The sequence below is a fragment of the Hordeum vulgare genome, chromosome 3H (genome assembly GCF_904849725.1).
Source record: "Hordeum vulgare subsp. vulgare chromosome 3H, MorexV3_pseudomolecules_assembly, whole genome shotgun sequence".
Classification (NCBI taxonomy): Eukaryota; Viridiplantae; Streptophyta; class Magnoliopsida; order Poales; family Poaceae; genus Hordeum; species Hordeum vulgare.
In genome coordinates this window covers 372915385-372987028 of record NC_058520.1, presented here as the reverse complement: position 1 = coordinate 372987028, position 71644 = coordinate 372915385, and the positions used below count along the sequence as shown (strand labels likewise).

General features: G+C 49.3%; 2 protein-coding genes across 2 annotated transcripts; one reads left to right on the top strand and one right to left on the bottom strand.

Annotated features, from left to right (window-relative positions):
• The first annotated feature begins 41049 nt into the window (after positions 1-41049).
• LOC123443895 (ATP-dependent zinc metalloprotease FTSH 9, chloroplastic/mitochondrial) lies at positions 41050-47733 on the top strand. The gene is made up of 17 exons (XM_045120441.1): positions 41050-41693; positions 42394-42547; positions 43217-43306; positions 43440-43528; positions 43619-43742; positions 43932-44051; positions 44205-44255; positions 44519-44580; positions 44912-44969; positions 45200-45325; positions 45396-45476; positions 45629-45758; positions 46079-46227; positions 46369-46650; positions 46725-46814; positions 47007-47060; positions 47146-47733. Exons 1-17 carry the CDS (start codon positions 41200-41202, stop codon positions 47284-47286), a joined length of 2295 nt encoding a protein of 764 aa, XP_044976376.1. The 5' UTR covers positions 41050-41199; the 3' UTR covers positions 47287-47733.
• An 11272-nt stretch (positions 47734-59005) lies between these two features.
• Positions 59006-62201, bottom strand: LOC123443894 (phospholipase A1 PLIP1, chloroplastic-like). The gene is made up of 2 exons (XM_045120440.1): positions 61383-62201; positions 59006-60706 (listed from the first exon to the last, which is right to left on the bottom strand). The coding sequence occupies exons 1-2, from the start codon at positions 62013-62015 to the stop codon at positions 59315-59317; spliced, it is 2025 nt and encodes a 674-aa protein (XP_044976375.1). The 5' UTR covers positions 62016-62201; the 3' UTR covers positions 59006-59314.
• Positions 62202-71644: the final 9443 nt, after the last annotated feature.

Here is a 71644-nt window from a genome sequence, read left to right as displayed (position 1 = left end):
CGATAGAAATGATAAAACTAGCATGACAATGATAGTAATGGTATCTGGGGAAATGGTCATCTTTCCTGAGATCCCGCTTGGAAGAAGAATGACTCCGTGAAGCAGACGAACTGATGTAGTCGAACGGGTCCTCAGTTTCTGACACGCTTGCGGAACTCTATCGAGATGAAGCAAACCGGAAACAGGAATCAACACACAATATTCATCACACGATGCACAACACATATGATGCAGGAACAAATGAATATATGCAAGACATGGCATGGCAATTCAAAACAATCAAACACTACACATTAAGTGAAGTTCAATATGCAACGAGATGCATATTGGCGAAAATCCATATATGAATTATTTAGTTATATCCCGATTAGGTACACGGCAATATTAAATGTGGTTAAACATGGCAAGAGGTGAAGTGTAATTAATCTACCTATCTAGGCATTATAAATGAGGTCGGGAACGACATATAGCATCTCCGAGATGACCTCATGTGTTAATTTATAATTCTGTCCAGATCTGAATTAACATGTTTTAATGTTTGTTAAACAGAAAAAGAAATAAGTTCACGTGATTCTAAGCGTCGTTCCAATCAATTCACACATAGAGGACATCTCCAACGGAGCTATGGTTCAAAAGATACAAACACCGCAAGATATGATGGCGTGAATGCAATATGTGTGCAACGACAGTCACAAGCATTCCAAAATATACAAACAGCAAGGTAATACGAAACTACACGAGATTCTAAGCAAGTTTCATGTAGGACACGATCAAAACGGAGCGACGGTTCAACTAATACGAGCTAAACAAGAAATAGACATAATTTGCCAAAATCAGCCGCATAGCATTTTCTACACCCCAAGACAATAAGCTACATAAATCTAAAATTCTCAAACAAGGCATGAGGCGGTAGAGGTCAAGATGCACTACAACATACTACTAATAATATCTAGCATGGAAGCATGGATCACTAGGAAAAGAACTCACAAAATGGCATATCACACCCACTTTGAGACTTAGTGAAAATATCAGTGTATGACAGTGCAGTTTTCGATCTGAAGGCATATTGACAGCAGCAAAACTATATGCTATAGGGCTCCAAATGGCATGAAAATTGACAGCATACTATAGAATCTTAAGGGCTACAACTAACTCCATTGCACCAACCTCAAAAGAGATACAGATCACCAGATAAACACATGGCAAGACAGCAACAAAATATAACAGATTTCAGACTTAGAAATATTTCAGCATCTCCAAATCAGCACTATTTCCTAGCATGTTGACAACAAGCAAACAACACCTAAACATGGATTTCTATTGCAACCAAAATTACCAGGGGCTAGCATACATATCCAAGGGCATATCTCTAGTTGACAACTCATTCATATCATGCACGGATTAAATCCCACAAAATAAACAAAAGGGCAACATGGCAAAATATCACGCGCACTAACTTGCTCAAAAGCTAAAAACTAAATGCACAACTAAATTCTATGGATTTTTCTACCCCGAAAACAGGTATAATATGTGGGGTTGCAAAATAAAAATAGCGCCACACGTATATGCGGGAATATGTCCTAAACACGATATAACAAACTAGCGACAGAACCTACATGCAAAAATGCAAACAACTACTCTAAAATACATGGAAAAGGTCCCTAATAACATGAGCATTTCTTCTATGGGATTTGAGCAATCCGGACACACACAAAAATAAATACGGGATAAATCACTATTAGGACAACACGCAAATCTGGGCATACGGTGGTTCAAACCACTTCAAACAAGCATGAAAGTTGCAAAATATTATTCTACGCGAAAAACTAATCAAGTTACATATTTAAAATGTTTCGATCCGATACACGAAATAAAAGTTACGGACATTTTAATACCTAGCACTTTTCTGAAATATTAATTCATAGAAAATCCTAAATACTAAACGGGCCTGAACAACGGGTGCAGCATATCAAAAGACGACTAGGGCGTTAGATATGAGGCTTGGGGGCTCACCTTGGGCCTGGCCTGGTTCGGCAGGGGAGGCAGGCCGGCTGGCCTGGGGCGCCTGGGCCGATGCGGTGGAGTCCGAGCTGGGCCGGCTCCACGCTGGCAGGAAGCCCACGGGGCGAGCGCTGGAGCTGGGCCTGCGCGGTCAACGGGGGCTAGGGGGTCACCTCGTCTCCCTCCCATCGCCTGCTTGGAGCGAGGCCACAAGGCCATGGCGGCGGCGGTGCAGAGCCTGCGGCAGGGCGAGGCGGGTGGCAGGGAGGCGCCGGCGCTGGCAGAAACGGGCGAGACCGGCCGGATTCGCCTGGATCAAGGCCGGGGCGGCGATGGCACGATGAAGCAGGGCCGGCGGCGAGCTGCGGCAACCATGGTGGCATGGCTGCCTGCGCGGGGCTTCAACGCGGCGGGGCACAGGATCCGGCGGCGGGGAAGCTCCGGCGGGGCTGCTCGGGCGCGGAGCTACTGCACGGGTGCGGGAGGAGAGGCGCAGGGTTCCTCGGGGCCAGGGCAAGCAGGCGGCGGCGGTTGCCTGGCTGGCTCGGGCTCCGGATCGGCTCGGGCGGGCCAGATCCGGGCCTGAGAGGGCCTGGCGTCTGAGAGGAGGCTGGGTGGCGGCTAGGGTTAGAATGGCACGGGAACCGAGGTGGAAGAAGGCTTAGGGTCCAAATTAGGAAGGGGGGTGTTTAAAAAGGGACGGGGCTAGGTTTAGCAGTTTTTCGCCCCGGTTTAAACCGTACGATCGGAATCGAGTGGTCTCGCACGCGGGGACGGGCTAAGTGGCCGTGTAGAGTAGTCTAGCCAGAGATGAGAAGGAAAACGGCATGCGGCAACGTAATTTTCAAACCATCGAAAACCCGCCCGCCGATAAACCAAAGACGGTGCCGCTACGGTCGACCGTTCGGGTACGAGACGAATTCCGATTGTGACGAAAATTGGCAGGTGGCCTACCTACAACTAAATAAGACTGCACGCCAAGTTTCATCCCAATCAAAGAAAGTTTTATACACACTTTTAAATGCAAGGTCTTGATGATGCCGCGGGCGCGTGCGAGTGTGGTCGGGCTCAAGACAGTCTACAACGAACACGGAGAGAACCGGCAACTAATAACGGATGCAAGTTTTGAAAACTGGCGGGAACGGAGTGTCGGTGCAATGTTGATGATGTGAATGATGCGATGATGATGCGATAAGCAAATAAGCAACACGACGAAAACGAAATAAAGGGGGAATCTTCTAGAGCGTCGGTCTCGGGTTGTCACACCCCCTTAGACATTCAAGCGGCTCTACGTCGACAGGTCCCAGTATCGCACATTTCCCTGTCGCGAGGTGCGACTTGTCAAGGTGTGACATCCTCGACTTTTGCAACAGTAATTATTGTAATTAAGCTACAGAGATCAACCGCTAATGATGCCACGTCATCGAATTTCCATCTCAGACCCGCGTTGATTCGAGTTTGTCCGGATTCCAAATTTGAAAACAACAGTAAAGTACTTTATAAGTTCATAACAAATTTTAAAAGATTATGTTTATGAAAGAAAGAATTTAAAATTATGTATAATAAATTCTAAAAGAAAGTATAATAAAAGAAAGTATTTAAAAAGAAAAATCAAATAGTAAAATAAATAATGAAAGAAAGAAATAATAGAAAAGGGAAAAGGCAAAATAAAACAAAATGAAAAAAAAAGGAAAAGGCAACCCCCACCCCGTGGCCTGGCTAGGCCAAAAGGGCCAACCGGCCAGGCCCCCCCCGCGCCCCCTGCACCCAAACCCTAGAGCCCCCCTGGCTCGCTACTCCCTCCCCCACCGAGCGCCGCCACTCCCCATCTCAGCGCCTCCCACCCCCTCCCACCGACAACCCCACCCACCCACGCTCTCTCTCTCCCGTAACCCCCCCCCCCCCACGCCACGAGAGAACCTCTCTCTCCTGTGACTCGCCTCCCACCTCGGCTCCCCTCCCATCGCCCCCCTCCTCCACCTCGCCCCCCTCCCTGGCCGGCGCGCCTCCCCTCTCCCGGCCGGCGAGCCCCTGCTCCTCCAACCGCCGGCCACCACTCCTCCTCCTCCGGCGGCGGGTTCCCTCCCACGACCTCATCCTCCCGCGGCGAGCCCCCCCCCTCGGCCTCCACCCCGCCGGCCGAGGCCCCTGGTTCTCCCACCACGGCACCACCCCCCCCCCCCCTTGGAGACCAACCCCGGGAGCCCCGCCGGCCGAGCCCCTCCCCGTCGGCGGCTCCATCTCCGGGGGGCCCTCCTCACCGGGGCCCCTCTCGACGAACCTCCGGCCGGCTCCTCCTCGCCGACACGCCCGTCTTCACCGGAACCGCGTCACCGTCGTCACCTTCCCCTTCCCGCGAACTCCGGCTTCACCGGCCCCTCCCGTCAACGTCGGTGAGCCCCTCCTCGGGCTCCTCCCACCATGTCGTTCTCCTCGCCGCCCTGGTTCCGTTCCGGCAAACGGGACCCCGATCCGTCGACGGTAGACTCCGGTAGGAAGGATTGAAGTTTATGTTCTTCTAGGTTGAGTTGGAGCACACAGAGTTTTGTGTCTCTGTGTTAGCACAGAGGGAGATGAGAGTTTTGAGAGAAAATAAAAAAACAAATGATGTATTAGATGCGTATGTATGTATGTATGTATGAGATGTGATGTATGTATTTGCGTATATGGATATTTAGAGGAATACGGTATTTGCACGGTTAGGTATCTATAAATAAAAAGATGAGTAAATAGCCTTAGGTCACTTACCGGTGGGGCCAATGCACCCGCTGTCTATGACAGGGAGGCCCCACGCGATAGTTAATATAAAAAATAAAAATAATGTTTTTATTAAATAAATAAATAGATATATTAGTTAAATTAATTAATTAGAATAATTAGAGTATGACACTTGGGTCCCTCATTAAATTAATCTGATAAATCAATATTTAATCTTAAATCAAACTTGTGCCTATGACGTTCGGGACCCGCTGGTCAGTTGACCAGTCAAATGTTGATGTCAGCATGACATCGCGATGATGTCATAATAGGATTTTAGTAAATCATTTAAATCTGTTTTTTAATTCCTAAATAATTAATAAAACTTTGAAAATTAATATTAAATAATCTGTAAGTCACATCAAAATAATTTCAACATGAAAGTTGATCAGCAAAACGAGACGAACCCGGATACACGGCCCGTTCGTCGGTCACGTGTCCCTAGCATTGCAAACATGGAACTTTTCCTTCGTTTCCAGTATAACCGATAGTAGCCCGAGACCCAGAAAATATCGTCAGATATTCTTCCGACTCGTCTATGACGGATGTTGCTGCGTTAGCTCATGTCTAGCATGCATCTTTCCATGTCATGCTTTGTGTTGCATCGGTGCTATTATTTATTGTTTCTTCCCCCTCTTCTTACCGGTAGACCCCGAGACTAACGCTGCTGCCGGGTACATCTACGACCCTGTCGATCAGTCCTTTGCCGCAGAGCAGCAAGGCAAGCAAACTCCCCTTGATCATTCCTATATCGCCTATGTCTTTCTTCCTACTGCTTGCATTAGTATTTTGCTACTGTTGTAGTTAGCTCCTATATCTGATGCATAGCCTGTTTTTGATGAACTGCTACTTCCAGTCCTGTACCTTTAATATGCCTAGTATAGGTGGAGCAGTCATCCCCTGTGACCCCGTAGTTCAGTTGCCCCGCTTGTTTTCAAATCTCGATCTCTGATCGACGAGCCAGACCCGACACAGCACATTCACCCCCCTTCATTGTACGACGCTACATAGATACTATCGGGTACCGAGGGTGACACCTCGCTAAGTACTCCTGATGATATCTCTGTAGTATAGCTAGTCGGTCGTGGTTATCGAGGGTGATTCCTCTTTCACCATTCCCGATGACGCCCCTGTCGTGCAACCCCGCGAGTGTGGGACCCCCGAGGGTGATTCCTCTAAGCCCACCTTGACGGGTACATCGTTCGAAATCCAACGAGGGTGATACCTCGGATTCTCCCCCCGATGTTACAACCACACAGTTACTTGACCATGTTACTGGGATCATTGGTGATTAGTTGTAAGACGGGTGGATTCCCGTGAGACTGTGTTGCTGGCCTAATTAAAATGTTAATGGATTTGGGTATTTGATCTGGGTTGGTCGGAGACCTTTTCGCACTAACCGGCTATGCGGGAAGAATTATGGGTACTCGGCGTCGCGGTATGAGCCGAAGCTTTTCAGATGCCAGCAATGTAGCAGCGCGCACCTGAGTGGTCCCGAGATGCATCGCGCTTGTGATTAAGGGATGCTAGGACTGACGTCGGCCGCCCACGCCACGTGCAGGAGCGTGAAGGGGAACTGGGCCCACGAACCCTTTGTGCTTAGGATTTAGACCGGCGGGCTGGCCTCTCTGATTAGTCTTAGGTGGGGCTGCGACGTGTCGATATTCCGAGGCCGGGCAGGACCCAGAAAAGTATGTCCGGCCAGAGTGTTATCGAGCGTGACGGGACATGTGGTGCACCCCTGCAAGGATGAAAATTAACTATTCGGATAGCCGTGTCCACGGTTACAGGACGACTTGGAGTTGTGCCCCGATCTTTTACAACTGCAATTGTTACTTAACTGGATCATTAGTTTGCCTCGGGATTGCTTCCTCGCAGGGAGTCGAGAGAGGATCTTTAGGCGTGACCTCACTTTAATATTGCTGCAACAATATGACTATTAATGTTTTACCCCTGTTCTACTCTCGTCTATTGCTGCAAGACCCTGAAGATGCTAGTCTTCGATAGGACTAGGCCTTCTCTCTCTATTCTCGCATTGTTGCAGTCAGTCCACATACACACCCCCCTTCTTTGATACTGATGCATATTTAGAATAGTTCTGATGTAAGACTTGCGAGTACTTTGGATGAGTACTCACCGCTGCTTTTCTCCCCCCTTGTTCCCTTGATCCGTTTGCTGCGACCAGATGATGGAGCCCAGGAGATGGAGGTCCCCGCCGCCGACGACTGCTACCCCGACGGTGCCTTCTACTATGTGGAGACCGCTGATGATCAGGAGTAGTTAGGAGGTTCCCAGGCAGGAGGCCTCGCCTCGTTCGATCGTTGTATCTTTTGTGCTAGCCTTCTCTAAGGCACCCCATGTTTTATGTCTGTACTCAGATATTTGTTGCTTCCGCTGACTCGTGTGTTTTTGAGCTTTCGTATTCTAGCCCTCGAGGCCCCCGGCTTGTAATATGAAGCTGATGTTATTTTTATTTTGTGTCTAGAGTTGTGTTGTGATATCTCCCCGTGAGTCCTTGGGTTTGATCGTACGCATTTGCATGTATGATTAGCGTACGATTAAGCCGAGGGCGTCACAAGTTGGTATCAGAGCCAACTGCCTGTAGGTAGCCCCCTTTCCAACTCCTTGGCCGAAGTTGAGTCTAGTGTTTGAAAAACTTTACTAACACTGATGTTGTGGCTTACGGGCCCACATCTCAATTGGGTGGTATTAGTATCTTTTACTCCTTTCCTATACTCTGGGCTCTACTTTCTCTTCTCTTTCGGGTCAAAGATTTTACTAACTCTAACATTAGGTTCTCGAATCACATCGATCCGGAGCGCTGGACTATCTACTCTTTCTCCTGAATATGTATTACACACACTGTCATTGACATCCGTCAATCTTATTTTCAGATGCGTCCCGCAAGACAGCACGTGCGCCTGACACAGGCCACCGAGACGACTGGGTTTCCGGCCATTTTGGTCGATCTCCTGACCAGGCTGGGATATCGCTGGTACCCCGAGTACACTGTGTTCGAGGATTTTCGCGAGTACAACCAGTACCAGTACCAGGCTGAGGTTCGCATCTTCGACCAGAGGGGCGGCGAGACCCTCGAGCGCCACGTGTTCTGTGGTATTGGAGTGTCGGTCGAGATGGCCGTCCATGATGCGGCCTACATCGCCATCACCCGTCTCCGTGGAGCGTACCCTCACCTGGAGGAGAGCCCTTTCAGATACATCCCACGTGCTCCTGCTGGGGATGAGACTGGGTCTGATCTCACTGCCTACGCTTCTGACGTTCGGGAGCGCAGCGACCGTTCCTACGTCGTTGTCTGCGCCCCCTACGTGACGCGTCGCTACGACGCGCGGGTTCTGGTGCAGTACACTGAGGCAATGGATCGTGCTTTCCGAGCTCTGACTGTGGAGCTGTATGCTACGCGCGCTCGTCTTTACGACGCGTTGACAGAGCTGCAGCCATCACACTGTCCGAGGGTTCCACCTATGCGCATCCGCGAGCCGAGCAGGACAGAGCTACCATCAGCTCTCGAGTGGACTGATGTTGGGGGTAGAACCCCTGCACTTGGACCTCAGCTGCTCGACTGGATGCGGTACCCTCACCAGAGTCACAACGGGACATAGGGTCCTGTCCCTACCTTCTATCACCGCCAGCTACCAGGATTCGATCGTCCTCTCCGACGTTGATGTAGCCTTATCGCTACATCTCGTTGTGGTACTCTTCCACCACGTGCCTGCGTGCCGCCTAGTGAGTCCAGGGTATCGTCTAATGCGTCCGGGCTATCGCCAAATTTCGAATTTGTAATCGTTAGTCTGTAATCGAACTTATGTATGGGTCTGTATGTTGAACTCAACTACTATGGAGTATCTATCGCATTTCCCTTTCATAATGCTTAATTACTTCATGAATGCGTGCGATGCCTTTGCAATTACTTTAAGCTAAACTACCCCTGCTAAATATTTAACAGGATGGTTAGACCAGCTCGCCGCCCGCGTGCCCCTACCAACGATGCACCACCCCCGCCTCGTGAGTATATGGCGGAGATGATCCAACAGTTTGAGCTTAACCGCCAGTTTATGCAAGGGCTCATGGATCAGTTCCAAAGGCCGAACATGAACCAACCACAAGGCGTGACACTGCAAGACTTCTGCCGTCTCAACCCTGCGATCTACCGCAGCTCAACTCAGCCTCTAGATGCTGATGACTGGCTCCGTGACATTTCTTATGAGCTGGAGTCTGCCAATGTGCCCCTGGCGAGCTATGTCAACTTTGCCGCCTACTTTCTGAAGGGTCCCGCTGCTCAATGGTGGGACAGCCACAGGCGCTCTCAGCCCGATGGAACTATCATCACTTGGGCAGAGTTCAAGGCTGCTTTCCATGCTCGATACATTCCCCAGGGAATCATGGACCGGAAGAAGCGTGAGTTCCGCAACTTGGTCGAGGCAACAATACTGTGGAAGCTTATCAGCGGGAATTTCTGGAATTATCTCGCTATGCTGAAGAAGACATTGCGACTGATGCACGCAGGCAGGAGAAGTTCCGTGAAGGCCTCCACCCTGATATCAAGCTGACACTCCTCGTTCAGGACTATGCTGATTTCGCCACCCTCGTGAACAAGGCTATTCAGGTTGAGACTGGTCTGCAGGAATACAAAGATAGCAGCAAGCGCAACCGTGACATGGGCTCATCTTCGGGCTCATCTGCACAGAAGCGGAAGATCTGGATTCCCAACAACATGTACCATGCACCTGCTCCTACTCCGAGGCCGTCCTATGCTGCACCTCGCCTGCCTCCTCCACCACCTAGGCAGCCGAGGCTTCCAGCTCCACCACCTCGAGTTCCTCCTTCCCGTCCTGAGGACGGGCTGTGCTTCAAGTGTGGTCGTCCAGGTCACCGTGCTAGAGACTGCAGGCAGAATCCGAATCAGCTGGCACTTCCCACAACTGGCAGAGGCAACAACCAGAACCGCAACTTCAACACTAAGCCTGCTTATGTTCGTGGTCAGGCCAACAACATTGATATGAGTCAAGCTCAAGACCAGCCTGCTACCGTGATGGGTACACTTCTCGTTAACTCAGTACCTGCTTCTGTATTGTTTGATACAGGAGCATCGCATTCCTTTATGTCGGAAAATTTTGCATACATGCATGACATTAGGAGCGAAGAGATGAACATCCCGATAGTGGTAAACACCCCTGGGGGCGAATGCCGAACCTCTGTGGTTTGCCCCCATGTTCCAGTTGAAATTGAAGGATTAGAATTCCTTGCCAACCCCATCCTACTAAAGTCATCCAACATTGATCTCATATTGGGGATGGACTGGTTGAAAGCTCATACGGCATCGATCTTTGTGCCACCAAGACCGTCCACCTCCTACACCCTTCAGATGAAGTAATAAGCTACCATGCACATCTCGTTCGTAATGCTGAGGCACGACTGTATGCTTTGAATGCATTAAACGCGTCGCCTCTGGAAGGGATTGAAAACATACCAGTGGTCCGAGAATTTCAAGATGTCTTTCCAGAAGAACTTTCGGGGATTCCCCCTGCTCGAGCTGTCGAGTTTGTCATTGACTTGGTACCCGGTACCACTCCTATTGCCAAGCGTCCTTATAAAATGCCACCACATGAACTCCTTGAACTTAAGCAAGAAATTGACAACTCGCTCCGTCTGGGTTTCATCCGTCCGAGTTCCTCTGCTTGGGGAGCACCTTCTCTCTTTGTTAAGAAGAAGGATGGGACAAATCGATTGGTTCAAGACTATCGTCCTATCAACCAGGCCACTATTCAAAACAAATATCCTCTCCCTCGGATAAATGATTTGTATGATCAACTTGCTGGTTCCACTGTTTTCTCTAAGCTCGACTTGAGATTGTGATACCACCAGATCCGTGTTCGCAAGGAGGATATTCTAAAGACCGCCTTTGTTACTCGATATGGATCATACGAGTACACCGTCATGTCCTTCGGCTTAACCAATGCACCGGCAACCTTCTCTCGACTGATGAATTATATATTCATGGACTACCTCGACAAATTTGTCGTGGTATATCTGGATGATATTCTGGTGTTTTCGAAGAACAAAGAAGAGCATGCTGAACATCTTCGTCTTGTACTGGATAAGCTTCGGGAGCATAAACTCTATGCGAAGTATTCCAAATGTGAGTTCTGGCTAGACGAAGTGACTTACCTTAGTCATGTGATTTCCAAGGATGGTATTGCGGTCAACCCCGAACGAATTCAAGCTATTCTTGGCTGGACTCCCCCGAAGAATGTCAAGCAAGTCAGAAGTTTTCTCGGACTCGCCAGCTATTGCCGTCGATTCGTCGAGAACTTCTCCAAGATTGCGAAGCCCTTAACCAACCTGCTTCACAAAGGTGTTAAGTATGAATGGACTGATAAATGCCAGGAAAGTTTCCAGGCGCTCAAGGACAAACTGACGTCCGCTCCAGTACTTGCTCCTCCAGATATGAAAAGGGATTTCGTCATATACTGTGATGCTTCTCGTCAAGGAATAGGTTGTGTCCTAATGCAGGATCGCAAGGTGATCGCGTATGCTTCACGTCAACTGCGTGCTCATGAAGAGAACTACCCACTTCATGATCTCGAGCTTGCCGCAGTCATTCATGCATTGAAGGAATGGCGACAATACCTTGTCGGTAATCGCTGTGAAATCTACACCGACCATCAAAGTCTGAAGTACTTGTTCACTCAACCGGAGCTGAACCTGCATCAACAAAGATGGATGGAGCGTATAGCAGATTTTGACTGTAGTATATCATATACCCCTGGCAAGGCTAATGTAATGGTTGATGCCTTAAGTCGCAAGTCATACTGCAACCACCTCCAGGTTCATCAGGTTCACGATTGTCTGCAAGAGGAATTCCGTAAGCTGAACCTCCACATTGTTCCTCAGGGTTACCTTGTTCCCCCTCCTAAAGAGTTTCAAAAGATGAACCTTCGTGTTGTTAATCAGGGTTCCCTCAGTAACCTAGTGGTTGAACCAGATCTTGTGAGCTCCATAAAGAATATACAAGACTTTGACGATGATGTCGACAGGATTAAGAGCTATATTGCGAAGGATAAACCCTCCTTTTTCACTGTTGATGAAGGTGGCGCCTTGTATTTCAAGGGTCGCCTATTCGTCCCAAATAAGAAGGAAAATCTCAGGATGACTGGGAAGGTGATGGAAGAAGCTCATGACACACCACTGTCTATTCACCCGGGTAGTACCAAGATGTACCAAGACATCCGACAAAGATTCTGGTGGCCCAATATGAAACAAGACATTGCACGCTATGTGGCAGAATGTGATATATGCCGGCGTATCAAAGCAGAACACCAAAAGCCTGCTGGGACTCTGCAGCCTATCTCTATTCCTGAGTGGAAACGGGACCATGTTGAAATGGACTTCGTCACTAGTTTTCCCAGATCTCAGAAAGGTAATGATGCTATTCTAGTCGTCATTGATCGACTGTCCAAAGTTGCACATTTCCTGGCCGTCAAAGAAACGATTAATGCTAGTCAGCTGGCAGATCTTTATATGTCAAGAGTTGTTTCACTTCACGGTATTCCGTTGGTAATCAGTTCGGACCGTGGCAGCTTGTTCACTTCAAAATTCTGGGAAAGTTTTCAGAAGGCTATGGGGACTCATCTGTCCTTCAGCACTCCATTTCATCCTCAATCCCAGGGACAAGTTGAACGAGTCAACCAAATTCTCGAGGCATGCTTCGAGCTTGTGTCATTTCTTTCGGTAAGAAATGGGAGGAATCTCTCCCGTATGCCGAGTTCTCTTACAATAATAGCTATCAAGCTAGTCTGAAGATGGCCCCTTTCGAAGTATTTTATGGGCGAAGGTGTCGAACTCCTCTAAATTGGTCAGAAACTGGGAACGATCACTCTTCGGTCCGGATATTATTCAACATGCCGAAGATCAAGTCCGCATTATTCATGAGAATCTGAAGGCTGCTCAGTCTCGTCAGAAGAGTCAGTATGACCGTCATCATCAAGATATGGTCTATCAACCTGGCGAAAAGGCTTATCTTCGTGTCACACCAATGAGAGGTGCACACCGTTTCGGAATCAAGGGCAAGTTAGCTCCTCGTTATATTGGTCCTTTCACTGTTCTCGAAAGGCGTGGAAGAGTGGCTTATCAATTGGAACTGTTGGCGAACCTTTCTCACGTTCACGATGTCTTCCATGTTTCTCAGCTCCGTCGCTGCTTCAAGGACCCTATTCGAGCAGTGGATCACGATATGCTTGAACTACAACAAGACCTCTCTTATAAAGAGCATCCGGTCCGCATTCTCGACCAAGCTGAACGTAAGACTCGTCGCAAGGTCACCAAGTTCCTTAAGGTACAGAGGTCAAATCACTCTGAAGATGAAGCCACTTGGGAACGCGAGGATCATCTTCGTGATGAATACCCCGGGCTCTTTCCCTCTACCTCTTAATTCTCGGGACGAGAATTCTTGTTAGTAGGGGAGAATTGTGACATCCTCGACTTTTGCAACAGTAATTTTTGTAATTAAGCTACAGTGATCAACCGCTAATGATGCCACGTCATCGAATTTCCATCTCAGACCCGCGTTGATTCGAGTTTGTCTGGATTCCAAATTTGAAAACAAAAGTAAAGTACTTTATAAGTTCATAACAAATTTTAAAAGATTATGTTTATGAAAGAAAGAATTAAAATTATGTATAATAAATTGTAAAAGAAAGTATAATAAAAGAAAGTATTTAAAAAGAAAAATCAAATAGTAAAATAAATAATGAAAGAAAGAAATAATAGAAAAGGGAAAAGGCAAAATAAAACAAAACGAAACAAAAAAAAAGGAAAAGGCAACCCCCACCCCGTGGCCTCGCTGGGCCAAAAGGGCCAACTGGCCAGGCCCCCCCGCGCCCCCTGCACCCAAACCCTAGAGCCCCCTGGCTCGCTACTCCCTCCCCCACCGAGCGCCGCCACTCCCCATCTCAGCGCCTCCCACCCCCTCCCACCGACAACCCCACCCACCCACGCTCTCTATCTCCCGTAACCCCCCCCCCACACACGCCACGAGAGAACCTCTCTCTCCTGAGACTCGCCTCCCACCTCGGCTCCCCTCCCGTCGCCCCCCTCCTCCACCTCGCCCCCCTCCCTGGCCGGCGCGCCTCCCCTCTCCCGGCCGGCGAGCCCCTGCTCCTCCAACCGTCGGCCACCACTCCTCCTCCTCCGACGGCGGGTTCCCTCCCACGACCTCCTCCTCCCGCGGCGAGCCCCCCCCCTCGGCCTCCACCCCGCCGGCTGAGGCCCCTGGTTCTCCCACCACGGCACCACCCCCCTGGAGACCGACCCCGGCAGCCCCGCCGGCCGAGCCCCTCCCCGTCGGCGGCTCCATCTCCGGGGGGGCCTCCTCACCGGGGCCCCTCTCGGCGAACCTCCGGTCGGCTCCTCCTCGCCGGCACGCCCGTCTTCACCGGAACCGCGCCACCGTCGTCACCTTCCCCTTCCCGCGAACTCCGGCTTCACCGGCCCCTCCCGTCAACGTCGGTGAGCCCCTCCTCGGGCTCCTCCCACCATGTCGTTCTCCTCGCCGCCCCGGTTCCGTTCCGGCAAACGGGACCCCGATCCGTCGACGGTAGACTCCGGTAGGAAGGATTGAAGTTTATGTTCTTCTAGGTTGAGTTGGAGCGGAGAGAGTTCTGTGTCTCTCTGTTAGCAGAGAGGGAGATGAGAGTTTTGAGAGAAAATAAAAAAACAAATGATGTATTAGATGCGTATGTATGTATGTATGTATGAGATGTCATGTATGTATTTGCGTATATGGATATTTAGAGGAATACGGTATTTGCAGGGTTAGGTATCTATAAATAAAAAAGATGAGTAAATAGCCTTAGGTCACTTACCGGTGGGGCCAATGCACCCGCTGTCTATGACACGGAGGCCCCACGCGATAGTTAATATAAAAAATAAAAATAATGTTTTTATTAAATAAATAAATAGATATATTAGTTAAATTAATTAATTAGAATAATTAGAGTACGACACTTGGGTCCCTCATTAAATTAATCTGATAAATCAATATTTAATCTTAAATAAAACTTGTGCCTATGACGTTCGGGACCCGCTGGTCAGTTGACCAGTCAAATGTTGATGTCAGCATGACATCGCGATGATGTCATAATAGGATTTTAGTAAATCATTTAAATCTGTTTTTAATTCCTAAATAATTAATAAAACTTTGAAAATTAATATTAAATAATCCGTAAGTCAGATCAAAATAATTTCAACATGAAAGTTGATCAGCAAAACGAGACGAACCCGGATACACGGCCCGTTCGTCGGTCACGCGTCCCTAGCATAGCAAACATGGAACTTTTCCTTCGTTTCCAGTTAACCGATAGTAGCCCGAGACCCGGAAAATATCGTCAGATATTCGTCCGACCCGTCTATGACGGATGTTGCTGCGTTAGCTCATGTCTAGCTTGCATCTTTCCATGTCATGCTTTGTGTTGCATCGGTGCTATTATTTATTGTTTCTTCCCCCTCTTCTTACCGGTAGACCCCGAGACTGACGCTACTGCCGGGTACATCTACGACCCTGCCGATCAGTCCTTTGCCGCATAGCAGCAAGGCAAGCAAACTCCCCTTGATCATTCCTATATCGCCTATGTCTTTCTTCCTACTGCTTGCATTAGTCTTTTGCTACTGTTGTAGTTAGCTCCTATATATGATGCATAGCCTGTTTTTGATGAACTGCTACTTCCAGTCCTGTACCTTTAATATGCCTAGTATAGGTGGAGCAGTCATCCCCTCTGACCCCGTAGTTCAGTTGCCCCGCTTGTTTTCAAATCTCGATCTCTGATCGACGATCCAGACCCGACACAGCACATTCACCCCCCTTCGTTGTACGACGCTACATAGATACTATCGGGTACCGAGGGTGACACCTCGCTAAGTACTCCTGATGATATCTCTGTAGTATAGCTAGTCGGTCGTGGTTATCGAGGGTGATTCCTCTTTCACCATTCCCGATGACGCCCCTGTCGTGCAACCCCGCGAGTGTGGGACCCCCGAGGGTGATTCCTCTAAGCCCACCTTGACGGGTACATCGTTCGAAATCCAACGAGGGTGATACCTCGGATTCTCCCCCCGATGTTACAACCACACAGTTACTTGACCATGTTACTGGGATCATTGGTGATTAGTTGTAAGACGGGTGGATTCCAGTGAGACTGTGTTGCTGGCCTAATTAAAATGGTAATGGATTTGGGTATTTGATCTAGGTTGGTCGGAGACCTTTTCGCACTAACCGGCTACGCGGGAAGAATTATGGGTACTCGGCGTCGCGGTATCAGCCGAAGCTTTTCAGATGCCAGCAATGTAGCGGCGCGCGCCCGAGTGGTCCCGAGATGCATCGCGCTTGTGATTAAGGGATGCTAGGACTGACGTCGGCCGCCCACGCCACGTGCAGGAGCGTGAAGGGGAACTGGGCCCACGAACCCTTTGTGCTTAGGATTTAGACCGGCGGGCTGGCCTCTCTGATTAGTCTTAGGTGGGGCTGCGACGTGTCGATATTCCGAGGCCGGGCAGGACCCAGAAAAGTATGTCCGGCCAGAGTGTTATCGAGCGTGACGGGACATGTGGTGCACCCCTGCAGGGATGAAAATTAACTATTCGGATAGCCGTGTCCACGGTTACAGGATGACTTGGAGTTGTGCCCCGATCTTTTACAACTGCAATTGTTACTTAACTGGATCATTAGTTTGCCTCGGGATTGCTTCCTCGCAGGGAGTCGAGGGAGGATCTTTAGGCGTGACCTCACTTTAATATTGCTGCAACAATATGACTATTAATGTTTTACCCCTGTTCTACTCTCGTCTATTGCTGCAAGACCCTGAAGATGCTAGTCTTCGATAGGACTAGGCCTTCTCTCTCTATTCTCGCATTGCTGCAGTCAGTCCACATACACACCCCCCCTTCTTTGATACTGATGCATATTTAGAATAGTTCTGATGTAAGACTTGCGAGTACTTTGGATGAGTACTCACCGCTGCTTTGCTCCCCCCTTGTTCCCTTGATCCGTTTGCTATGACCAGATGATGGAGCCCAGGACATGGAGGTCCCCGCCGCCGACGACTGCTACCCCGACGGTGCCTTCTACTACGTGGAGGCCGCTGATGATCAGGAGTAGTTTGGAGGTTCCCAGGCAGGAGGCCTCGCCTCGTTCGATCGTTGTATCTTTTGTGCTAGCCTTCTCTAAGGCACCCCATGTTTTATGTCTGTACTCAGATATTTGTTGCTTCCGCTGACTCGTGTGTTTATCGAGCTTTCGTATTCTAGCCCTCGAGGCCCCTGGCTTGTAATATGAAGCTGATGTTATTTTTATTTTGTGTCTAGAGTTGTGTTGTGATATCTCCCCGTGAGTCCTTGGGTTTGATCGTACGCATTTGCGTGTATGATTAGCGTACGATTAAGCCGAGGGCGTCACACAAGGTCGCCCCTTGCGGAACAAGGCCCTGGCACCCGGGTACCAGGTGGCTTTGTGACCGGTAAGGTTCCCGAGGCGCGATGCTGAGGAGCCCCCTTAGATGTTCAAGAGGCCCTCGCGAGTTCCGTTTTTGGAGGTCCCTAATCTACATTCAGGAAGCTCTGCTTCGGTAGGTCCTAGTCCCGCACATTTCCTCGTCGTCGTGAGGCGCAACCCGTTACCAAGGTGGTTCCTCACGGGGACAGGCCCCGGCACCGGGGTGCCAGGTGGCTTTGTGACTGGTAAGGCTCCTGAGGCATTGTGCTGAGGAGACCCCTTAAGTCCTCAAACTATCCCAAGATAAACAGTTGTTGTGAGGAAAGACTAAACGTTGTTCCCTCTCCAGGACGATGCGCCGTGCCGCGAATAGACCTCTTGAGCGAGTGCTAATTGGTGTGAGTCTGTCGACTCGTCAGTGAGTACCACACGTGGATTCGGGCGCCAAGGCCTTGGCGAGGTGCCGGCACCGTGCCCCCAGCCCCTGCTCGCGGGGTACGAGCAGGTGAGGGTAGACGGATGCTCGACTCAGAGGAAAAGAGTGTGATGCGAAGAGTTGCAGGGAAAATAAGTTTTTGCAGAAAGCTTCATTTGGAAAGGGCCCGAGTTTTGATTTCATAAATACGAGTAAATACAAGCCAGAAAAAGCAAATGCAAGCCGCGTCCGGCACCTAATCTATTCTCCACCTCCATCGCCCCCGGCGCTGAGCATAGGGCTTCCACTAGGCGTGAGGTGTACCCCTTCCGCGTCCTCGGGGGCCCCTGGGCGCATACAGCCTCGGCTCGTTACTACGTGAGAGTGTCACGGTGGGGGTGTATCTGGGAGGTCACGAGGATGCTTTGGCCTCGCGAGTGTCCCTACCCCCGAGGCATTAGGCGCCTGATTCCGGGAGTCATTGGTGGACTGTGTTGATTTCCTTCGTCTTCCCCACTAGGCGTGGGATGGACCCCTTCCGCGTCCTCGGGGGGGCCTGGGCGTATACAGCCTCGGCTCATTACTATGTGAGAGTGTCACAGGATGAAGTAGGTTCCGGAAGAATTGAAGGACGATGTAGAGGCGACGCGGAGGCAATGCAGGGGCGGCGCAGAGTCATCATGGGTAGAACTTGCGGAGGTGCTGGATGTTCCAGGCGTTCTGGATGGGAACTCCATCTTGAGTCTCGAGACGCATAGAGCCAGGCCTGGAGACGTGGACGACCTTGAATGGGCCTTCCCACATGGGCGAAAGCTTATGCAAGCCTTCCCTAGATTAGACCCGCCTTAGGACGAGGTCGCCGACTTCGAGGGTCCTGGAGCAGATGTTGCGATAGTGGTGGCGCCTCAAGGCTTGCATGTACCTCGCGGCTCGGAGATAGGCCCGGCGGCGCACCTCCTCTTCAAGTACGAGGTCCGTCCCTGAAAGTGCGTTATATCGACTAGAGGGGGTGAATAGGAGATTTTTATAATTTCATCACTGAGGAAATTCCTCACTGATGACTAACTTACAGCGGAAACAGTAAAGGATCAGAAGTGCAAAGTTTCACAACAACAGTTTTTCAGTGTGAGGAATGTGAAAACAGATTGCACAGTGAGCAGGCACGTAGAAAACAGATGAGGATTAACTAGCGTGAAGAATTTGGGGTTGAGGAATTTCAGAGAAAGTCTTCAGCAAATTCTTCAAACAGTAACAGTGAAAGGCATCAACACAAAATCTGAGGAAAGTAAGGAGTTGAGGAATTAGAACCCGTTTCACAGCGAAGACAGTAGTTGATGACCCAGTTCCAACTGCTGTGATAGTTGTACATCTGGTTTGGAACGGCTTGGTATTGAAACCAAAGGACACACAGTCCCTACTGTGTTCTCCTTGGGCTAAGAACACACAGTCCTCGCCCAACACTCGTGGTAAGTCTTCAGGGTAGACTTCCAAACCCTCACAAACTTGGTCACCCAGCGATCCACAGTTGATTGCTGGAAAGCTCTAGACCATGATGCCTAACCGTCTGGAGGATGCTGTTGGGGAACGTCGCATGGGAAACAAAAAATTTCCTACGCGCACGAAGACCTATCATGGTGATGTCCATCTACGAGAGGGGATGAGTGATCTATGTACCCTTGTAGATCGTACAGCAGAAGCGTTAGTGAACGTGGTTGATGTAGTGGAACGTCCTCACGTCCCTCGATCCGCCCCGCGAACAATCCCGCGATCAGTCCCATGATCTAGTACCGAACGGACGGCACCTCCGCGTTCAGCACACGTACAGCTCGACGATGATCTCGGCCTTCTTGATCCAGCAAGAGAGACGGAGAGGTAGAAGAGTTCTCCGGCAGCGTGACGGCGCTCCGGAGGTTGGTGATGACCTTGTCTCAGCAGGGCTCCGCCCGAGCTCCGCAGAAACGCGATCTAGAGGAAAAACCGTGGAGGTATGTGGTCGGGCTGCCGTGGAAAAGTCGTCTCAAATCAGCCCTAAAACCTCCGTATATATAGGTGGGAGGGAGGGGAGGAGGCAGCCTCAAAACCTAAAGGTTTGGCCGAAATTGGAGGTGGAGGAGTCCTACTCCAATCCTACTTGGAGTAGGATTCCACCTTCCCACTTGGAAACTCTTTCCACCTTGTGTTTTTTCCTTCTCAAACCTTATGGGCCTTAGTGGGAACTTATTCCATCCCACTAGGGGCTGGTTTATCTCTTCCCATAGCCCATGAGACCCCTTGGGGCGTGACACCCCTCCCGATGGTCCCCGGCACCCCTCCCGGCACTCCCGGTACACTACCGATGAGCCCGAAACTTTTCCGGTAATGCACGAAAACCTTCCGGTAACCAAATGAGGTCATCCTATATATCAATCTTCGTTTCCGGACCATTCCGGAAACCCTCGTGACGTCCGTGATCTCATCCGGGACTCCTAACAACATTCGGTAACCAACCATATAACTCAAATACGCATAAAACAACGTCGAACCTTAAGTGTGCAGACCCTGCGGGTTTGAGAACTATGTAGACATGACCCGAGAGACTCCTCGGTCAATATCCAATAGCGGGACCTGGATGCCCATATTGGATCCTACATATTCTACGAAGATCTTATCGTTTGAACCTCAGTGCCAAGGATTCATATAATCCCGTATGTCATTCCCTTTGTCCTTCGGTATGTTACTTGCCCGAGATTTGATCGTTAGTATCCGCATACCTATTTCAATCTCGTTTACCGGCAAGTCTCTTTACTCGTTCCGTAATACAAGATCCCGCAACTTACATTAAGTTACATTGCTTGCAAGGCTTGTGTGTGATGTTGTATTACCGAGTGGGCCCCGAGATACCTCTCCGTCACACGGAGTGACAAATCCCTGTCTCGATCTATACTAACTCGACGAACACCTTCGGAGATACCTGTAGAGCATATTTATAGTCACCCAGTTACGTTGCGACGTTTGATACACACAAAGCATTCCTCCGGTGTCCGTGAGTTATATGATCTCATGGTCATAGGAACAAATACTTGACACGCAGAAAACAGTAGCAACAAAATGACACGATCAACATGCTACGTCTATTAGTTTGGGTCTAGTCCATCACATGATTCTCCTAATGATGTGATCCCGTTATCAAGTGACAACACTTGCCTATGGCCAGGAAACCTTGACCATCTTTGATCAACGAGCTAGTCAACTAGAGGCTTACTAGGGACAGTGTTTTGTCTATGTATCCACACAAGTATTGTGTTTCCAATCAATACAATTATAGCATGGATAATAAACGATTATCATGAACTAAGAAATATAATAATAACTAATTTATTATTGCCTCTAGGGCATATTTCCAACAGATGCACAGTCCTCAAAGGTAAAAGGTTTCAGTCCCACACAGGAACAACTTCTTCAGTGATGCTCAATCACTAGGTTCTAGGTTTGTGGTTTCGGTGTATAGGGTATTTCCTCACTAATGAATTACTCTCGAGGACTCTGAGGAATTGGATTGCTCTTATGACAAGTGTCAGTTCCTAACGGAGCAGCCAACCAGCTAATGGTTGTGGGGGCGGCTATTTATAGCCTGGGAGCATCCCGACATGATTTGACACTAATGCCCTTAAATAAAATGACTGTTGGTGTGGATAAGACCAATGATGTGGCGTGGCTATCGAAACGGTCGGAACCCTCAACTGTGAGAGTCCTCATGTCACTCGTATTCCTCACTTGAGGCTTTTGGTAGGATTGGGCTTGGGTTGAGCATCATGAGGAAATTCATTCCAAAGTGTAACTTCGACCCCCTTTAACAGTACGGTGTTCCTATTACTCAAGTGTGAAGAAAATAAAACAAAAAGAGTAAATCTTCATGCTTCAAAGTCTTCAAAATGATTTTCTTCACGACACACCGAATTCCTCAATTTCAATATCTTCATGAGGAATATCAATTTCATCGCAAATTCTTCGCGATTCAATTCTTCAGCTTCAGACCAATTTCTTCAACCGAAGATATACATTTTTAGGGGTCGATATTCATAAAATATCTCAAACTCCTCAGTGACTTATAGATCATGTGTACACTCATAAACACATTAGATACTTAACCTATAAGTCTTCAAACCACCAAAATCACTAAGGGGCACTAGATGCACTTACAATCTCCCCCTTTTTGGTGGTTGATGACAATTAGGTTAAGTCTTCAATAGGGATAAAAATATGAAGTGTAAATACTTATTTGATGAATTTGAAATCAAGATTCAGAGAGACTCCCCCTGAAGATGTGCATATCTTGAGGATTTTGCTTTCTACACCAAATGCACATTGATGATTTATATCATGGAGAGCTCCCCGTGAGTCTTGTAAATCATGCATACATGTAACATATAGTATGAAGAAAATGAAGATGCATGATGAAAAATGGTATCTGACGAATTCCAGCATGCGTGCATTAAAAATTTGAGGAATAAGCATGCGAAGAAAAACGTTCAAAAGCGTCAGAGTACCATCGGGCTTAAGTTACAACTCATTACATAAAAACTTCAGAAGAGCCAAGAGTTTGTAACTTAAATATAGTTCATAAGCCCCAAAATATCCCGCTTGAAGAATAAATCTCAAGTTTCTCCCCCTTTGTCATCAAGTGACAAAAGGGACAAACTGAGGACTAACGCCCGTGAAGACTTCACTTCTTGGCGGTTGATGAAGAGGCGTTATGCTTCTTGGGAGTAGTCTTCTTCCTTGGACCGGTGGCAGTATCGAGCTGTTCTTCATCAGATTCAGCAGTGCGGAATGAAGAAAAGGAACTGTCTTCAAGGTCTGGAACTGGAATGGGCCTGAACTTCTTCTTGGGAGGCCACAACCAGTCAAAGTCTCGCTCAAAGTCCATTTCTTCAAGTTCTGTCTGAGTCTTCAGATGAGCAAGTGTAGCCCAGGTGCAATCAAAAACCTCATGCAGATAGTGATGGTTAAGCTTCAAAGAGTTCTGTGTTTCAGTGAGGGTTTTCACAATGGCGCCAAACTGGCGTTTGACCCACTTGTGATTGCGATCCACCTTCTGGTGAAGACTGGGGAGAAGCTCTCTTGCATTCATCACGCGAGGAGCAACAGGGCTTGCTGGGTGAGTCTCAGTATCATCCCATGAAGAATAAGCTTCCGGCTCTCTGAACTGGCCATCAAGGGGCCTACGGCCTTCATCAATCACTGACTTGCCTTTTCCTCCAACTGGCTCGAAAGTCTTCTTGTTGACCTGGATAGGAGGCATATAACCAACATGGTTGTTGAAATCAGCGTGGAAGTTGATGCATGTCCTTGTCCTGATGAATCTCATGATCCATGGGGCATATATCTTGTGATCAAATGGACACATAGCATTGTCGGCCAAAGTCCTCAAGAAGAAATCATGTATGTTGATAGGAATACCATGGATGATGTTGAAGAGAATATTCTTCATGATGCCTACGACATCTTCTTCATCATCATGGCCTTTGATCAGCGCAAGCACACTGCAGAGGATTCTATAAACAGACCTTGGTGTATATTTGAGCTCGTGGACGAGGAAGGTTTTTCTCGGTGATTGCCCTTCAGCCAAAGGCTTCATGAGGACTTCCATCATCCCATTGGGCAGCTCACGGTCACCGTAAAGCTTCATAGCCTCCTCTGAGGGAATTGATACTGGCAGTTCACGGAGGAGCTCAGTAGCAGGAGCCTTGTAGTGAGTGTTTTGCGTCATCCGGTCAAACACCCAGGTGTTAATGTCTTCAGGATCGCCAGATATGTGAAGAGTGGCATAAAACTGAAGAATGAGCTCACTGTTCCAATCAAAGATGTCTGAGCACATTGGTAGCAGGCCAGCTTCATGAAGGACATTTAGGACTGGCGCTAGGCATGCTATTGCTTCAACTTCAACGTGAGGAATATGCCTGTGCTGGAATATCTTGTTTCTTCCACACAGCACAGAGGCATAGTAATTCAGCTGAGTCCTCGTCCAAAACTTCAAATGTCTCGTTTGAGGCTTATCATAGGGATTCTCTCCAATGAAGTACATGCGTTCTTCAAAGAAGTTTTCCTTTTGAAACTGCGGTCGCTTGGAGAATGACTGACGTTGCATGGGCTTAAGATTCTGTTGAGGAACTGGAGGGGAGACAACAATTGCAGTCTCTGGGTTTAGCACGACAAAAGCATTTTCTTGGTCTGGTGCATTTTCCTCAGCATTGCCCTCAGGGTGAGGAATTTCATCAGCTTGGGCTTTAGGCCGAGGAGCTTGCTCATGTTGTGCTTCATGTTGAGGAATGGGATCTGGCTGGGCATCAGGCTGAGGAATAGGTTCATTCTGAGCCTCAGTGTGAAGATCTTGCTCAGGTGGAGGAGTTGGGTCAGCCTGTTCCTCATCTTGAGGATTTTTCTCAGGACTATGAATTTCATCAGCTTGAGGAATTTCACTTTGCTCTTCCTCAGCTTGCTTGGTGACAGAGGCAGTTTCATCAGCTGGTGCAGCTGATCCTTGTGCAGTGTCTTCCTGAGGAATGGAGGGGTGAGGATTGTCGTCAATACGAATTTCTTCGTCAGTGTGTTCCTCAGATGCGGCATCCTTCATTTCCTCATATGTCCCTTTCGCTTGGTCAGCAAGGATGACCATTTCATAAGACAGAGCGACGTTGAGGGGCACAGGGTCCAGTGGAGCATTATCTTCAAGCGCATTGAGGCGCTTGGCCTCTGTTTCTTCTTCTGCTGAGGAGGCCTTTCTCTTTTTGGCTTCCTTCTCAGCAGCCCTGGTTTTCTTCACGTCTGATGCAGATGGAATCATCTTCTTCACCTTTGAAGCTTTTGGTGAAGGGGTTCTCTCGACAGATTCATCAGCTGGTTTGAGGAACCAGCTGGAGCAAAGTCATCAGCTTGCTTTCATGCAGTAGCCGGATCAGGGGCAATCTCACCAGCTGTAGCAGATTCATCAGCTGGATTTTCCGTGGTGATTTCTTCAATAGCCGGTACATCCACACGGCTTTCTTGGGGTATTTCCTCAGCTTGAGGAGTTTCATCAGCTTGAGGAGATTCATCAGCTGGCTCTTCAATCAAGGGCTGAGGAGTTGGTGCTGGAGGGGCAGCCTTCTTGTTGTAGTCGTCAACAGCTTTAGTGGCAAGTTTGATGAAACTGCTCTTGAGACTCTGATGATCAGATAGCTTGGAGTACTTATCAGTCAAAGTCTTCAACTCAGCCTGTGTTGACACCAGTGCATCAGGCGTCAAGCTGAGGAGATCCTGCTTGAGGAATTTCTCCTTTTTAAGCTTAGCAACCTTGGCCTGCTTGGCTTGCTGTTCTTTCTACTTGGCCTCGTTGATGAATGTGGCCACCATGCGGCTGATGCCAGGGGGAAGTTTCAAGTCATCAAGCGGAGTGTTGGGGTCCTCATACCAGATATTTTATGTAGTCTAGGAGGACCTTGGGATCCATGGCCAGAGGAATAGCGCTACCAGAAGCTTGAGCTACCCTCTCCTGCTTGTTTCTGATTATAGCTTGCAGGGTTTGATGATCATATTCATCACTACCCTCTGATGTAGACAGGACAGTGATGATTTTGCTGGGGCTTGGCTGTGTTGCTCTTTCAGCAGACACCTGAGTCTTCACAGGAGGTGGTGAGGACTTTGTCTCCGAGCTGGTTGCAACTGGGAGTGAGGAGTTGGAGGTAGCGGGCATTGGCTTCATGACCTGCTTCTGTTCTGGTTTCTCTTGAGGCTTTGGTGGTGGTGCTGAGGATTTTGGTGCTGAGGATTTTGTAACTGATGCATGAGCAGATTTCTCTTGAGGCTTTGGAGCCCTTGGTTTTCACGGCACAGACTGTGGTTGAGGAATTGCTGAACCAGAGGTCTCAGCGGCACAGGAAGTAGCTGCAGTTGAAGCAGCAGTTGAGGATTCATTGAATTTCCTCACCGCAGCATCTGCCTGCTTCTTGAGCTTAGCCAAATGCTTGTCCTTTTCATCCGGATAGTCATCAATGGTCTTGAGGCTTGAGGGATGTGCTACTTTATAAGCCTCAAGTGGGGCCCGTTTGCCAGGAGGCTTCAAGGCGAATTTCTTCGCATACTTGGCAGTTATAAATCTGTATTCCTTCCATTCCTTAGCCCATCGGCGTTCTATCTTCTAAAGCCGAATCTTTCTCTTGGCCATTGTTTCATTTTCATCAGGTGTGCAATAGTCCAAGTAAATATCCTCAGGGATATCCAAAGTTGTGTTCTGCTCAAGTTTCTTCCCTCCCTTCTGTTTCTTGTCATCCTCCATTTTCTTCAGCTGAGGATTTTGCTGATGAGATTGAACTCTTGAGGATTCTGATGAGACTTGAAGATTTTCTTCAAGAAACGCAGCAAATGAGTTAATGTGATGAGAACCGAGAGATTCATCAGCTGACATGTGTGTACCTATGAACAGAGTATAGTTGCCAGGAATTTGGAGAGGTCATATGCGTTCTCAGATTTGAAGAAAATGAAAAAGATTGACAGTTGAGGAATTTGACCAGTGGTTGAGGAATTTGCCTAAGCATACTGTTCTTGGGTTCTAGAGTTGTACAGATCCGAAATTCGCACAATTGAGGAATCTCGTGAAAATCTTAGATGCTTAGTGAAGTTCATCAATGGTGTGGTGATAGGCAGTATTTGAGGAATCAAGTGCATATCAATTCTTGAGGAAAAACAGATTTCACATCGGAGATGTAAAATAGTAGATCTAACTTGCTGTAAAAATGGGATTTTTATTTACCCTTGAAGGCGTGCACGAAGAACACATAAAAGTTGTAGAGAGAAGCTCTTCGGTGCGTGTCCAATGCGCCCTAACCCGGCAGCAGAGGACGTCTACGACGGCGGCGGACGAAGATGGTCTGACTCCGGCGTGGTTCCGGCGACGGAGAAGTCGAGGCAGTGAATCTCTTCTTCGTCGGCGACGAGACTTCCAGCGGTGGCGCTAAGGTTCGGTGCTTTTTGCTGTAGCAAGAGAGCGATGGGGCGAAGAAGTGTTTGCCGAGGGGGATAAGGACATATTTATAGCCAGACAGTTACTGTTGTGCGAAGAATTCGGACCAAACAGCCCCTGCCTCTATGTCTCCGCAGGACACGTGTAGTTCCCGAGCAAGGCGGTGGAGATAGTGGAGATCGTGGTTATCCGAACGTGGGAAGTGGGGTTCAGTTATTGTGCATTAAAGAAACAATTTTTGAAGATTTGATGATTTTTTGTTACAAAATCATCAGCTGACAAGGACGCGGTGAGGATTTTGAACAAAGTTTCAAGTAGAACGCATAAGAAGAATCGAATAGACTGGATGAGAATAGCATAGAGGGAAAGTAGGGTCCGATCGCATTCACTTAGATGAAATATCAACTTGAAGAAATAGCTATAAGTGAATGTTGTTGAGGACTTGAAATCACATTCTATCTAGTCAAACGAAAGTCATCAAGTGTTTTTGAAGATTTGAGTAACTTGAGCATTTTGTGATAAATCATCACAATGAAGAACAACTGTTTTGAAGAAAAACACATTTTGAGGAAATGGAACATTGAAGAAAATCAACTTGAGAAATTTCACGTTGGGCGGTGGCGTGACCCACCATATAAGAATGTTGATTACAGACGCCGCGTACAATTGTCGTAGGGCCGTGAGAATCAATTTCTTCGTTGATTTCTTCACATTCAGAGTGATATTCTTCATCAGTTGAAGAAAATCGATTCATCATGTGTTGCACATCTAAGTCGTCAATTTTGCATAAGAGTTAGGATGTGTGCATGTTTTTACAAAACATTTGAAGGTTCTAAGATATTTAGCTCACACCGCAACTTGCAAAATCTTTTCTCATCCAAGGGCTTAGTGAAGATATCTGCCAGTTGATCATCAGTCTTCACATGGTCAATGAGGATATTGCCCTTGAGGACATGGTCCCGAAGAAAATGATGACGAATCTGGATGTGCTTAGTCTTCGAGTGATGTACTGGGTTGTATGCAATCTTGCTTGCACTCTCATTGTCGCAGTAGAGAGGCACATTCTTCATGTTGATGTCGTAGTCCTTGAGGGTTTGCTTCATCCATAGTAATTGAGCACAACATGAACCAGCAGCAATGTACTCAGCTTCGGCAGTGGAGAGTGATATGCAGTTCTGCTTCTTTGAGGACCAGCAAACTAGTGATCTTCCGAGGAAATGACATGTACCAAAAGTTGACTTGCGATCCACACGATCACCAGCATAGTCAGAATCAGAATATCCTACCAGATGAAGATTGGAGCCCTTGGGATACCATAATCCTAGTGTTGGTGTGTGAGCTAAGTATCGAAGAATATGCTTCACAGCCTTATGGTGTGATTCCTTCGGTTTTGCTTGAAAACGTGCACACATGCAAACACTAAGCATTATATCTGGCCTAGATGCACACAGATACAATAAAGAGCCAATCATAGAGCGATATACCTGCTGATCAAATTCTTTACCATTTTTATCAGTGCCGAGATGGCCGTTGGTAGGCATTGGAGTCTTGGCACCTTTGCATTCATGCATGTCGAATTTCCTCAGAACATCCTTGAGGTATTTCTCGTGTGATATGAAGATTCCATTGCGTTGTTGACGAATTTGAAGACCTAAGAAGAATTTCAGCTCCCCCATCACAGACATCTGATATTCTTCACTCATCATGTAAGCAAATTCATCACTGTATCGTTTGTCAGTACAACCAAATATGATATCATCGACATATATTTGGCACACAAATAGCTCATTATCACAGGACTTAGTGAAAAGAGTTGGATCGAGTGAACCAGGTTTGAAGCCTTTCTTCTTCGTGAGCGTGTGCAAATTCCTCATGCCTGCATGACCTAGTCTTCGGTGCCACAGCCATCCTTCTGAGGTTTTTGCTAGTAAGCAAGTGGCTGGTTGAGGACCTGTAGAGAAATCAACAATGTACAAATCCCCTCTTCGTACACCTTCGAAGACTTTGGATCTGTCAGATTCCATGATGAATACACATCTATATCTACCAAAGATAACAATCATATCAAGATCACAAAGCATCGAGACTGACACGAGGTTAAAACCAAGGGATTCAACAAGCATCACTTTGTCCATATGCCTATACTTGGAAATAGCCACTTTGCCAAGTCCCAATACCTTGCTTTTACCTTTGTCAGCATATGTGATTTTCTTCAAAGGTGATGGTGTTAGTGGCATATTCATCGGCAAGCTTTTATCACCAGTCATGCGATGTGTGCAGCCACTATCAAGAACCCACTCAGTATTCTTGGGTTTATCATCCTGCAGATGAATTAGTACAACTTACCATCTTATATGCTTCAGATTTGAAGAATATGATATCAATTTCATCAGATAAGAATTTCATCACAACAGAATTATAAGGACGTGTGAAATATTTCTATTGCATCAATATTAGCTTCCGTCCTATCAAGCATTTCCTCGGGTCTCCAGCAAATTCTTCAGATGATGGTTTTCATCTGGAGACCTGACCTGCAGAAGTGATTAGTTTGATTTCTTCACCACCCACATCTGAGGGGTGGTAAAGCATTCATCATCCTACGAGCACCATATGAGAAAGGTGGCATTGAAGCTAATGCACTTCTCTTAACAGTAGGGGGGTTAAAGTACTCATATGAATATGCATAAAACTGGTTTGAGGATTTATGAACATAATGATTTGAAGACTAACGCTCATATTCATATTCCTTGTAGTTTCCCTGCATGTTAGACGCATTAGCACGGGTACGAGCATAATTTTGACCAGTTGAGGATTTTGATCCTCTTGAAGACTTTGGTCCTCCTGAGGAATTTGATCTGGGGTTCAGATTATTCATCGGTGGTGTCATGAGCACATTCACCTGAAGATTTTCAAGACAGCTTTTGGGAATCCATATTTTCCTCAAGGGAGGACCATTCCTGCAGTTAGTTCCAACATATCGAGCAAATACTTCACCAGATTGATTTTTGAACAGTTTATAGTTGGAGTTAAATGACTCATCTGAGGAATAGGATAATTCACATGAAAAGCCAGTTAGATTCGATGGATCAAAAGGAGGCCCAGTAGCAGAAACCCATGAGGTTTTGGGATGCTGCTCAGGTTTCCAATAAGATCCATCAGCGTTTAATTTCCTCTCAAAGGCAATTCCTTCTTTCCTCGGGTTCATGTTCAAGATCTGCTTTTTGAGCACATCACAAAGGGTTTGATGTCCTTTGAGGCTTTTGTATATGCCTGTTACATACAATTCCTTCAACCCTGCATTTTCATCAGTAACATTTGTGTTTTCCTCAAGTGAGGAAATAGACACTACAGGTGCAGTTGAAGAATTTGTAGCAATAGAAGCATTTGATGATTCTGGTGAAGAATTAGCAGTTTCGTGTTCAATGCATTTAAGACATGGAGGAATAAATTCATCTTGAGCAGCGTTGATCTGTTGAGCTAGTAATGAATCATTTTCCATACGAAGATCATCATGAGAAATCCTCAGCTTCTCTAGATCAAGCTTCCTTTGAAGAAATTCATAGGAAAGTTTCTCATGATCAGCGATGAGTGTATCATGACGATCTTGAAGATTATCAAATCTAGACTGAAGACTTTTCACATCTTCAGTGAGGATTTGGGTAAGATTCATTTCATCATTCAACAGATCATCACTTCTATCTAGCAGTTTCTGAAGCTTTTCCAGGGCAGTTTGTTGTTTAGTGGCAATGATAGCAAGTTTACTGTAACTGGGTTTTTATAATCATCAGGTTCACAGTCACTTGAATCAGAGGAGGAAGCATCATTCGGTACCTTTGAACCTTTTGCCATGAAGCAATAGGTTGGAGCGAAGTCATCAGCATAGTCATCGGTGTCGATGTTATCATCTTCTTCAAGGTTGAAGATTGACTTGCTGACGAAAGTGGTTGCCAGTGCAAGACTAGCCTGTCTGGATTCTGAGTCTTCATCAGAACCCTCTTCTTCATCACATTCCTCTGATTCTGCCTCGGAATCCATTTCCTTGCCAATAAGTGCCCGAGCCTTTCTAAAACTAGTCTTCTTGTGCGATGAGGGCTTTGAAGATGAGGATTTTGGAGATTTCTTCTTCTTCTTCGAGTCATCAGAACTATCATCCTTGTATTTCTTGTTCTTTGATTCCTTTCCCCAACGGGAACAGTCAGCAATGTAATGACCTGATTTCTTGTATTTGTGGCAGGTTCTTTTCTTGTAGTCCTGAGATGAAGATTCTGATTTCCTCATGTCTCTTCTTGAAGATTTACCGAACTGGCCACGTCGTGTAAACCTCTGGAATTTCCTCACGAGCATTGCAAGCTCCTGTCCAAATTCTTCAGGGTCACCAATGCTATCATCCGAATCTTCTTCTTCACATGAGGAAATTGCTCTAGCCTTCAGTTCACGTGGTCTAGAATAGCTTGGTCCATATAGATCTTTCTTTTCTTCTAGCTGGAATTCATGAGTATTGAGTCTTTCGAGTATATCAGCTGGATCAAGCATCTTGTAGTCTGGTCTTTCTTGAATCATCAGGACTAAAGTATCAAATGAAGAATCCAAAGATCTTAGCAGTTTCTTCACAACTTCGTGATCAGTAATGTCTCGAGCTCCCAGTGCTTGCAGTTCATTTGATATGTCAGTGAGGCGATCAAAGGTATCTTGGCAGCTTTCATTGTCATGCCTCTTGAAGCGATTGAAGAGATTGCGAAGAATATCAACACGAGAGTCACGCTGTGTTGATACTCCTTCATTTACTTTGCACAGTCTCTCCCAGATAAGTGTTGCAGAGCCCAAAGCACTCACTCTTCCAAACTGGCCTGGGCTCAGATGGCCACAAATGATATTCTTTGCTTGAGAATCAAGTTGTTTGAATTTCTTCACATCAGCAGCAGAGACACTAGTAGAGATGATGGGGACGCCATGTTCCACAATATACTAGAGATCATTGTCAATAGCTTGTAGATGCATTTGCATATTGTTCTTCTAGAAGGGAAAGTTCTTTCCTTCGAAAGTAGGACATGCTGCAGTAAGCTTAAACATGCCTGTAGTCGACATAACTAAAACTCCAGGTGGTTAAACCAAAATCACACAGAACAAGGGAGTACCTTGCTTTGATACCAATTGAAAGTGCGTTATATCGACTAGAGGGGGGGTGAATAGGAGATTTTTAGAATTTCATCACTGAGGAAATTCCTTTTGAGGAAATTCCTCACTGATGACTAACTTACAGCGGAAACAGTAAAGGATAAGAAGTGCAAAGTTTCACAACAGCAGTTTTTAAGTGTGAGGAATGTGAAAACAGATTGCACAGTGAGCAGGCACGCAGAAAACAGATGAGGATTAACTAGCGTGAAGAATTTGGGGTTGAGGAATTTCAGAGAAAGTCTTCAGCAAATTCTTCAAACAGTAACAGTGAAAGTCATCAACACAAAATCTGAGGAAAGTAAGGAGTTGAGGAATTAGAACCCGTTTCACAGCGAAGACAGTAGTTGATGACCCAGTTCCAACTATTGTGACAGTTGTACATCTGGTTTGGAGCGGCTTGGTATTGAAACCAAAGGACACATAGTCCCGGGACACACAGTCCCTACCGTGTTCTCCTTGGGCTAAGAACACACAGTCCTCGCCCAACACTCGTGGTAAGTCTTCAGGGCAGACTTCCAAACCCTCACAAACTTGGTCACCCGGCAATCCATAATTGACTCCTGGAAAGCTCTAGACCATGATGCCTAACCGTCTGGAGGATGCACAGTCCTCAAAGGTAAAAGGCTTCAGTCCCACACAGGAACAACTTCTTCAGTGATGCTCAATCACTAGGTTCTAGGTTTGTGGTTTCGGTGTATAGGGTATTTCCTCACTGATGAATTACTCTCGAAGACTGTGAGGAATTGTGTTGCTCTTATGACAAGTGTCAGTTCCTAACGGAGCAGCCAACCAGCTAATGGTTGTGGGGGCGGCTATTTATAGCCTGAGAGCATCCCGGCATGATTTGACACTAATGCCCTTAAATAATATGACCGTTGGTGTGGATAAGACCAATGATGTGGCGTGGCTATCGAAACGGTCAGAACCCTCAACTGTGAGAGTCCTCATGTCACTCGTATTCCTCACTTGAGGCTTTTGGTAGGATTAGGCTTGGGTTGAGCATCATGAGGAAATTCATTCCAAAGTGTAACTTTGACCCCCTTTAACAGTACGGTGTTCCTATTACTCAAGTGTGAAGAAAATAAAATAGAAAGAGTAAATCTTCATGCTTCAAAGTCTTCAAAATGATTTTCTTCACGACACACCGAATTCCTCAATTTCAATATCTTCATGAGGAATATCAATTTCATCACAGATTCTTCGCGATTCAATTCTTCAGCTTCAGACCAATTTCTTCAACCGAAGATATACATTTTTAGGGGTCGATATTCATCAAATATCTCAAACTCCTCAGTGACTTATAGATCCTGTGTACACTCATAAACACATTAGATACTTAACCTATAAGTCTTCAAACCACCAAAATCACTAAGGGGCACTAGATGCACTTACAATCCCCCGCGCACCCTCCTGACGCTCATCATCGAACGCCAAGACCCGCAGGGAGCGGTGCTTGATTTCATGGGAGAACCGCCTCTGCTCCGTAGACGAGGAAGAACGGGGTTTTGCCGGTGGGTTTGGTTGCAGTGGTGCAGATGGACCACAGTACCAACAGGAGCTCATCGACCCAACCTCGTCTGCAAGCTTCGAGCTTCTTCTTGAAACTTCTCACTTTGAGGCCCCGCAGGACCTCTGCGTTGGCGCGCTCCGCGTGGCCATTACTCCGCGGATGGGCCACCAATGCATAGCATATATGTGTATCAAGGTTACCATAGTAAATCTTGAAGAGCTGACTGGTGAACTGTGAACCATTATCAGTGATGATGCGGTTGGGGACGCCGAAGCGGCTCACAAGGCCCTTGATGAACTTGACGACAGACCCGGACGGGATGGTGCGCACGGGCTCCAACTCCGCCCAATTGGTGAATTTGTCGATGGCGACGTAGAGGTAGCAGAAACCCCTCACGGCCCACGGGAAGGGCCCCAATATGTCCAGCCCCCAGACAGCAAAAGGCCACGTGAGCGGGATGGTCTGGAGGCCCTGCGCAGGCTGGTGGATCTGCTTGGCATGGAACTGGCACGCCTTGCAAGACCTGACCATCTCGGTGGCGTCGTCCAGAGCTGTGGGCTAGTAAAAACCTGACCTGAACGCCTTACCTGCGAGCATGCACGAGGAGGAGTGATGTCCGCGGTCCCCTCCGTGAATGTCGGCCAGTAGCTTGCGCCCTTGCTCCGTGGAAATGCACCGCAGCGCGACGTCGTTCGGGCGCGTGCGGTAGAAGGCGCCGTCTCACACGCAGTAAGTTGAGGCTTGTCGTAATACGCATTCCGCATCCTCTTCCTTCTCCGGCAATGTGTCACAGAGGAGATATGCTCCAAGTTCCTGCATCCAATCATCATCTTGAACCTCCGGGGCCAGGAGCAGTCGAGCCCCCGAGGCCTGTCTGCAGTCCAGAGCCCCCGAGGGCGGTGCTGGGGGAGCTCCTTTCTGCACGGCGCCAGGTCCTCAGGTGACAGCGTCGCAGAAGACTTGAAGAGTCGTTCCTCAAAAATGCCTGGCTCTTGAGCCTCGCGACGCGAAGCTCTTTTGGCGATGTCGTCTGCCTCCTTGTTTTTGCCTCGCGGGACGTGCTGCACCTCGAGGCCATGAAAACGTTTCTCGATCTTACGTACCTCCTACAGGTATGCCACCATATGCTCGTCCTTGGGTGTGTACTCCTTGTTGGAGAAGTTGACGAGGAGCTGAGAGTCGCCCATCACGGTGAGGTGTTGGACCCCCAAGGCCATCGCTGCCTTGAGGCCGGCGATGAGGCCCTCGTACTCTGCTATGTTGTTGGAGACCTTCTCCCCCCGTTGAAAGCAGAGTTGCACGGCGTAGCGAAGCTTGTATCCCATTGGGGAAGTGAGCACGACACTAGCCCCCGCTCCCATTCGCGTGAAGGCTCCGTCAAAGTGCATTGTCCATCCCTCGGGTGTCTCTGCTCCGAGGGCAAGGGATTGGTTCCCTTTTAGCCCCCGGTCCGGTGCGTTGGTCCATTCCGCCACGAAGTCGGCCAAGGGAGCTCCCTTGATGACCCTAGTCATGTTGAATTCGATGTTGAAGGCCTGAAGCTCGATGTTCCACTTAGCAACTCTCCCTGCTGCGTTTGGGTGGTGCAGGATCTTCTCCAAAGGGTAAGTGGAGACGACCTTGATCGGGTGTCCTTGGAAGTAGTGTCGCAGTTTGCGCGAGGTGACGAGGAGTGCCACAAGGAGTTTCTGCTGCATGGGGTAGCGCGAGCGCGTGTCCCGCAGTACCGTGCTGACGAAGTACACTGGATGCTCGATGAGGACGCGTCCGCTCGGGGCGTCGTGCCCCTTGGCGGCTTCAGGAGGTCGGGGTGTTTCATCATCCAGAGGAAAACCTGGGGCGTTGGGAGGACAAGGCTCTTCGTGACATGATTCACCAGTATGGGCCCCAGGTCCCTCCGCTTGCACGGGAGTTGGAGTTTGTGAGTTGTGCTAGCCTTCAGGCGCATCGGGCGAGGGTCCGTTGGGGCTTCCCAAAGTAGCGCCCTTGCTGACTTGCTCCTCCCTTACTGCCACCAACACGGCACTGACGAAGTGTGGGGTGGCAGCGAGGTACAGTAGCAAGGGCTCCCGAGGGCGAGGCGCCACCATGACCGGCGGGCTCGTGAGGTAACGCTTGAGTTCGTCGAAGGCAGCGTCGACCTCCGGGATCCACTCGAAGGGCCCCTTCCTTTTCATGATTATGAAGAAGGGCAAGGCCCGCTCACCAAGCTTGTTGATGAAACGACCCAGGGAGGTGACACACCCCGCCAGGTTCTGCATTTCCTTGAGGGTTGTGGGCGCGCTCATCTTGTTTATGGCATTTACCTTTACTGGGTTATCCTCAATCCCCCGGTGCGACACCAGGAAACCGCGTAGCTTGCGTGATGGGACTCCGAAGACGCACTTCTCGGGGTTGAGCTTCAGGTTCACCTCCCGCAGACTGGTGGATGTCTCCTCCAGATCCTCACCAGGGTCTTTGCTTGCCTTGACATGACCACGATGTTGTCAACGTAGGCCTCCGCGTTCCTCCCGAGCTGCGTCCCCAAGGCAATATGCATCAACCGCTGGAAGGTTGTCCCGGCGTTCCGCAACCCGATAGGCATACACTCGTAGCAGTATACCCCACACGGGGAGAGGAAGGTTGTCTTCTCGATGTCCTCCACTGCCATCTTGATCTGGTGGTAGCCCGAGAATGCATCCAAGAAGCACAGGAGGTCGCATTCCGCGGTGGAGTCCATGATCTGGTCGATGCGTGGTAGCGGGAACGGGTCCTGAGGGCAAGCCTTGTTGAGGTTCGTGAAGTCGACGCACATGTGCTCCTTTCCACACTTCTTCGGAACAACCACCGGGTTGGCCACCCATTCTGGGTAGCGCACCTCCCTTATGACCCCTGCTTCCTTGAGCTTGCGCACCTCTTGAGTGATGAACGCATGCTGCTCCAGGGCTTTCCTCCCTGCCTTCTGCTTCACCGGACGCACGTTCGGGCGCACCATGAGGTGGTGCTCAATGACGTCCCTCGGAACCCCCACAAGGTCAGAGGCGCTCCAGGTGAACGCGCTCTTGTTCGCCCTGAGGAAATCCACCAATGCCTTCTCTTGGTCTTGGGGGGATTCTTGTCGATGGTGAAGGTGGGGGCCAGGCTCCCTTCGTCCACCGGTACTTGCTTCATCTCCTCCCGGTCCTGGGAAAACAACTGCTTCTTCTTCACCGACGCGATGTCGTGGACGTCTCTTGGGTCCCCCGCAGTGCGCGCCTGACCCCTGGAGTCGGCACACGCCACGACCGCGACCTTATGGGATAGCCCGAGCACCCGTGAGGCGTCCTTGATGTCTCCCATGACGGTAAGCACGCCGCCGCTCCCTAGCATCTGGACGACGTTGTAGCCCGGGTACGTCACCGCCATGAACTGCGCGAGGGCGGGGTAGCCGAGTACAACATTGTACGGAAGGTGGATGTGAGCGACGTCGAAGCCGATCTTCTCGATGCGGAAGTTGGAGCTGGTGCCGAACGTGACACGGAGACGGATCCGTCCGACGGGAATGACGGATCCTGCCACAACCCCAGAAAAGCGCTTCGAGGGTGCGAGCTGCTCTCGGGGTAACCGCAGCGTGTCGAAGGCCTCCACTGAGATGACATTGAGGCCCGTGCCGCTATCGATGAGGGTCTTGGAGACAGCCACGCCGGAGATGGTCGGCGTGCACAACATGGGAAGTGCCCGACAGCTGTCCTGGCTTTAGGGTGGTCGTCGGGGCCGAAGGTGATGTCGACCTCTGGCCACACACGGCGTTCCGGGGGCTCGGGCCTTAGGCAAGCCGTCCCCTCGCGATGCAGGAAACGCTTGACATGGCGGCTGGAGGGTGGCGCCTGCAATCGGCCGAGAATGCAGGCGACCGCACGGACGACCGTGCTTGCTCGGACGCCGTCCACCACCGCGGACCGGCGGTCGTCGATGGTTGCATTTGCCATGGTGTTGCTGAGTCGAGATCTGGTTCCTGCTATTGGCGTGGAGGCTCCGACACGCGCCCCCTACCTGGCGCGCCAAATGTCGGATTTTGGGCTCCGCAAAACCTCTAAGATTCAAACTCAGGGGCACACAGAGAGACCACTCAACATATTTGGTTTACCAGGCTCGTTACTCGTTGGGCAAGACTAAAGACTCACACGATGGTGAGGGAGACCAGGGACACGGCAGTTTACCCAAGTTCGGGCCGCTGCGAAGCGTAAAACCCTACTCCTGCTTTTGGTGGATCGCCTCTCGCGGAGGTGGTGGATTAACTAGTACAGTGCTCTCGAGCCTCCCGGGGGACAAGAGGCTAGGCGTGTTGCTCTTAGGTTTCAATGATCCGATCCCCTTGCCAAGTATCCTACCCTCTCTATTTATAGTGGAGGCACGGGTCCTCTTCCCTTATCATTGGCGGGAAGGGATCCCACAATGGCCAGTTTCGGTGCGGGACAAGGGAACATGCTTCCCCTGTCAAAAGTGGTCTTCGCTTGCAAAGCAGCTGCTAGCCCCGCAGAAGTGGGGCGCAGGGATAACGCTCATCCTGCTGGCGGGCGGCCGTGGTCTTGTTGCACTGAAAGGGAAACCTTTGGAAGATGCCTTTGGGGCCCTGGTACGCTCCTTCCTCTTTTGCACTAAAGGGGGAATTGCCCCGTCCTGGCATCTGCTGCTCGCATGTCCTTCCATGGCGTCACCCTTGACTCCTGAGGCCTGGCCTTGCCTTGAAATATCAGCCGCTCCGGAGGGGTCCTGAGGAGCCCCCCTGCGGGTCTTGATGTTGCTCTTCCTCGTGAGGCTTGACCCCTCGCGAGGGCCTTGTTCAGGGCGGTGTTGTTTCCAGCCGATCTTGCATTGATGAAGTGGCCAGTCGTGGACCGCACGCAGGCAGGTCTGGGTACCCCCATTCCGAGAACGCCGACAGCGGTGTCTTGCGATGGTCCCCAAACAAAGGGTGCATTTTCCTTGCTCAAAGCATGTATAAGAGATGCAATGGTGCTAAAATCCTTAACAAAGCGACGGTAAAAGCCGACTCGGTCAAGGAAACTACGCACTTGTTGCAAATTCATGGGGTCTGGGCCAAGTTTTAATAGCACTAATTTTAGTTTCATCAACGTGCACAACCTTAGAAGATACTACAAATCCAAGAAAAACAATCTTGTCAACACCAAAAGTGCATTTTTCCATGTTTGCATAAAGTTGTTCATTTCTAAGGACTTGCAATACTTCCCTAACATGTTTAGCATGCTCCTGTAGTGTGTTGCTAAAAACAAGAATATCATCAAAGTATACCACAACACAATCACCTACGAGATGGCGCAAGACATAATGAATGACACGCATGAAAGTACTTGGTGCTTCGGATAAGCCCATAGGCATCACTAGCCATTCATATAGACCAAATTTGGTTTTATACGCAATTTTCCACTCATCACCTTCTTGTATGTGTATAAGATAGTAACCACTTTTTAAATCAATTTTGGAAAATATAGTGGCACCACTAAGTTCATCTAGCATATCATCAAGGCGAAGTATAGGATGTCTATAACGAATGGTGATAGCATTTATGGGGCGGCAATCCGAACACATGTGCATACTACCTTCTTTCTTAGGAACAAGAATTACCGGAACCGCACAAGGACTTAGGCTGTCACGTACATGCCCATTATCTAGGAGTTCTTGAACTTGCCTTTGTATCTCCTTGGTCTCGTCGGGGTTGACGCGGTAAGGTGCCTTGTTAGGAAGCGGTGCTCCGGGTATGAGGTCGATGCGATGTTCAATCCCTCGTTTTGGTGGTAGTCCCGGAGGTAGCTCGTCGGGAAAGACGTTTTGGAATTCCTGCAATAGACGAGACAACACAAGAGGTAGATGTTGTGAAGCATTAGTCCTTACGACCTCATCTTTGCACACAAGTACAAAGTGAAGAATGGGTGATGGGCTCCCACTCACATCCCTCAAGTCTCTTTTTGTGGCTAAAAGAACTAGATCCCTCTTGTCTCTCATCATGGAATCACTCAGGTTGGCGCTCACTCTCTTTTAGATGGTTCGCTCTCTCACTTTTGTCTCCATGATGGGATGTATTTTGTTTGTCGATGATGACTTGCCTTAGGGTCATTGGTCTAAGCACATATTCCTTGCCCTTCGTCTTTTCAACATTCACAAAGGAGTTTCTCCTCATTTTGTGTGTATTCTTTGGTTCGCTTGCTCTTCCGCATCTTCTTTGCATTGCCTTGGGCGGGGAGCTCATCGAACAATGGCTCTACATCGATGTCCACTTCCTCATCCTCTTCATCAAGGCCCTAGACTTGCGGGAACTCATGACCAAACGGGAAAGAGCTGCCCAAGCCGAGTTGGTCCTCCATGAGGGGATCGACCATGTCTTCACCAAACGGGTACCCAATGCCATCGTGCCCGGTCATGAAAGGGGTGCGACCATCCTAGCTTTGAGTCTCATAGGGATCAAAGGGAATGCCGTCGCCACCACTTTCATAGACGAGGCTCTCCATGAACATGCGGTTGGCCTCATCTTCTGGAGATCGCATTCTATCGAACAGGTTGCGGGTGTTCCCCAGGGCGTCGGCTGGGAGCTAGCGAGGCCGTTTGCACGCACCCCCAGAGGACGATCCACCCTCATAAGCATCGCGTTGAGATCGATGGCCGCAGCACAAGCGTGGCAGGCACGGCCATGGTCACCTTCGGCGAACCAAAGCCCGTAGAGTTGGACAACCGGGAGGTTTGCGGGTGATGCCATTCGAAGCCTTGCCCCTGTGACGCGGTGGAGATGCACGACGATAGCGGCAACGATGCATTGGTGCTGGCCGCGGACACAACGACATCGACGAGCCCGTGTCGGCCTCGGTTCAACCCTAGCATGGCAGGGTCTGCCTCATGGCGGCAGCGATGATCTGGTGGTTCTTCGCGGCTTCGGCCTCCCGATTTATGGCGGCGGTGATGCTGGATGCGGCCGCGGCCTCCTCCCTGGCCTCTTGCTCATGCCGGCGGTGCTTCCTCCTCGCCGATTGGACGGTGCGCTCCTCAGGCGTCAAAACCTTCTTCTTCCTGGTCGTCACCGGTCCTTTGCATCCATCCTTGACAGAGACGGGACCGCCGGAGGCAAGGCCTGTAGCGGCGTTGATGGTCGACGCGTTGTCGTCCATAACGTGCGAGTGGGCGGGAGGTTTTTGGGAAATTGAAGGGAAATAGTGGCGTTGTGCCATCGACGAACGGGCCATGCGGAGGAGAAGGGCGGACGTCCCGCACGTGTGTCCCGTGTCCGCGGTCACACTAATCCGATCCAAATTTAACCGTGGAATGGGACGCGGGCGGACAAAAACGAACGCGTATCCGCCTAAATCGATGCTTCGGGCTGTATTTTGTGTCTGCGATGATCCAAACGGACACGCAAAATTGGAGTTGCTCTTGGAGTTCCCTCTCCTTTGAGAGCAGATTTTCGTTTCTTCATATGTTGCTTTGTCCATGCGTGCATGAGAGAGAGAATCTGGTCCCTTGCTTGAAGGAGAGTGGCAAGCCGAGCTCAAATCCAGCACCGACCCAGAGCCCACGACCACGAGGCCAAGGAGTCCCATCGACGACATCGCCCTTGAAGCTGAGCCGTCCGTCCACGTCGCTCGCCTCCGAACCAACGGTTCCGCGTGAGTGCTGCCAACGACCGAACCGCCTCCGTGTGCTCGCTGGCGATAAGGCTACTCCTCGTGTCCACTAGAATCGAAACGGAGCCCACCGAGAAGTGAAAAAGGAAAACAACACAAACAGAAAACGCTCCCAGGGAAACCCCTCCCTCCCTCCCTCCCCGGCAAGTCACGACTCACGCGTCTCCCACCTCGCCGGCGCCGGCCGCCCGCTCCACCGCCGCCGCCACCGCCATGAGCGCCCTCCAGGCCTCCCTCCTCCTCCGCGCTCTCCCCTCGCCCCTGCCCCATCGCCGCCGGCCGCCACCAGCCCCCGCTTCCGTCTCCTTCCCTCGCTCCTGCCACCACCGCCGCCCCCCGCTCTCCCTCCGCGCATTGGCCGCCGACGGCCCCCAGACTCCACCCTCTCCCGCTCCCGAGCCTCCCGCCGCGGCTGCGGGGGCGGCCGCTCCGGAGGCGGAGGTCGAGACGGGCTCCGCTGCCCGCGACGGGAAGGAGGAGCTGGAGGACCTGGTGGATAAGGCTAGGGTTTGGGCCGTGGCTTTCGCGGCCGCGGTGGTCGACGCGGTAAAGAGGTTTTTCGACTGGGTGGTGTCTGGCGATTGGATGAGCTGGTGGCCGTTCTGGCGTCCCGACCGCCGCCTGCAGCGCTTGATCGATGACGCCGACGCCGACCCCAAGGACCCTGCCAAGCAGAGCGCGCTGCTCCACGAGCTCAACAAGTTTAGGTGCGCCTTTCGCCGACGAGAACAATTCTTTGCTGTTTTCTGACGAGTCAACTCAAATGGGCGCTGCTTTGGGGACATTTGGAAAATGTGTTTCTTGGTGGCTGAGTATCAGGGGATTACTTGCTAATCCATAGGGCTGGACTATCGACTTACTTAATAACACGGTGGCAACAAAGTTTTAACAAGACATTGATTCTAGCTTTTCTGATGTTGAATGGATTGGATCCTTGATAAATATGTTCCTTTTTACCGATTTAATATTAGTACAATCAAGTTCATTGGTCAATACGTTCACTAGTTCAACCTGAATATGACCAGTGATTGACAATTCATTTGGTGGATCATTGCCTTGCTGAATCTCAAATCTAGGAAATCATGAAATTTGTAGCTAAATAGCCGAATTCAGTGGCATTTGGTTTGATGGTACCTAAATAATGCTGTCATTCATATGTGATGTGGAACAATGTACAATGTACTTTTCCTGCTATATTTTGATACTAGTACTAAAATACACCCTCTGTTCCTAAATGCAAGACGTTGAACTGCCAAAACGTCCTACATTTAGGTACAAATGGAGTAGCAATTAATTGGAATGGGTTACTTGTTCTTTTTGTTTTTCTTTGCACATTGCAGCATGGTCCAGTGTCCTATTTATATAGATTTTAAAGAATGATGTGGTTTGTAAATTCCATCTTGGCAGCCCAGAGGATGTCATCAAAAGAATCGAGCAAAGAAGTCATGCGGTAGATAGCAAGGGGGTTGCAGAATACCTACGAGCTCTTATTCTCACCAACGCTATAGCTGATTACCTACCAGATGAACGGTCTGGGCGTTCAGCAACCCTACCAGCTCTGGTAAGTTTCCTTTGCAAGCCTATTGTGTACTCCCTCCGTCCCAAAATAAGTGTCTCAAGTCTAATACTCTCTCTGTCCCAAAATAAGTGTCTCAACTTTGTACTAGCTCTAATATAAAATTGTACTAAGCTTGAGACAGTTATTTTGAGACGGAGGGAGTACAACTTTGTACTAAAGTTAGTACAAACTTAAGACACTTATTTTGGGACAGAGGGAGTATGTCAGTCAAGATTTTGTGTTGTCCTAGTCAGTCGATGCAGCTTGAAAACTATCCTGCTTATGAACTTGGTGAGATTGCTGACAATATGGCACTTGACAAGCGATGCAGCTTGAAAACTGTCCTGCTTGTGAACTTGTGATACTTCAAACAATACATCACTTAATGAAGTTCCATTATGTCCTGGTGCTGAAATACTCCATTTTGTTCTTCTAAAGGTTATTCAAGAAAACAGATACTCGGCTCAATCAACACTGTTTCAGTTCTTCATTATATTTCTATCATCTTTGAACAACAAAAGCTTAGAGCTTTGAACTTCCCTTTTTTCCTATATTTTTAATGTAGCATAAATTTCCCTCCTATCTCGTTTATTTGTAATATTCTGAAACATTAGTCACCATGTTGTAACCCACTCTTTCGGTTGCTGCATATATATACATTTATGTCAGTAGTTGCAAGAATTGAAGCAACGTGTATCTGGGGAGGACAAGCCTTTCTCGAATCCTGGGATATCTGACAAGCAACCATTACATGTAGTAATGGTAAGTTCGCTCAACCTTCAAAGCATGCCAATATGGTATTGTTCATGACCTTTTTCATTGTGCCATGGGGGCAGTTATTGCTTTCACCATATGATCCCAATATAATGTTTGCCTATCTGTATGCCATCATTAGGTTGATCCTAAAGCTACTGGTAGATCAACTCGGTTTGCTCAAGAGATTTTCTCGACTATCTTGTTCACAGTTGCTGTTGGATTTATGTGGTATGCTCAACCTTCCACAAGTCATGACTCTAATCTCTTGGAACATTTAATATGTCAGTTTTTTGTAGTGATCAACACATTTTGTTCCAGGGTAATGGGTGCTGCCGCGCTTCAGAAGTATATTGGTAGCCTAGGTGGAATAGGCGCATCTGGTGTCGGTTCCAGTTCATCATATTCTGCAAAAGAGTTGAATAAGGATGTAACACCCGAGAAGGTGAGATTTGATGATGTCTTGTTCCACTCTCAGTTGTGCAAAAATACAATTACTGGGTGCATTTTGTGTTTCCTTTTATTGTATATGCTTAATTTGCTTTTGGTATGCAATGGTACAATTGCGCAGTGCAAAGATGAGAGTAAACATATGTATATTCCACATGATCCATTTATACCGTTTTATATGCAGAATGTGAAGACATTTAAGGATGTCAAAGGCTGTGACGATGCAAAGAAAGAACTTGAGGAGGTTGTTGAGTATCTAAGGAATCCTACGAAGTTTACTCGCCTTGGTGGAAAATTACCAAAGGTAATTTGTTCTATATCAATCTGCAAGATACATTTTCAATCTGCTATGTACTTTGATGTATGGGATATATCTGATACATCTTTGTAGGTCAATATATATTTTATGAAATACTGGTTCAATAGAACCTTTATAATTGAAAATGTGTTTTTGTAGGGAATACTTTTAACTGGAGCTCCAGGAACTGGGAAGACGCTGCTTGCTAAGGTACAACTTGTCTGGAAGAACATCTGCTTCATGTTTTTCGAACCGAGAAAAGAAACTCACCCCCCCCCCCCCTCCCGCCCCTCACACACACACACTTGTGAGGTCCTTGCTGTTCTTTGTACTTGTGTTTGTACATACAAAAAAATGAGGTTCTTTGTTTACCTTTCAAAACCAAGTTTTCTATTATCAGGCGTTTCTAGCTATTTGCTACAAGCAGTTCCTTGGTAAATGCATACCTTACTAGAGCTGGCTTTGTGATTTAGGCCATTGCTGGGGAAGCTGGTGTGCCGTTCTTTTACCGAGCAGGTTCTGAATTTGAGGAAATGTAAGATCTCTTCTAATATGATATTGAACTTATATTTTCCTTGTATTTTTGATGACCTTAGAGTGCTAACCGCGTATTGCAAAAATTGCCTATGTGTTGCAATTCGTTGCATGACCTCCGAAAATGTGGCCTTTTGGCATTGTACCATTGCATGTGTTGCAATTTGAGATCATTCTGGATTTATGTCGAAGCACTACCAAAATGATATTTATTAGGCATGCATGAGTCATAGCTAGTGAAGCATTTGCAATTTGCTACCTTCAGCTGTCTCCCTATCCCACCTTCATGTCTTTTTATTTAATCAGAATTTACTGTCATCATATCTTGTCAGGTTTGTTGGTGTTGGTGCTCGGAGAGTGAGATCCCTGTTTCAAGCTGCAAAGAAAAAGGTGTTTTACGCTTCTCTTGTGCCACCTGAGCTTAGCTCCAGCATTTCCTTCTATAAATCGAGCGCTCTCTGTGCTCTTTTAGCTTACGGGAAATGCTCCATTGCGATTACCTTTTCATCTCGTGAACAGACAAACTGGTGAAGCTTAATTTGTTTTATCAGTGAAAAATGACGTACCTCCATAATGACAATTTTTTTGTGTGAGTAACTTTTAACTGTTCCTTTTTACAGGCACCGTGTATTGTTTTCATTGATGAAATAGATGCAGTGGGATCAACTAGAAAACAGTGGGAAGGGCACACAAAGAAAACATTGCATCAACTTCTTGTTGAGATGGATGGTTTTGAACAAAATGAGGTACATTATCACATAAGTGAATAGAGTGATGTAGAACTTTGTCTAACTAGTTTACAATCGATGTATACAGGGAATAATAGTAATGGCTGCGACAAACTTACCAGACATTCTTGATCCGGCACTTACGAGACCTGGTAGATTTGATAGACATGTAAGTGTTCTTGAGTAGATTGTTTTTAATCTTCACAACCATTATCATCTAATTCTTATTTTTTTAGAGAACAGCAATAACATATTGATTTATTGTAACAAGTTTCCTGTAAATATGTAATTTTATTTAGTTCTGCTGGCATTGGTTACTAGATTGTTGTCCCTAGTCCTGATGTGCGAGGCCGCCAAGATATTCTGGAACTCTATTTGCAAGACAAGCCTGTGGGCACTGATGTGAATGTCAACGCAATCGCCCGCAGTACCCCTGGCTTTAATGGGGCTGGTGCGTACAACTTCCCTTTAAATCTCATTGAAATGATAATTGCAGCATTATGTCATCTAAGTTTGTGGACTATGAGGTGTTTTGCCTAGCGATGGGATAGTACTTTCTCATTAGCAGCTGGATTCCTATTTTTTCTGCTGCGTCACCATTTTATTAAGTCCTAACTTGTAACACTTATAAAGCCATGACATTCCATCTATTTTCCATTAGAATAAGATAGTAAATGTCTTACCTTTGAAGCTTCTATAAATTTTGGCAGCAATATGGTGCTGTGGTGGTGAGACTCATACCGGCTCATCTTTTTTCCCTTTTTCTGTTAGACCTTGCAAACCTAGTAAACATTGCAGCAATTAAGGCTGCTGTTGAAGGTGCTGACAAGTTGACTGCTTCACAATTGGAGTTCGCCAAAGATCGTATCATCATGGGAACTGAGAGGAAATCAATGTTCATCTCTGACGAATCAAGAAAGGCATGCTTGTTCAAGTTGTTTTTCCTTTTTCTTAAGCACACTTGAACTAGTAGTTGTAGCATCCATGTCTTTGAAAATTTTAAACTGAAGAAGATGTGAATTTCTGCACTAACTATTTTTGTTATTTTCTTGGTTTCTTAGCTTACTGCCTACCATGAAAGTGGGCATGCTATTGTTGCACTCAATACTAAGGGTGCTCATCCCATTCACAAGGCAACTATCCTGCCTCGTGGATCTGCCCTTGGAATGGTTACACAACTTCCCTCACAGGATGAGACTTCTATCAGCAAGAAACAACTCCTGGCACGTCTTGATGTTTGCATGGGTGGAAGGGTCGCTGAAGAGCTCATATTTGGGGAAGAAAATGTTACAACTGGCGCAAGAAATGATCTTCATACTGCAACAGAGCTCGCTCAGTATATGGTGATTATTTCACCCACTTAGATTTCTTTTTTTTCTTGTTAGATGTGTCTAATGTCATTTGACTGGCTGTATAGGTATCAAACTGTGGGATGAGTAATGTTATTGGTCCTGTGCATGTAAAAGAACGACCAAGTGTTGACATGCAGTCAAGAATAGATGCAGAGGTACATTTCCGCTGGTCTTATGGCTGTGAATGCTTTTTTTCTAGCATATGACCACTGACCGGTATAAGCTAGCGACCGATGTATGCTGCACTTTTGCATACTCTATCAGTATACCGAGCTATCATGAACCTCTCTTACCAGAGGGGATAGTTACCATTTCTCTCGCATTTGTCTCATCATATGGCCTTGCAGGTGGGCAAACTCCTGAGAGAAGCTTATGAACGGGTCACACATTTGCTGAAGAAGGTTTGCTTCTAAACCATTATGGCTTTTGTCAACATATTTACTTTTTAGTTAACTCGGTGCCCAACTGATCCAATTTTTTTTTCAGCATGAGAAGCAATTACATGCTTTAGCGAATGCTCTGCTGGAGCGTGAAACTCTCACGGCAGATGAGATCAACAAAGTAGTTCATCCCTTCCAAGAAGAACCACAGCTTCCCTTCCAAGAAGAAGCCTTTGCGCTAACTTAGACATATTACCTTTTGTTGCATCAAGGTGGTAGTTCCGACTGTAAATCGGTGTACAGTAATTGGAAAGTCATTGCTCACCATTTTGCAAAGTGGGGTAAACTTAGGTGCAGTTCCTTCTTGGCACCATTAGGCTGGCATGCAGGAAATTGAAAGATGAGATTATCGGAGGATGTTGCATTATCGTGAACTATTGCCATATCTGTGACTTGGCAAGACTCACCAGCGCCTGCCTTTTGCCCAACATGAAGCCTCTGAGTTGAGAAGTGCATCATACTTGGTTTAGATAGGGAAGCAATACAGGTGCGACATTGCATATTTTGAATGCTAGATTATTTCTTCTTTTCAATTCTGTGCCCGCCATTGTTTAAAGGACATCGTACATATAACTGTCTCATTCTATTGCGACGCAACATGTTACACGGATGTAGTCAATTATTATGCCTGTCATGTTCTGTTTTGGTTTTCTTTTCAGAAACTTGCTGTTCAAAACAGCAAGTGCTGTCTTTTTAAGTTTTACCCCATGGAAGTTTCATATGTATTGGTGTTGTAAAAGGATGTAAGCAAAAGCTCAGCGGTTCAGCAATCGAAAAGGGGGTGCAGGCTTCACTAGCGTCAGGCTGAGTGCCTGTGGGAAGGATATCTACCCTGCTGTGACTCTGCTAGTCGTTTGTATTCAGCCAGGAAGCATCGGACCGTCTGGCGAAGATATTGCAGTGAAGTTTTCCCAAAAGATCTAGGATACATATGACCATGTTACAGAACAAAACATAGCACAACTTCAGTTTATTAATTCAGATAACTCAGAAATGCAGTGTCACAACAACAACAAAGCCTTTAGTCCCAAACAAGCTGGATAAACCAATAAGATCTTGCGACCAACTCATGATTTTGACACACGAATAACAAGCTTCTATACATCCATGTCCCTGGCTAGTTCTCTGGAGATACTTCAGTCCTTTAAATCTCTCTTTACGGACTTCTTCCATGTCAGGTTCGCAATCTCTTTTGACATTATTAGCACGTTTTAGCCGTCTGCTATGCACCGAAGCTTTTGAAAGCCTGCGTTGAATATGTTCAAACCATTTCAGACGATGTTGGATAAACTTCTCATCAACTCGGTCCTTCCTTGTATGGTCACACATCCATCTCAACATGGGCATCTCCATCACACCTAACTGCTGCACATGTCGTCTTTTAGTTGGCCAACACTCAGCGTCATACAACATTACGGGTCAAACCGCCGTCCTATAGAACTTGCCTTTTAGCTTTTGTGGCACTCTCTTGTCACAGAGAATGCCAGAAGCTTGACGCCACTTCATTCATTCGGCTTTAATTGGATGGTTCACTTCTTCATTTGATATCCCCATCCTTCTGCAGCATTGACTCCAAATATTGAAAGATGTCCTTCTGAGGAACCACCTGCCCATCCAAGGTTTGTCTCCATAGCTCTAACTTCCTGTTGACCCCGGCCCGACTATCATCGATTAGCACCACATCGTCCGCAAAGAGCATACATCATGGGATATCTCCTTATATATCCCTTGTGACCTCATCCATCACCAAGGCAAAAAGATAAGGGCTCAAAACTGACCCCTGATGCAGTCCTATTTTAATTGGGATGTCATCAGTATGGCCATCACTTGTTCAAGCACTTGTCACAACATTATCGTACATGTCCTTGATGAGGGTAATGTACTTTGCTGGGACTTTGTGTTTCTTCAATGCAGTGTCACAACAATTCAGATAATTGTACAAGTGTAAATGCCACAGTATTTCAGCAATTCAGTTAACCAACACGACATACGATAGTTCAATAGATTAAGCAATTCCCTTAACTGCGGTGACTTGCAGTGTCACAAAAATGCGGTTAACTAACTGCATACAAATTCAGCACACAAAATTTTCAGATAACTCCAGTACTACTACATGTGTCACAAAAATCAGTAAACAAATTGTTCTACTGCACTGAAATTCAGCTACCAACATCACAAAAAAATTCAATTGCAGCACATTACAGTTTTTTGGAAATAACATGTCCCACATGATTACTAAACAAATTTGATCATTAATGTTGCTAAATCTACTGCCCTAATTGATCAATCATTTTGCTTGACAGAGTTGCCTCCTTCAAAACACCCAAACAAACCCTAACACAATTCATGGCGTAGGGGGTCAATATTGTAAGGCCATACAAATATCTCTGTCGTCACATGGATTAAAGATGCAAAACAAAGACTTGAATGGCGGTGGGAGTAACGATTCATGGTGCAACAATGATCATGTCTTCGATGACCCTAACAAAAATATAGATGGAAGAGGGGCGCCAATATGAGGAGGGGGAGCGAATGATTCCCCATTCGATGGTGCAGATTCGCCCAGCAACCGATGATGATGGTTGTCCATCATCACCTTCGATGCCGATCACCTTGATGCACCACCTCGACCACCACTTTGGAATGATCGGGAGAGAGAAGAAACACAGAAAAAGCAACATGCACTACTAGTGAATATATATCACAGTTGTGGGACCTATGTGAAAGAGTTGTCGTCTTCCGTTGTTGCATGGGCTGGGGGGAGGACGGTTGGTTCTGCAAAGGGCACATCGTGCGGGAGACTGTGGAGAAAGAATTGTGCATCGATAATTCTATTGATCATGTACATGGCATATATATAGGTACAGGGGGCACTCAAGTCTTGTCTCCCAAGTTACAAATACGTTACAAGGGGAGGGAGACGTGACAGGTGCACACACACAACGTGGACCTATACAACATGTTCAACACCCCCCGCAGTCGAAGCGGCGCCGATGACGCAAAGACTGGACCGAAAGCCCTCCAAGGTCGAAGTAGGTAGTCCCTTTGTCATAACGTCGGCGAACTGTTGATCGGTGGGTACGTGCATGACGCTAGCACGGCCAAGGGTAACATGCTCCCGAACGAAGTGGATGTCGAGCTCAATATGCTTCGTCCGGCGATGATGAACAGGGTTGGCCGCGAGGTAGACCGCTGAGACATTGTCACAGTAGACAAGTGTGGCCTTGGGAACCTCACAGTGCAACTCCTGAAGAAGCTGTCGCAGCCAGGTGCACTCTGCAACAACGTTGGACACTGCCCTGTACTCAGCCTCGGCGCTCGACCGTGAGACCGTGGGTTGCCGTTTAGACGACCACGAAATAAGAGAGGGCCCGAGGTAGACGCAGTAGCCACAGGTGGAGCGTCGCGTGTCGGGACACCCAGCCCAGTCGGCGTCGGAGTAGGCGACGAGGCTGGTGTCAGGTGACGCCGTCACGGTGAGACCCAGGGTTGTGGTTGTTGGAATTATGCCCTAGAGGCAATAATAAATATAGTTATTATTATAATTCTTGTATCAAGATAATCGTTTATTATCCATGCTATAATTGTATTGAATGAAGACTCATTTACGTGTGTGGATACATAGACAAAACACCGTCCCTAGCAAGCCTCTAGTTGGCTAGCCAGTTGATCAAAGATAGTCAGTGTCTTCTGATTATGAACAAGGTGTTGTTGCTTGATAACTGGATCACGTCATTGGGAGAATCACGTGATGGACTAGACCCAAACTAATAGACGTAGCATGTTGATCGTGTCATTTTGTTGCTACTGTTTTCTGCGTGTCAAGTATTTATTCCTATGACCATGAGATCATATAACTCACTGACACCGGAGGAATACTTTGTGTGTATCAAACGTCGCAACGTAACTGGGTGACTATAAAGATGCTCTACAGGTACCTCCGAAGGTGTTAGTTGAGTTAGTATGGATCAAGACTGGGATTTGTCACTCCGTGTGACGGAGAGGTATCTCGGGGCCCACTCGGTAATACAACATCACACACAAGCCTTGCAAGCAATGTGACTTAGTGTAAGTTGCGGGATCTTGTATTACGGAACGAGTAAAGAGACTTGCCGGTAAACGAGATTGAAATAGGCATGCGGATACTGACGATCGAATCTCGGGCAAGTAACATACCGAAGGACAAAGGGAATGACATACGGGATTATATGAATCCTTGGCACTGAGGTTCAAACGATAAGATCTTCGTAGAATATGTAGGATCCAATATGGGCATCCAGGTCCCGCTATTGGATATTGACCGAGGAGTCTCTCGGGTCATGTCTACATAGTTCACGAACCCGCAGGGTCTGCACACTTAAGGTTCGACGTTGTTTTATGCGTATTTGAGTTATATGGTTGGTTACCGAATGTTGTTCGGAGTCCCGGATGAGATCACGGACGTCACGAGGGTTTCCGGAATGGTCCGGAAATGAAGATTGATATATAGGATGACCTCATTTGATTACCGGAAGGTTTTCGGAGTTACCGGGAATGTACTGGGAATGACGAATGGGTTCCGGGAGTTCACCGAGGGGGGGGGGGAGGCAACCCACCCCGGGGAAGCCCATAGGCCTTGAGGGTGGCGCACCAGCCCTTAGTGGGCTGGTGGGACAGCCCAAAAGGGCCCTATGCGCCTAGGAAAGAAAATCAAAGAGAAAGAAAAAAAAGGAGGAGGTGGGAAGGGAAGGAAGGACTCCCACCCACCAAACCAAGTCCAACTCGGTTTGGGGGGGGGAGCCTTCCCCCTTGGACTCGGCCGACCCCCTTGGGGCTCCTTGAGCCCCAAGGCAAGGTCCCCTCCCTCCCACCTATATATACGGAGGTTTTAGGGCTGATTTGAGACGACTTTTCCACGGCAGCCCGACCACATACCTCCACGGTTTTTCCTCTAGATCGCATTTCTGCGGAGCTCGGGCGGAGCCCTGCTGAGACAAGGTCATCACCAACCTCCGGAGCGCCGTCACGCTACCGGAGAACTCTTCTACCTCTCCGTCTCTCTTGCTGAATCAAGAAGGCCGAGATCATCGTCGAGCTGTACGTGTGCTGAACGCGGAGGTGCCGTCCGTTTGGTACTAGATCGTGGGACTGATCGCGGGATTGTTCGCGGGGCGGATCGAGGGACGTGAGGACGTTCCACTACATCAACCGCGTTCACTAACGCTTCTGCTGTACGATCTACAAGGGTACGTAGATCACTCATCCCCTCTCGTAGATGGACATCACCATGATAGGTCTTCGTGCGCGTAGGAAATTTTTTGTTTCCCATGCGACGTTCCCCAACAGTGGTACCACATAGATACCAAAGAAGGCGTCGTACCAGTGCCCAATGGGTGTCACGAGGAGCATGCATGTGGAGACACACCTGCTAGACAGCATAATGTCTGGACGCGTCAGCGTTAGGTACTAGAGGGCACCGACGATGGAGCGGTAGAAGGGAGCGTCGGACGCCGGAGAACCCTCAATGGCGGACACCTTGGCCTTCATGTCGACAGGCGTGGGAGAAGACTTGCAGTTAAGCATGCCAGCTCGCTCCAAGATCTCGTAGGCATACTTCTGCTGATGGAGGTGAAAGCCAGTAGCACTGCGAGTGACCTCAATGCCAAGGAAGTAGTGAAGAGCTCCCAAGTCCTTGAGGGCAAACTCAGTGCCAAGGCGACCGGTAATCAGCTGAAGTAGTGCTGGCGAGGATGCAATCAGGATGATGTCGTCGACGTACAGGAGAAGATACGCAGTGACGGTGCCCTGGTGGTAGACGAACAGAGAGGCATCAGACCGTGTGGACCGGAACCCCTGCTGCTGGAGAAAGGCCGCAATCCGTTGATACCAATGCCCGGGGAGCCTGCTTCAGCCCGTAAAGAGAACGTGCAAGCAAGCATACGTGATCCAGATGAGCGGGGTCGACGAAACCAGTGAGCTGCTGACAGAACACCTGCTCGTCGAGATGGCCATGCAGGAAGGCATTGGACACATCGAGCTGGTGAACTGGCCAGATACGAGAAGCAGCAAGCTGGAGTACGGCTCGTATCGTGCCCGGTTTGACAATCGGGGCGAAGGTGTCGGTGAAGTCCACGCCGGCGCGCTGGTGAAAACCACGCACGACCCACCGCGCTTTGTAGCGCTTGAGGGAACCGTCGGGGCGAATCTTGACGCGGAAGACCCACTTGTCGGTGATGACGTTGGCACGAGGAGGCCGCGACACAAGCTGCCACGTGCAGTTGCACTGTAGAGCGTCGAACTCCTCACGCATCGCAGCGAGCCAGTTCGGATCCCGAAGGGCTGCGCGTGCGGAAGTGGGGAGCGAAGCTGAGGCCGAGGTAGAGGCGGCGCATGTGTACTCGTCGGCACCGTAGCGCGTGTTGGGACGAAGCGACCTAGTCCGAGTCCGGGTAACCACACCGTGAAGGGGCGCGGTTGCAGCCGGCTGAACCGGCGAGGGGGACGTCAAGCCGGCCTCTAGGGGCACCAATGAGGCGCCAACAGTTACACCGGGAATTGTGGCAGCCAAACCGGGCGGCGAGGGTGCGCCAGCATGCATACCAGGAGCCGCAACAGCCACACCTGGGGCCGTGGTAGCGGGGGCGATGTCGGGGGCCGACGAGGGAGCCGCAGCCACGGGGTCGGCCACGACAACTGGGGCGCCAGGAGGGCCTGCCTGGGGCGCGGGCAGGGCCAGGGTGGCGTGACGCGGCGTGTAGGGCAGCTCGCCATGGGTGGTAGCAGGTGCGAGCCGCATCGCAGAAGGCGTCGAGGTGGAGGGTACCTGCTGAAATGGAAACACCAGCTCATCAAAGTACACGTGCCGTGAAGTGAAAACACGGTGGGAGACTGGATCATAGCACCGGTAACCTTTGGTGTTGGGGGGGGGGGTAACCAAGGAAGATACATGGAACCGATCGAGGGGCGAGTTTATGAGGGGTGGTGGACGCAGTGCTAGGATAACAGAGACACGCGAAGATGCGGAGACCATCATAGCATGGAATCACGCCAAAAAGTAGTTGGTGAGGGCTGTAGTTCCAGCGAGAACGAGTCGGACGAATGTTGAGGAGAAGGCTGATGGTCGCAAGGGCGTCCGCCCAGAAACGAGGGGGCACGTTGGAGTGAAAGAGCAACGTGCGGACACAGTCATTGAGAGTACGAAGTACACGCTCGACACGACCATTTTGTTGAGATGTGTATGGGCAGGTGAGGCGGAAGGTGGTGCCGTGGGACGCGAGAAGTTGGTTAAAAGCAACGTTGTCAAATTCTTTGTCGTTGTCAGTTTGCAAGGCTAGGATAGGACGACCAAACTGGGTGGTGACATAGGCATAAAAGGTGGTGAGCGTGGCGAGTGCGTCAGACTTGCGACGAAGAGGGAAGGTCCACACATAATGCGAAAAATCATCCAAGATCACCAAGTAGTATAAATAACCCGTGTTGCTTGCAACCGGGGACGTCCAAACATCACTATCCAGCAATTAAAACGAAAAGGTGGAAATGTGTGTGGACTCGCTAAACGGAAGACACACATGTTTGCCAAGGCGGCATGCCTCACAAGTGTGGTTCTCAACCTTATTACATGAGAATGAAAAACTCTGAAGAATTTGACGCAAAACGGTGGAGTTGGGATGACCGAGGGGGGCGTGCCAAAGATCGACACTGGCGGCGAAGACGGCCGGACGAGTGGTGGTGGCGGTGGGGCGATGCATCGAGTAGAGCGGCCCCGGGCTGTCACATCGGAAGAGAACCATCCGTGTATGGGCGTCCTTCACAGAAAAACCAGCGGCGTCAAATTCAATAGTAATAGAATTGTCACGAGTGAGTTGACGAACAGATACAAGATTAGTAACGAGGTCAGGAGAAACGAAAACATTAGACATATGAATAGGAGTGATGGTAGAAGGAAACGAGGTATGACCGACATGAGTTATGGGGAGGGAGGAACCATTACCAACCATACAAGTGGGAGTGTGGACACGAGTGGAAGACATGAGGTTACCGGGATGCGCAGACATATGAGAAATGGCGCCTGAGTCCATGAACCAGTCACCTCCACCGCCATAATTGGAGGGCGACGGAGCCGAATGCAGGGCGGCGAGAAGAGCCGGGTCCCACGGTGACGACACCTGAGGCGGGGGGAACCCGCCGTAGGTCGGCACGGGCGGGGCACCGTAGACAGTGGCCTGGACAGCGCCATAGCCGCCCATGGCGGGCAGCGCCGGATAGGGGCCGGCAGCCAGCGCGGCGAGGTACGCGTGGTGACCCGTCGGGCGGGGTCCGAGGATGCCCGGGGCGGGAGCCCGAGGAACGGGCATGGAGTACGCGTGGACGACGCCTGTCCACGGGTTGGCGCCATAGGACCACGGCGTGTTAGCCTGTGGCGGCTGCTGCTGCTGGTGAGGGCAGGGCCGGCTCTATATTTTTCGGGGCCCTTGGACAAAGTTTAAAAATGAGCCCCTACGGATAATGTATGTATGCATCCATAGATATATAAGCGCAAAATATTAAAGTTCACATCCGACTGCACATTGTTATTTAGAGACGACTATAAATAAAAGAGTAGCAAAATTTAAAAAATAATATTCGCTGCTAGTTTAATTACCTCAAATAAGAACGAAGTTCATATGAGTTCATGGACAATAATACTTCAGTGCTACACAAAAATCTTCTTCGGGCATCTCTAGATGCAAAATCGTTGATGAGAGTATCAAGATCAATTTTGTCCAAGACGTCCTTCTCAATACAACACATAGCCAAGCCATTCAACCTGTCTTGTAACATAGTTGACCTCAAACAATTTTTCAGCAGTTTTAATTTAGAGAAACTTCTTTCAGCTGAGGCTACGGTCACTGGTATGGTTAAGAGGATCCGATAGGCAACTCACACATTTGGATAGCAGTCTACAGCTGTAACAAATTGAAGAATCTACGTTCATTGATATAGTTAAGAGGATCCGATAGGCAACTGATAGTTACTTACTTACTTCTACAAAAACATACGCTATTTAATTACTTACTACCATCCAAGGAATGTTCGTTGACTTCAAAATTGTCATTTGAATTAAGATCATCATCTTGTCCGGGTTCAGATTCTTGCCTTTGATTATCAACACTAGTTACCACCGGAAAAAACCTTTTTAGAGCACCTTTTTGTGATTCAATGAGTTGATTCTCTCGCTTTTCTGTTTCCTTTTCTCAGAACCAGACTTCTATTTCGGCGGCATTGGAACTTCTAAGGTTACAATTTCCAAAGAATTATCAGCTCAACTGATCAAAAGAATTAGGGCACTAGGCCAATATCATATGATAAATCATACCTTTATGCTGAAATCGTGAGTAAAGCACAGGAGGACGAATCGGCTATCCGAGGGCAAGGATTCGGCCGGGTGATATGCCGATCTCCACAACAGTCTTCGGGCGTGGCGCACAGGCACAGGGGGTTCAAGGGCGGCGAAGGCAGGAGGCTGAGGTGTCGAAAGAAACAGGCGTAAGGCGTTTCCGCATTTCTGGCCTCTGGGCGGCTGGACGATTGATCGATCGATCGATCGTGTAGGTACAGGTAGCGCGTACAAGTCTTCCGGTCACCATCAGGACTTGATCATTAGGCTTCCGGCCTTTATCTTTTTTTTTCAGCCCATATAGCAGCACGTATACTTATACATATGTAATGATGCCCCCCCCAAAAAAACATGGGCCCTTGGGCATCGCCCATGTTCGCCTAGGACCAGAGCCGGCCCTAGGTGAAGGGCCCCCCATGGGGCTGCTGCTGCTTGCGGCCACCACCACGGCGGTATCCGCGGCGACCGCCACCCTGCGGCTGGGGGGGCAGCAGGCGGTGCAGCCGGGTGGGGAAAGAACACCGGTAGCGCCGAGGGAGGGGGCTGCGGCCACGGGGCCGGTGTGACGGCGGGCGGCGAGGGCGTGATGCTGCACGCGCTTCTTAACACCCTTCATCCGGCGCTCCTCCAACCGCAAGTAAGCCACAAACTTGGGGAAGGAGGGCTCCGGCATGAGGGTGAGGTTGGCGGTGGCGTTGCCGAAATCCTCGTTGAGGCCGGCGGCGAGCGTGCTGAGGAGGAGGTCGTCAGCCACCTTGGCGCCGATGTCGTGGAGGTCATCCGCCAACGTCTTCAGGCGGCGGCAGTAGTCATCAATGGACTGATCATCTTGATGACAGTCAAAAAATTCCTGCTGCAAAAAAACCCGGCGTGGAAGCTTGTTGTTGGTGAAGAGGCCATTGAGCTTGACCCACACGGCGTGGGAATCGTCGCCATCGCTCACGACGGTGTGGAACAAGTCCTTGGAGATGGTGGTGAAGAACCACCGGATGAGCGTGGTGTCGATCGCGTTCCACTCGGAGTCACCCACCATGTCGCGGGAGTTGACGGAGCCGTCCACGTGATCCATGAGATTGTTCTTGCGGAAGAGGAGCGAGAAGTACGTCTTCCACGCGAAGTACGTGGAGTCGGTGGCGTCGAGGATGACGGGGACGCGGTCATGAATGTTGATGTCGCGCACGTCGGCGGGGTCTGGTCCGGTGAAGGGGTTGGAGTAGGTGGAGGCGTTGGAGGACATGGTTTTGGAGAGGGAAATGAGCGGCGGCGGCTAGGGTTTTGGAGATGGGATGGCGGCGACGGCTAGGGTTTTGGAGATGGGGTGGCGGCGGTGCAAGAGGGAGAGAGGCGCGACGGCTAGAGTGAGGAAAGAGGGGGTGGCAGTGGCCAGGGGCGGCGGCAGCTGGAGGGTGCGGCGGCGGCGACCCGGCTAGGGTTGGGCGGAAGCGGGATGGTAGAGGATCATAGGGAAAACTGATACCATGTGAAGAAAGATTTGTGCATCGATAATTCTATTGATCATGCACATGGCATATATATAGGTACAGGGGGCACTTAAGTCTTGTCTTCCAAGTTACAAATACGTTACAAGGGGAGGGAGACGTGACAGGTGCACACACACAACATGGACCTATACAACATGTTCAACAGAGAGAACCAATGCCTCCCCTTCTCATCCATTGATAGTAGGTCACCGCTAGTTGACGTGCTATGTGAGCATCCTATATAATGTTAGGCGCTACGTAAGCATCCTATACAATGTTCTACGTAAAATAACACTTTATTTGAATGTTCACATAAGTTCTAGCATACAACACGGTATTCTACAACTTTTAGCACTAAAGCATACAACACGGTATTCTACAACTTTTAGCACTAAACTGATCATCTGCCGCAAGTTGTAACACTCCCAGTGTATTTACCTAGTTACTCCCTTCGTTCCGAATTAATTATCATAAAAATAGATAGAAATACTCCCTCCGTTACTAAATGTAAGACCTTTTAGAGATTACATTATAAACTACATACGGATGTATATAGACATATTTTAGAGTTTACATTCACTCATTTTGTTCCATATGTAGTCTCCTAGTGAAATCTCTAAAAAGTCTTATATTTTGAAACGAAGGAAGTAGATGTTAGTATAATGTTGTTCTGTTCAATCTTCTTGTTTCGTGGCATCGGGCATTAGTCTAGTACTCGCTCACCCGCAAAAATAAATTAGTCTAGTACTCCCACGGTTTGTAAATATAAATTGTTTTATTGTTTTTAAAAGTTGGATGTATATAAACATGTTTTAGTGTGTTTATACACTCATTTCAGTCGTATCTGGTTCATGTTGAAGTACTGAAAACCTCTTACATTCGCGAACAAAGTAAGTAGTTTACAAATACTGACTAGATATAGATAAGTGGAGTATATGGGATGGGATTTCAGGAATCCATTTGGAGCGTATAGTCAAATGGCCAAGGAATTGGCAAGTGACCTATACAGAGGTGCATTGGATGCGATCAGTAGCAGAGCAAGAGAAACATCATTTTCGTTGGGATGTTCCTTTAAAACAACATTGTTTTTTTTTTCCTTTAAAACAACGAATTTACAGGCGGAGTTCATTGGATCACAATCACATGATCCTTTGACAAATCACCATTGCATTATTCAGTGGCCTGCACAACTTTGCAGGCCACCAGGACAACAAACCACATCAATGCTCCTACTATACGCATATGCTTACACTAAACCTACACCAAGGAAGTCGACTGATTTTCTGTACCCTCGTATGTACGTACCATTGATGCATTTGGTCAAACGCATCAAAGAACCCAAAGAATGTATGTAGACCTGCCTGAGCCGCAGCTGTTCATCAGGCCTCGGAGACCAGCTCCTTGCTGCGGACGGCCACCGGCCTCGGTACGACGGTGCCGGCGACCCCCGGCCACCAGTACTGCTGCAGCCGCTCGACGCCGGGAAGCCTCCACACAATCTCTGGCTGCTTCCGGCGGCGCGGCGCCACCTTTGTGAGGGCGTAGAGCGCCCGGAAGTAGTTGCCAGACTCGTGGTCCCGTAGGATGGCACCCTCGGAGCCGTAGGCGGAGAGGTCGCTCAGTGTCTCCAGCGGGTGCGGCGAGTTGAGGAATGCGCGCAGGGCGCTGGCCACCACTGCCCTGCCCGACCCCGACGGCTCTGCGCGCTGCTCTGGGTTGACCACCCGGAACAGCGCCGCGCCCTCCGGCAGGAACGGGTGGTGCGGCGACGCCTTGCCGTCCGGCTGCAGGATGTACGTCGTGCCCATCGGCGTGTACAGCACCTTCTGGCTGTTGAGGCATGGGTGCGTGCGCAGCGCGCCGTTGAGCCGCTTGAGCACGGCCACGGCGTGGCCGGGGTACCGGCACGAGAACGCCCTCGGTACGATGTCCCGGTGCATCGCCACGGCGCGGACGTGGCCCTCGCCGACGCCGAGCGCCTCCAGCACGCGCTGTCCGCCGCAGAACACCGACGGCGCGCCGAAGGTGACCACGGGGAGCAGCGACTCCGGGCCGACCACCCCGCGCGCCACCAGCATCAGACTCACAAGCAGCGCAAGACTGCCGCCGAGCGAGTGCCCCGTGAACCGCAGGCGCGCGCCTTCCTTGTGCGCCCTCAGGTGCTCGACGATCTCCGGCATCAGCTGTTCGTAGATGCCCTTGGCTGCCTCGTAGATGCCGCGGTGCACGAGAACGCCGGTGTCCTCGAATGTGGTGGGCTCGAAGAGGAGGTTGGCTTGCCAGGACGCGACCGAGTCGGAGCCCTGGATGACGAAGCAGCGGGTGCGCATGTCGGCCTCGTCGCAGGCGAACCACTGGCACGGCGACGACAGCGGCGACCGCAGGTCACGCGCGGCCTCTTGCCGCGCCTCGTCCTCGGCGGCCACCACCGCCGTCACCGTGGAGGCGGCAACGTAGGCCGCCATGCCCGAGTTGTACAGCCGGTCTTCTTCCCCAGCCGGCGGGTGCTGATGCCCGCGGAGTGAGAGCAGGCCGCGGGCCCGCGCTTGGACGTAGGACGCGGCCGACGCGGCCACCTCGTAGGCCAGGTGGTTGGAGCGGCGGACCGGCCGCCGCGGCTGCGGCTCCGCAGCCACCTCGTACTGCTGCGCGTCGCCCGCCGGCCGGGTGGAGTGGACGTCCACCCGAGCGCTCACGGCGCTGGCCTCCGCCTTCTTGTGCACCGACGACGTCACCAGCTCCAGTCCGTAGTGTTTCCTCAGCTCAGCAGTCTGTAAATTCCAGCAACAACCAAAATCAAAATTACATCAGTAGGAAAAGTAGTAAAACGTTTAGAGATCGTCTTGTTGCATTGCATGGATGGTTGACCGAGGAAGGATGGATGGAATGCAACTGGAAGATTGCTACATAAAGTCTCAACCAGAAATTGCTACCGGCAAGAAACTTTTCAGCCAACTACCTCGAAAATGCCACCCTTTATTCCAGAAAACTACTCTTTACATGTTGATTATGACTGATTTCTGTAGTAGTACTGTATTTTGGGATGACGAAAAAGGGCCCCTAATTAGAGCAGGAATTTGTCAATGAAAAAGGAATGAAGCACAAGCTGTTGTCAATGGGGTCGCCGCGACTACTGACATTACTAGTAGTACGTGGCTGGACAAATCGGCCACCAAGATAATCGGCGATGGAAATTAAAGCCACGGGTGCTGCTTGCTTTTCCTACCTAAATCTGGCAAACATTAATTCCTTAATAAGAAATTAATACTCGAGTCCAGTGGGCACCTCCCAGCCTGTACGCGCGGCGACCCTCTCTCGTAGCAATTAAAGCCAGCGTTTTTATGAGTAGTTGATCAAACTAATTCGGCGGCCAGATCGGCAGATCCGTTCCGTCCAAGTCCCAGCGGGCGGCCACGATTGTATCGTTTCCGTAGCGCTAGCGCTCACCTTGATCTCCGGGATGACGTAGGCCATGTTGCAGAGGAAGGCCAGCTGCGCGAACAGCCGGGCATCGCCCGGGGGGGCCCGCGCCAGCAGCTTGACGAAGGAGTCGCGGTCCCACTTGTCATCGGCCTCCGCCGCGGCGTGGTCCTCGTCGTAGTTCACGCCGCAGCCGCCGTCCTCGTGGTAGTCGTCGTCGTCCTCCTCCTCGAAGAGGTTGTCCGCGTCGGAGAAGAAGCGCTTGGTCGGGTCGTGGAAGCGGGAGCGCAGCTCCAGGAGCCGGTCCAGCCAGTGGTCCTCGGGCGTCCTGACCTGCGGCATTTCCGGGTCAGGGTCAGGGTCTGGGTCGGTCTCGCCGGCGCACACGGTGAGGAGCCGGTAGCCGTCGCCGTCGGGGAGCGGCGGCGGGCGCAGCGGCGCGGCGCCGAACTGGAAGGGGAAGACGCCGATGGAGCGGCTGGTGGTGAGCGATGCGCCCGCGGCTCCGCCGCGGCGGGAGCAGCGGAGGTGCGGCTCGGAGCGCGACCGCCGGATGCCGGCCTGCATGTTGACCGGCTCCCTCTTGGCTCGCCGGCCTGCCGGCGCGTGCGCGTGCGCGGACGACGACGACGCCGCCGCCCCGGCAATGCTCGCCACCATGGATGGATGGGTCCTTCCGGAGCCGCGCTGCTAGGCAAACGGATCCAGCGCAGCTGCCGGCGGCGGTAACGCTTGGGGTCGGGGATGATGGTGGTTGGCCTGGCCTCTTGGTGGCGGTGTAGTATTTGATTCGGCTTTGGCGATCCGTGCGGCCAAAAGGGTGGGGGGGGGGGGGGGGGGGGGAGGGGAGCACGGAGGAGCTGGGCGAACGGCGGTGGGGCTTTAATACGGGGAACGGGTAGAGAAACAGGTCGGCCACGCGAGAGGGCGAGGTGGGCGAAACCGAGAAAAAACCCGGCCTTTGGACGCCACGACAGCGGGAGGACTCATACTATGACTACTAGTATGAGGAGTAGGTGAATTCACCGTCCTGCCCTCCGGTCATTCTGTGATCAATGCGGGCGGGACACCATCAAGGGGCGACAGGTGGCCCTGTTCGGAAGCAAATTGCATGCAAGGATACACCGCGCGCAGCATGTGCGCAGCCGAGGAGGGTAGTTCCGGAAAACAGAGGAGGAAGGAACAAGAGAGGGGCAGAGCATCTCTAAAGCTGAACCGTAAAATTTATTTGTAGTTCGCAGAAAAATACTTTTACGGATCGACGTATAACGGATTTGTTGTGGGGTCGACATTTTCAGTCATGAAAACACATCTAGTTGCTTCTTTATTTTTTTTAAAGGCATTGGATACATTATAATTCATCAAATCTTTGGTAAAACAGCAAAACCAAAGAAAACAAAAACCAGAATTAGATATTTTAGAAGATATCTAGCCACTAGTTGGATCAACATCTTCTTCATGCATTCATTATTGATTTGGGGTTCTTTATTTTTCGACTTTGATTTGAAAAAGTTAGACGTTGTTTTATTTTAATTTTTTTTAATTGCACATACAGCTGCATCGTTAGGTTTAATTATATTAAAAAATACACGAACATCTATTAATATTTTTTCTATCAATACATCGACGTATTTTTCTTTTCAATACCAGAACATCCACCTTTCATAGAAACCCCGGGCTGCAGTGAAGAGTCCCGATCGGTCACAAGGAGCTGGCGAGGAAAAATCGCGGCCGTCGACGGTGGAGCATGGGAATCTCCGTCGCGGACGAGGTACCAAGAAAGGTGCACTTTGTTTTCCCAAATGCAAATGGTATCCACCGCGGCATATACCGGTTGCATACGGAATGCCTGCGCGCTACATGTTTTTCACCTTTCAACACCTGCGGCGAAAACCCATTTTTTGCATGCTACTCCGTCCGTAAGAAAATATAAGAACGTTCAGGTCACTATTTTAGAAGTACTACTAGCTTGGTATATTCAGCTGACTGCTTGTGAAATTACGAGGCAAGCTGGAGGGTTCAGAAATTAAGAGGTTTATAGGTGCACCTACAGCCTTAAGAATGCATGCAGGGTATGAAACTTAACCTGGGAAGAGAATCATTCACGGTTTCGTGCGGCTGGCACATTGCAACCACCGTACAAAAGGTCAGCACGGCGAATCAGTTGATTTACTTGTACAGTTTGCAGCGCTCTTTTTTTGTCCCATCGTATTTTTGAGTGCTTTTTCATATGGAAAAAAACGTACTACTAGTCCTCCGAGAAGAAGAAAGGAAAGGCGTCGGAGGAGACAATGCCCGAGCACCTGGACGCCAACGATGCCGAATAATAAACCCCAACTTGTTAATGGCCTTCTCCCGTGCGCTCGCAAATTAATCTCCGAGATCGGCTTGTCCTGTGCAACGCTCGCTAGGTAAATTAATTCTTGTGCTGGTGGTTCCATCGATCACACCGAGCGCCTCCATGTGAGGAAGATGAGACGAGTAAAATTGCTTTTTTAATGTCGAGCGAGATTCTGCGACCTGCTGCCGGAGTAGTAGTATATTCTGTGCTGATTCTTGGAGAAAAAGATGTCAAGAAAATTGGTCTCCCGCTGCCAAATGCTTGGTCGGCTATCTCGATCTAGGATCGTCCTAGGTTATGTCATATTGTCAAACAGAAACAACGATATACTGCACAACTTATTATAGTGACAAGTATACTGGGAAAGTGGACGATACAGACCATTTATTTTGTGCAAGATCGCATGCAGGTAATGTGGGCCGGCTGCTCCGTCTTGATGTATGCTTGCGCTTCATTTCCTGGCCGCTGGCACATCGCACATGGGCATGGGTCATCGTGCTCGCCAGTATGATCGCACACAATTGACTACGGGGCGAGAAAACGCTCAACACAATGGACGGAGACAAAGTATGGGCACTCAGGACTCAGGACACGCTCAGGTTTGAATGCCTTGGACTGTTTCAACATGAGCTTGCCATGCCCATCTGTACAAGTGTAGAGAGCGAGTGACAGAGTGAGAGCAGGCGGCGGCAACATGCTGGGTAACCATTAACCACCACCGATACCTAAGATTGGCATAAATGAATGAATGCAGCATTAGTAACGCGTACTGGATCTACATGTGCTCCCATGCTCCATCCATTTCAAAGCATGTAAGGGCCGAAATCACTCTCCTAACCTTGTGGGTCAACATCTTCACAAACTGAACCCTAGATGTGCCGGGGCGGACCTAGAGACGGCCGCTCGAGGGACCGCGATGACGAGGGAGGACCGGGTGCACGCGGACGTAGGTCCTGGAAGGACGTCCTCCTTCGCCGCGGCGCCTCGCGTGCTCCTCGCGCTTCGCCTTCGCGGCGCCGTCGAAGCCGATCCCCGCCGGCCAGGCGCGGATCGAGGGAGTCCTCGGGTCGTCGCTCGGGGGCTGGGAAGAAAACTACGCCAGTTAGACGCCAGTCGAGGCCCTCACGTGAGAGAGCCAATCCGGCAGGGGCTGCCAAGACCACGGGCTCCGCCGCTGCGGCTACCCAGCCCACACCTGACGCGAGGACCAGCGCCAGCGGCATGGACCTGGTCGAGGAATTCTTCAGGACGGCCAAGAAGCCCACCTTAGCCTCCGTCATCGTCGACGGCCTGGCGGTCGACGTCCACATTGCCGCAGAGGCGGCAGTGGCGGCCCCTCTTGAGTTCGTAGACGCCAGCCTGCTCCAGGCCTCCGGCGAGTCAGTGCAGCTGGACGCCTTCAGTCCAACGCTGTCGGCTGCGGCCTCCAAGCTGGGACAGTTCCACAGAACCACCCCATCAGCAACTAGCACGATGGAGGTCCAGCTTGGGGCGGTTACTGGACGCGCCAGAGAGCTGGAGATTGGAGGAACGGGTGCCGGGCCGGAGTCGCGGGGCCTCTTCCGGACGTCCAAACAGCAGCCTCTGATTGCCACTGCACCCGCGCGCCGTCCCGCTGCGCCGCCGAAGACTAGGGCCACTTCTACCCGACTCGCTCTAGCGCGCGGCAAGCTGCCATCGGGTCGTCAGTGCCAGTGGCACAGCGCGCTTCCATGCGCATCGTAAAGGAGCTCGGCCTGCTCGGCCCTCGGGACAGGCTGACGGCAGAAGTCGCGAAGGCGCTCCTACAGCGTTTCGAAGAGCCCCTGTCCGACAGTGACATCTCGGTCATCGCCAGGCTGACCCACCTGGATAGCGAGGCGTTGCGGGTCATGGCTCGCATGAACGGCCCCGACGGAGCTGCCGATGAGGCCATCGTGTAATCATGTTAGCCGACCCTAGTTTCTATCTCCGATGGCGACCGATCCACGATCGGTTCGAATTAGTTTGGTTCCCAGTTCATATGGGCAGTAGGATAGATCCTCATCGCCGGCGCATCTTGGGTTCTGCTGGTGGGCGCCGGCCCCAAATATGTATGATGGTGGTGTCACTCTTAGGCCTATGGCCGTTTAGTTTTAGTCATCGGAGCTCCATCGGTGTTTTAGATGTATGACAAGATCCACCCCATCATGTGTTGGAATGTTCGTGGCTTGAACAATCCAGCCAAGAGGACAGCGGTCGGGGAGATGGCTGCCGCCCACCGCATTGCCATTCTCTGCATCCAGGAGACCAAAATCGCCGCCTGGTCACCGGAGTTAGTCCGCGAGATAGGGGGCGCCAGGCTCACAGAATGTATCGCTCTACCGGCCATAGGCACTAGCGGAGGTGCGGCGATCCTTTGGGACAAGGAGCTAGCCACAGTTTCATCGCATGCGATAGGGATTTTTGCTATTACAGCTAGAGTGACCTTCCTCGGACAGTCCCAGAATTTCTGGTTATCGACGGTCTACGGTCCGCCGGACGACGCGAGAAAGGAAGATTTCCTTCGGGAACTTTCCCTCTCGGCACCCCCCTCAACGATCCTTGGCTTATCAACGGTGATTTCAACCTCATATACGAGGCGCGAGATAAGAACAACGCCAATCTCAACCGTAGGCTGATGTGTAGGTTCAGAACGGCCATCGACGCGAAGGGTTTAAAGGAAATTAGATGTAAGAACCGTAGATACACGTGGAGCAACGAACGTCAAGATCCTACCCTAGTGAGCATCGTTAAGTTTTTCTGCAATACCTCCTGGGAATGCATCTTCCCAGCGGTGTCACTCATCGCAGCGTCAACAACAACATCAGACCACTGCCCACTGATTCTGGCTGACACATCCGCCTCCCCCCAGGCAGCCCTTTTCAGGTTCGAGAGTTTCTGGCCGAGTTTCCCACGCTTCCATACCACGGTGGAACGGGCCAGCGTAGTCCCCTTGTCCTTTCCAACGTCTCGCCACGAAGATGGTGAGGACCGCCTGGGATCTGAAATATTGGAGCAAGAGCTTCTTTAGGCAAGCTAAGATGCAATTCCACCTGGCGGCAGAAATAGTGCTCCGTCTGGACGTGGCACAGGAGAGACGTTGCCTCTCAGCCGCGGAGTTTACCCTCCGAAAACTGCTAAAGCTCCGTCTGCTGGGATTCGCGGCATTAGAAGGTGCTCGTCGACGACAGGCCTCACGGCTCACCTGGCTTCGGCTCGGAGATGCGGGCACGAAGTTCTTTCATGCCAAGGCCACAACCAGGAAGCGAAAAAAATTTATCCACTGCCTCCGAGTAGGCGATGACGTACTTACGGCTCACGACCACAAGGAGGAGGCCATTCACAACCATTTCCAACTCTCCATGGGTAGCAGGGCAGCGCGACCGCTACAAGTAGACTGGTCGATTTTCGACCTACCTTCCGTCCGCAACAGAGGTTTAGACAACCCTTTCTCCGAGGAAGAGGTATGGGAGGCGATCAAAGCATCACCGACGGAGAAGGCCCCAGGGCCGGACGGATTCTCCGGGGTCTTCTACAGATCCTGCTGGTACATTATCAAGGAGGACATCATGGCAGTATTCAGTAATTTCTACAACCTGACTAGAGGGGATTTCGGCAAGTTAAACACAGCTCTGGTGATACTGTTACCAAAGAAAGACAGTGCAAATATGATCCAGGATTTCAGACCTATCAGTCTAATCCATTCGGTGGCCAAGCTCATCACCAAAGTCCTCTCCAGGCGCCTTTCCACGGTGATCAGTAGCATAATCTCCCCGGCGCAATCAGCATTCCTTCGCTCCAAATCAACGCAAGATAGTTTCCTCTACGTGCAGAATATAGTTAGATCTCTGCATAGGAAGAAGCAACCAGCCCTACTGCTTAAGCTAGACATCGCAAAATATTTTGATAGCGTCTCATGGGAGTACCTTCTAGAGGTACTACAACAACTTGGATTCCCAGCGCGCTGGCGGGACTGGGTTTCACTGCTCCTCTGCACGGCCTCTTCGGCCGTCATGTTAAACGGCACTGTCGGCAAATTCTTCACGCATCAGCGAGGCCTACGGCAAGGAGACTCACTCTCTCCACTGCTTTTCATCATCGCCATCGACACCCTCCACCGACTCCTGGAGAAGGCAACGGAGTTGCACCAAATCGCACCGTCGCCAGGCAGGGGCATCCCCCTTAGAGTGAGCCTCTATGCAGACGACGCCGTCATCTTCGCCAATCCGGCGAGAGAAGAGATCGAAGTTCTGATGGCTATCCTACGTGACTTTGGACAAGCCTCGGGTCTGCACATCAATCCGTCAAAATCCATAGCTGCTCCCATTAGATGTGACAACACGGACCTGCAGCACACCCTAGCTAGTTTTGGAGGGAAAGTTGTCGCTTTCCCGCTGACTTACCTGGGGCTTCCGATCACATTGTCGAGGCTTAGGCTGGTCCACATTCAGTTCATCTTAGACAGGATTAGAGCTAGACTAGATGGATGGAAGGGCAAACTCCTTAATGTTCCCGGCAGGCGACTCCTGGTCCGTAACGTCCTCTCAGCCCTACCCACCTTCGCACTATCTGTGCTAAGGGCGCCAAGGAATTTTTTTGACGAGGTAGACAAAGCTAGGTGCCGTTTTCTCTGGGCACAAGACGACGGCGAGTTCGGTGGAGGCAAGAGTAAAGTAAATTGGTCTACAGTCTGCTCCCCTCTGGAGAATGGGGGTTTGGGCATCCTAGGCCTAAACCGCTTCAGTAGAGCCCTTAGGCTACGATGGCTATGGCCGGCATGGACGAGCCCCGACAGGGCCTGGCGGGGCATGACTCTGCCTTGTGATGAAGCGGACAGGGACCTGTTTAACGCATCAACGACAGTGGTCCTAGGCAACAGCGCAATGGCATCCTTCTGGCATTGCTCATGGACGGGAACAACCACCCTAAAGACGACGTTCCCGTCACTTTTTAAGCACTCCAGGAGGAAAAACAGAACGGTACAGGAGGCACTAAGGAACAACACCTGGTTAGCAGATTTAGCGCATGGTAACAATGTGCACCTTTGGGAGGAGGCAATTAGGCTACATAGATGGCTCCAAGATAGGGATCTTCAACTTCAGGAAGAAACTGCTGACACTATCACATGGAACCTTGAGGCTTCACAAACGTATACGGCAAGATTGGCGTACAAGGCACAATTCCAAGGAATGATGAAGTCCGATTTCAAGAAGATAATCTGGAAGACTTGGGCACCCCCTAGGCTCAAGATCTTTGCCTGGCTACTCCTGCGCGACAGGCTATGGTGCAATGACCGGCTGCAACGACGAGGATGGCCAAACGGCTATTTCTGTCAGCTATGCCTGTGGAACCTAGAAACATCAACTCATTTGTTCTGGGAATGCCCCATGTCACTGCAAATCTGGGCACACGCCGCCTCGAGGGCCGGATGCGCCTCTTTGTACCCTCCCACACGGGCAACAAAGAGGGGGTCACCCGAAAAAATAGCCACCATGATAGAAACGGCTCAACCAGTACACCGCAAGGCCACCAGGACGATGATCTTCCTGATCCTATCAGAGATTTGGAAGCACAGAAACGATTGCACCTTCACAAGAAAGCAGGCGCATATACAAGATATAAAGAGCGCAATCACGAGAACCGTTGAGCTTTGGAGACAAGCGGGAGCATCGTTCTTAGAGCACCCTTTCTGGGAACCGCCGTGAAGGATCGGGACTGTTATTTCTCCAAATTTTCCTTTTTTCTCTGCCGTTTTTTCCTTGATCCTTCGATCAAATCCCCCGTCACTTTTGTAACCACATTTCTCCCTGCTATGTTTTAATATATGCCAGCATCTAGCTGGATCTTTCAAAAAAAATATGAAAGAGGTCGTGGCGTTTCTCAACAACACACAAACATCGAGATAGTTCGCGTTTCTTCCTTGACCCATTATGAGGCCGAGCACCCGTTGCCCGCTGACGTGGCAGGCCAGAAACGTCAACCCATGCTGCATTTCTAAAAACGCCAGGACCATTGATGTTTTCGATGCAGATATTTTTGTGTGTGACTGCTCTCATTAGCCACAAACCACTCATTCTCTTCTCCTCAATTGGCTTTCCCCGAGCTCTTTCCCATTTTTCTCTTTGTTTCCCTCACTTGACCCCTCTCAAATCCTTGCTAATTGATTGGATTGGTCCCTAGATTCGGTGTCATTTTCGTTCATTGAGGTGATCTCCTTCATCTCACAATTTTTTATTTGTTGGATTTGTCTATTTGAATTGTTTTGTTCATATGGTTCCTAACCCTAGTCTTGAACATGGTTCTATAATATGATGTGCTTGAGTATTGTTGTTTCAATAGTGTTGCATTGTGATGTTGGTGAACAAACCTTATTGTTTGGGTCATCCCTAATGTTAAGATTTAGGGTTAGGTTTAGGATTCGGGTAATGCTTAATTTGGATGGACAAAGTGGTTTTATTAGCAATGTGGTATATTTATTGTCCTTATGCTTGGCTTTTTTAGATGAAGAATATTATGAATATTCATTATGTTGACAAAGAGGCATTCATGAATGTTGGTATTGTTGACAAGTATGAGGAAGTGTTGATATTTCTTGAGAGTCCTAGTTATGATGAGGTTGTGGAAGAAACACCGACAAGATTAAAGTGGGTTGATGCAAGTGACCAAGTTGAATTAGTAGAAAGATATGATGTTGGGTCGGCACAGGAGAGTCGAATGAAGACAATGCCTATCAGGTCGAATTTGCATTGGGTTGCATATAAGGAGGTTGTTGCATCGTCGATGATTAATTCACTCGAATTGTTTGCAAGTAAGGTGGTCAAGGCTCCTCTTTTTCAAGTTGAGTTGAACCAAACCTTGGTAGATGATGTTGAGCATAAAATTGAAGTGCAAGACAATGAGTATTCCCAATATGAGTTTCGAGGTAGCGCACCGATTAATGATGATGATCATGACTCCGAGGAAGAGTATGAGAGGCAAAACAACAATGTAGGTGACGTAGAGGCTCAAGTAAGGCATGAGGACATGGATCCTGACATTATTTATCAGCGTGCTTGTGTGGATGATTCGGGTGATGAAGGCCCCGTGAATGAGTTGGAAGAGGATGGCTTCACTGAGAAAGAACCAGAGTGGTACATATAAATCACCGGTAGGGATCACAAAGTTTTCTTGTTTTGTGATGTTACCCTTGCAGATAAAGCTATAGTCGACGGTGGCATGAGCAAGACAATTGAGGCTAGACAGTTTCCAAGTAGTACACGCGACGAGATTTCAATGTCTTACCTAAGGAAAGGTTTGATGTTCGAGCACATGCTAGAATTCAAGATGTGGTTGTGTGAGTATGCTGTCAAACACCACAAACCTTTCATAGTTGTTCACTCAGACAACAATAAGCGATACACCATGAAATGTGAGGTAGAAAGATGCAAATGGGAAGTCAGTGAAAGAATCACGAAAGATAACCGGTGAAAGATAACAAGTTGCAAAGCCAACCCTCAGACTTTACCTTCCCGGTAAGAGCCCTGCCCTCGACCAGTAGCCCGGAGATCATCGCAATATCCTCCAAAGTGATGATCATCTCACCAATAGCAAGGTGGAAAGAGGCGTCTCCGGCCTCCAGCGGTCCGTAAGGGCGGTAATGGCCGTCGAGTTCAGTCATGGTGGCGCGCCTTTAAAATTGAGGGCAAATTGAGGAAGATCCATTCTTCTAAAATAAGGCTTGTAGTGACAGTCATACATGAGAGATTCACGCGGATTGTGGCCCCTCAACCGATTAACTGGTGGAACCTAAAAAAACAAAAACAAAATTTTATTAATTCTCTCAACTTGTCACAATATTAAAAGCAAACAATTTAATACATAAGCACCTCCCCTATTTGCACTAGCACAACATGATGCTTCTTCTCGTAATAATCAACAAGGCCAGGATATTTATCTGGCTCGAACATCC

What these genes read in the sequence shown, in the direction of transcription:
- LOC123443895 (XM_045120441.1), top strand. Translation starts at nt 41,200, where the DNA reads ATGAGCGCCCTCCAGGCCTCCCTCCTCCTCCGCGCTCTCCCCTCGCCC. An exon ending in CACGAGCTCAACAAGTTTAG is followed by an intron (nt 41,694 to 42,393) that starts GTGCGCCTTTCG and finishes CCATCTTGGCAG; the next exon opens with CCCAGAGGATGTCATCAAAA. An exon ending in TTCAAGCTGCAAAGAAAAAG is followed by an intron (nt 44,970 to 45,199) that starts GTGTTTTACGCT and finishes TCCTTTTTACAG; the next exon opens with GCACCGTGTATTGTTTTCAT.
- LOC123443894 (XM_045120440.1), bottom strand. Translation starts at nt 62,015, where the DNA reads ATGGTGGCGAGCATTGCCGGGGCGGCGGCGTCGTCGTCGTCCGCGCAC. An exon ending in ACGTCATCCCGGAGATCAAG is followed by an intron (nt 60,707 to 61,382) that starts GTGAGCGCTAGC and finishes TGGAATTTACAG; the next exon opens with ACTGCTGAGCTGAGGAAACA.